The following is a 72,089-nucleotide window of genomic DNA, read 5'->3' on the forward strand; positions in this document are numbered from 1 at the left end:
TGCCCTGCCCTACTAGGTTGGGGAAGTTCTCCTGGATGATATCCTGAAGAGTGTTTTCCAACTTGGTTCAATTTTCCCCCTCACTTTCAGGCACCCCAATCAGACGTAGATTTGGTCTTATTACATAATCCCATACTTCTTGCAGGCTTTGTTCATTTATTTTTCTTCTTTTTTCTTTAGGTTTCTCTTCTCGCTTCATTTCATTCATTTGATCCTCAATCACTGATACTCTTTCTTTCAGTTGATCGAGTCAGTTGCTGAAGCTTGTGGATTTGTCACGTATTTCTCGTGTCATGGTTTTCATCTCTGTCATTTCATTTGTGACCTTCTCTGCATTAATTATTCTAGCTGTCAATTCTTACACTCTTTTTTCAAGATTTTTAGTTTCTTTGTGCTGGGTATGTAATTCCTCCTTTAGCTCTGAGAAGCTTGATGGACTGAAGCCTTCTTCTCTCATCTCGTCAAAGTCATTCTCTGACCAGCTTTGAACCGTTGCTGGCGATGAGCTGCACTCCTTTGCAGGGTTAGATGCACTCTTTTTTTTTGAATTTCCCTCTTTTCTACCCTGCTTTTTCCCCATCTTTGTGGTTTTATCTGCTCTGGTCTTTGATGATGGTGACGTACTGATGGAGTTTTGGTATAGGTGTTCTTTCTGTTTGATAGTTTTCCTTCTAATAGTCAGGACCCTCAGCTGTAGGTCTGTTGGAGATTGCTTGAGGTCCACTCCAGACCCTGTTTGCCTGGGTGTCAGCAGCAGAGTTTGCAGAAGATAGAATATTGCTGAACAGTGAGTGTACCTGTCTGATTCTTACTTTGGAAGCTTCCTCTCAGGGGTGTACTCCACCCTGTGAGGTGTGGGGTGTCAGACTGCCCCTAGTGGGGGATGTTTCCCAGTTAGGCTACTCAGGGGTCAGGGACCCACTTGAGCAGGCAGTCTGTCAGTTCTCAGATATCAACCTCCGTGTTGGGAGATCCACTGCTCACTTCGAAGCTGTCAGACAGAGTCATTTGCATCTGCACAGGCCTCTGCTGCTTCCCCTTTTGTTGTTTAGTTGTGCCCAGTCCCCAGAGGTGGAGTCTACAGAGACAGGCAGGTTTCCTTGAGCTGCTGTGAGCTCCACCCAATTCGAGCTTCCCAGCGTCTTTGTTTACCTACTTAAGCCTCAGCAATGGCGGGCACCCCTCCCCCAGCCTTGCTGCTGCCTTGTGGTTAGATTGCAGACTGCTGTGTTAGCAATGAGGGAGGCTCCGTGGCCATGGGACCCTCCCGGCCAGGTGTGGGTGTAATCTCCTGGTGTGCCCCTTTGCTTAAAGCGCAGTATTGAGGTGGGAATTACCCGATTTTCCAGGTGTTGTGTGTCTCAGTTCCCCTGGCTAGGAAAAGGGATTCCCTTCCCCCTTGCGCTTCCCAGGTGAGGCAATACCTCGCCCTGCTTCAGCTATCGCTGGTCGGGCTGCAGCAGCTGACCAGCACCGATTGTCCGGCACTCCCCAGTGAGATGACCCCAGTACCTCAGTTGAAAATGCAGAAATCACTGGTCTTCTGTGTCGCTCGCGCTGGGAGTTGGAGACTGGAGCTGTTCCTATTCGGCCATCTTGCTCCGCCCTCTGACGTCTACATTATTAATTACGGATTTTCTTTCTGTGTTGGCTAAGAATGTTTACTGGTCTCAATTTTATGTACCAAGTTTTCATGATAGAATTGGGCTTCCCTCTGTTGAGTCAAAGGAGGGAGATTAAAGATGACTTTTCATTACCTGACCCTTTCTTTCTTCAAGTGACTATCCCTTATCTGCCTAAGTATTACATTTCTTTAGCAGAGCTACTTTAGCCTTGATTTTAATGTGATTAAGTAAAGATTTGAAATCAGTCCAAACTGCAGATTTTTTCTGCACACAGATATTTTCAAAAGAAAAACACAACAGGATTCTGCACTATGAAATTTCTGCTTTTTCCCAAGTATTGGTTTTTTTTTCTTTCCTATTCACCTTTGTTGGTTTCTTTCCTTGTGTTCAAGTGTATACACTTGAGATCAGAAGTCAAACATTGTTGTTTAGTACATGAATCGATGGGTACTTCACTTGTTTTCCTAATGAGAATTCACTCAAGTCTAGTATAGAATTTTGAAAGCCACCTGCTGTTAAGATTATTTGCAAAAGTCTAAGTAGTTCCCTTACAGCAAAGTTTAACAGAACTCCTAAAAATGCTAGGAAATTTTTCATTAAGAGTTATGATGGGGAAAACTTGTAGCATTCCTAGTATATGCCTAATAAGGCCACCAGAAATGATGCAATGGCTTTTTCTTCTTATTGCTTGATGTTGGGCAAGAATGCCATGGGTCTCAATTTGATTGAGTCAAAGAGGTGAGGTACAGAAAAACCTCACTGATTGTATAGTTAACCTTGAACCAAGTAATTAACCTCAGATCAAGTTAGTGGAAAGATCATCTGATAGTCATAACCCCATTTATTCTACATTTGGAATACAGTAAAGTATGGCTCTTACAGTCAAATGTAGCTTGTGAATGAGAACAAATCATAGAAGACATAAATTCAGGACAGAGATCCAATTTCCTCCCCAGTATCTACTTCCATCTGCATCAACAGGGGAATAGTCAGATAAAACATGTAGATTAAAGTGCAAGTATTTTTTTGGAATATAAAAATCTATTTCTGAGAGTAGGATTGTTGCCAGATAATGCCCTGAAATATTTATTCTATGCACTTTTTTTTCCCACTACCCAGTCAGAGTCATACAGGGCCTCAAGGCAAAGTATAAATAAAAATAAATAATAAGCTAAATTTAAAATAAGACAATAAAAAAGCAAGAAATAGTCTGTCTTATTCCATTTTGTGTGGCTGTAATAGAATACCACAGACTGGGTAATTTATAAAGAGAAGCAGTTTGTTTGACTCATGGCGTAGAGCTTGGGAAGTCCAAGATCAAGGGCAAGCCTCTGGTGAGGGCCTTCTCACTGCATCATCCCATAGCACAAGGTGAGAAAGCAGGAGAAAGGGGACCAAACTTCGTCCTTTTATCAGGAACCCATTTCCACAATAACAACATTAATCATCATGAGGGCAAAGACCGCATGACACGATAACCTCTTATTAGGCCCACCTCCCAACACTGTTGCGTTGGGAATAAGTTTCGGATATGGTTTTGATATTTGTACTCTCCAAATGTCATGTTGAAATGTGATTCCCAATGTTGGAGGTGGGGCCTAGTGGGAGGTATTGGATCATGGGGATGCATTCCTCATGAATGGCTTAGCACCATCCCCGTGGTGACGAGTGAGTTCTTGTTCAGTTAGTTCATGTGGGATCTGGTTGTTTAGGAGTCTGGGACCTCTCTGTTCTCTCTCTCGTGCCCTCTCTCTTTTGCCGTGTGGCATGCTGGCTCCCCTTCACCTTGCACTATGACTGTAAACTTCCAGAGGTCCTCATCAGAACCAGATGCCAGCACCATGCTTCCTGTACAGCCTCCAGAACCATGAGCCAAAAAGGAACCTCTTTTTCTATGGATTACCCAGCTTTGGGTATTCCTTTATAGCAAGGCAAGAATAGACTAATCCAGAAAATTGATACTGAAGAGTGAGGCATTGCTACAAAGATTCCCAAAGATGTGGAAGTGGCTTTAAAACTGAGTAACGGGCAGAAGTTTGGAGGGCTCAGAAGAAGACAGGAAGTTCAGGGAAAGTCTAAAACTTCTTCGAGAGAGGTTAAATGGTTTGGGCTGAAGTGCTGATAGAAATATGGACATTATGTTTTCTCTTCACAAGATGGTGGATAGGAGGCAGTGCTAGAGTGCCTCTCCCACTTGGAAGGAAAGAAACGTGAAGAGATTCACACTGTGAACTTTTGTTCCAAGAACTACTGCAGGAATTTTCCAGGAAAACTGAAAGAATTCACATGTCCTTTAAGAGAATGCCATGGCAAACTGTGAGACAGGCAAAAAACTGTAAGTTCCCAGAGTGGAAGATGGGGAGAGCCTACCCTTGAACATACATCCCCACTGAGGAATCTGAAAATCCAGATCACAGGAGAAGGTTTCAACCTTACCTACAGCTGGAGTGAATTAGAAAGTGGCATGAAATATAAAAAAGTAGAAGCATCAGTGGGAATAGCCTTGTAGGTATTCCCAGTCTCCGGCTGGAGCCCAGGGAAGCTATCCCTGACTATATATCACAGGGGTCCTTGGGGAAGGCAGCCAGTGAACTTAGGGAGGGGTTGCAGGGTGAAAGAAGCTCCCAACTAAATTTTGTGATAATTTTGAGTGGGCATGAATTCCCTTAAACAGAACCCGGGGGAAAATGGAAACTGCTGCAGATACAAGTGCAGGAGCTGGCTGCTGCCATTATGGGCAGACAAAGGGGGCAGGGCCTGAAGGCCATGCTTGCTTTTTCATCAGGGAAGCTTATGGCCTGGGGCAGGTCTGGGTTCTGTGTGAAGGCTGCCTGGATCTAAACTCAGCACTGTTAGCAGGACACCGTTGGTGTGAGACCGCTTGGTAGCTGAGTGAGGCCTACAACTACCAGATATTCCCCACTCCCCATGTGGACTCTATCGCACAGTAGAGGCAGCCATACTCCCCTCTGTAAAATAACCTCATTGGCCTGAGAACCACATCCCCACATCCACAGTGGCTATGGTAAAAGCCCACCCAGGGAGAGTCTGAGCTCAGTCCTGCCTAAACCTACCCCGACCCAATGGTCTTTCTCTATCCACCCTGGTTGCTAAACACAAAAGACATAAACTCTTGTGAGCTTTATGGCCCTACCTGTCACCTGAGAAACTAGAAACTTACCCTGGCCAATTTAGGGCAAACTTAAATCCCACTGCTAATAACTCAGCTGGTGGTCTCTTGAAAGCACCACCTCCTGGCTGGAGGACAACCAACTCAGGCCATTACAGTAACTCTTGGCAGAATAATGCTTTATTTTTTCCTGCTCCCAGGAAAAAGAAAACAGCAGGTAAGACCGCTGCCTGCAACACCCTGGCTAATCAGAGGTTCTGAGTCTGTCCACATGACAATTTCACTGCTAGCATAACCATCATTTGGGAAAGCCAGCACACTAAACCTATCTACAACCGAGGAATCTCACAGAATCTGCATAATTCCCCTGCAGGTGCTGATATCCATGGCTAGGAAACCTAAAGACTAATCACATCATTGGACTCTTTGCAGACATTCCCCGCACCAGCCTGGAGCCTGGCAGCCCCACTGGGTGGTTAGGCCCAGAAAAGCAATAGCAATCACTTCATTCTAGCTCTCAGGAAGCCCCATCCCTAGTGGAAGGAGAAGAGTACCACATCAAGGGATCATCCCAATGGGACAAAAGAATTTGAACAGCAGGCCTTGTGTTCCAGATCCTTTCACTGGTGGGAAGTTTCTTATAGCAGAGGCACAACTGCAGTGTTGGGCACAGTAGGGAAAGTCTGCACCTACACCCCAACAGGCAGGCAGCCTCTGGGATCATGAAGGGGCTTGGCAAAGGAGTCCTTGTTCACCCCTGGCACTCCACTTCGGACACATTTGGGGCTTTCCTCACAGGAACACACGATGGAGGCACCTATAGGCAGCTTTCCCAGGAAAATCTAGGGTGAGCACAGCCCCACAAGAAGAGCACACCCCAGATTCAGGCCTGCATGGGAGGCACCATCACAATTCCTCCCTACTTGGAACATCAACATTCCTACAGATGAAAAGAGGTGCCAGTCTGACCTGAATAGCTGAAACACTGGGAGAATAGTAAGGCTGCTAAGTGAACAGTTTTCCTTCTTGCCTGTCTGGGAAGCTGAGGTATCTCCCACTCTTCACCCTATCAAACCTCAATACATCTAATTGAGAGCTCCCCCAGCCACCCTCATCAAGGCTGCAACCTCACTCCACCATTGGGTATTAAATCTATACACCTGCCTTAGCCACAACTAGTTCCTAGCCTGGGATACCTCCCTTATTTGCCTATAGCCCAAATCATCAACTCAAATAAAATACTGGGGGAAAAAAGACAAAGAAGGACATTATGTAATGATAAAAGGGTTAGTCCATCAGGAAGATATTACAATCCTAAATACATATGTACCTAACACTGAGCCTCACATTCATAAAACGATTACAACTAGACCTAAGAAATGAGATAGACAGCAACACAATAATAGCGGGGAACTTCAATACTTCACTAACAGCACTAGACAGGTCATCAAGACAAAGTCAACAAAGAAACAACAGATTTACACTACATCCTAGAACAAATGAACTTAGCAGATATTTGTAGATCATTCTACCCAACACCTGCAGAATATACATTCTATTCATCAGCACATAGAACATTCTCCAAGATAGATAATATGATAGGCCACAAAACAAGTCTCAATAAATTTTGGAAAATTGGAATCATATTAAGTATCTTTCCAGTTCACAGTGGAATGAAACTGGAAGCTGACTCCAAAAGGAACCCTCAAAGCCATACAAATACATGGAAATTAAATAATCTGCTCCTGAATGATCCTTGGGTCAACAATTAAATCAAAATCGAAGTTGAAAAATTCTTTAAACTGATTAATAGTGACACAATTTATCGAAACCTCTGGGATACAGTAGAAGTGGTGCTAAGAGGAAAGTTCATAGCATTAAATGCCTACAACCAAAAGTCTGAAAGAGCACAAATAGACAACCTGATGTCACACCTCAAGGAACTAGAAAAACAATAAACCTATACCCAGTAGAAGAAAAGAAATAACAAAAATAAGAGCAGGAGTAAATGAAATTGAAATAGCAAAATACAAAAGACAAATAAAACGAAAAGGCTATTCTTTGAAATGATAAAATTGATAGACCATTAGTGAGGTTAAACAAGAAAAGAAGAGAGACAATCCAAGTAATCTCAATTAGAAATGAAATGGGAGATATTACAATCGTATTATAGAAATACAAAAGATCATTCAAGGCCACTATGAACACCCTTATGCACACAAACTAGAAAATCCAGAGGAGACGGATAAATTCCTGGAAATGTACAACCTTCCTGGATTACATCAGGAAGAAATAGAAACTCTGAACAAATAACAAGCAGCAAGAATGAATTAGTAATTTAAAAACTGCCAACAAAAAAAGTTCAGGACCAGATGGATTCACAGCTGAATTCTATCAGAAATTCAAAAAAGAACTGATACTAATCCTGCTAAAATTATTCCAAAAGATAGAGAAAGAGGGAATCCTCCCTAAGTCATTCTATGAAGCCAGTAGTAGCCTAATACCAAAACCAGGAAAAGGCATAACATACAAAAAAAACCTACAGGCAAATATCCCTGATGAACATAGATGTAAAAATCCTCAACAAAATATTAGCTAGCTGAATCCAGCAGCATATCAAAAAGATCAAATGGGTTTCTGCCAGGGATACAGAGATGATTTAACATACACAAGTCAATAAATGTGATACATCATATAAACAAAATTGAAAACAAAAATCATATGATCATCTCAACAGATTCAGGAAAAACATTTGACAAAATACAACATCTGTTTTTGATAAAAACCCTCAATAAAATTGGCATAAAAAGGACATAACTCAAAGTAATAAAAGCCATCTGATAAGGTTTTGTTCTGTGTCCCCACCCAAATCTCATCTCTATTTGTAATCCCCACACGTCGAGGGAGGGATTTGTAATCCCCATGTCTTAAGGGAGGGAGGTGATTGGATCTGGGGGGCAGTTTCCTTCATTCTGTTCTCATGATAGTGAGTGAGTTCCCATGAGATTTGATGGTTTTATAAATGTTCCTCCTTCACTCTTTCTCACTTGCTGCCATATAAGAAGTTCCTGCTTCTCCTTCTGCCATGATTGTAACTTTCCTGAGGCCTCCTCAGCTATGCAAAACTGTGAGTCAGTTAAACCTCTTTCCTTTATAAGTTACTCTATGTAGTACTCTGTGTAGGGTAGTACTTTATAGCAGTGTAGAAATGGACTAATCCACTATCTGTTACAAACCCACAGCCAACATCCTACTGAATGGGGAAGCATTGAAAGCATTCCCCCTGAGAACTGGAATAAGACAAGGATATCCACTTTCCTCACTTCTATTCAACATAGTATTGAAGTCCCAGCCAGAAGAATAAGACAAGAGAAAAAAATAAAGGGCATCCAAATGGGAAAAGAGGAAATCAAACAGTTGCTGTTCACCAATGATATAATTGTATACCTAGAGAACCCTAAAGACTCATTCATAAAGCTCCTAAATCTGACAAGCAAATTCAGTAAAGTTTAAGGATACAAAATCAATGTATATAAATCAGCAGCACTGCTATACACCAACAGCGACCAAGCTGAGAATCAAATCAAGAACTGAATCCCTTTATAACAGCTGCAAAGAAATAAAACACTTAGAATTATAGTTACACAAGGAGGTAAAAGATCTTTACAAGGAAAACTACAAAACACTGCTGAAAGAAATCATCGATGACACAAACAGATGGAAATACATGCCATGCTCATGAATAGTTAGAATCAATATAGTGAAAATGACCATATTGGAAAAAGCAATCTATAGATTCAACACATTTAGAATCAAAATACCATCATCATTCTTCACAGAATTAGAAAAAATCCATCCTAATATTCATATGGAACCCAAAAAGAGCCTGCATAGCCAAAGAAATACTAAGCAAAAAGGATAAATCTGGAGGCATCACATTACCTGACCTCAAAGTATACTACAAGGCTATCGTTATCAAAATAGCATGGTACTGGTATAAAAATAAGCATGTAGACCAATGGAACAGAATAGGGAAGCCAGAAATAAAGCCAAATACTTACAGCCAACCGATATTCAACAAAGCATACAAAAACATAAACTGGAGAAAGGACACCAAATTCAGGCATGGTGTGGTGGCTCACACTTATAATCCCAGCACTTTGGCAGGTCAAGGTGGGTGGATCAGCCTCATTCAAGGCCAACCTGGCCAACATAGTGAAACTATGGTGAAACCCCGTCTCTACTAAAAATTCAAACATTCTCCAGGCATGGTGGTGGGTGCCTGTAATCCCAGATACTCAGGAGGCTGAGGCAGAAGAATCACTTGAACCCAGGAGCCACAGGTTACATTGAACCAAGATCATACCATTGCACTGCAGCCTGGGCAACAAGAGTGAGACTCTGTCTCAAAGAAACAAACGAACAAAAAAGGACACCCTATTCAATAAATGGTGCTGTAATAACTGGCAAGTCACATGTAGAAGAATGAAACTGGATCTTCATGTCTCACCATATACAAACATCAACTCAAGATGGTTAAAGACTTAAATCTAAGACCCAAAACCATAAAAATTCTAGAAGATAACAATAGTAAAACTCTTCTAGATACTGGTTTAGGCAATCAAATTATGACTAAGACCCTAAAAACAATTGCAATAAAAGCAAAAATAAATAAATGAGACCTAATGAAACTAAAAAGCTCCTGCACAGCAAAATAAATAATCATCAGGGTAAACAGACTACACACAGAGTGAGAGAAAATATTCACAAACTATGCATCCAACAAAAAATTAATATCCAGAATTTACAAGGAACTCAAACAAATCAGCAAGAAAAAGAACAAATAATCCCATCAAAAAGTGGGCAAAGGATATGAATAGATAATTCTCAAAAGAAGATATACACACAGCCAACAAATATATGAGAAAATGCTCAAAATCACTAGTTATCAGGGAAATGCAAATTAAAACCATAATAAGATACCACATTACCCCTGCAAAAATGGCCATAATTAAAAAATCAAAAATCAATAGATGTTGGTGTGGATGTGTTGAAAAGAGAACACTTTTGTACTGCTGGTGGGAAGGTAAACTGGTACAACCACTGTGAAAAACAGCATGGAGATTCCTTAAATAACTAAAAGTAGAACTACCATTTGATTCAGCAATCCTACTACTGTGTATCTACCCAGAGGAAAATGTTATTATATGAAAAAGACATGCACATGCATGTTTATACAGCACAATTCACAGTTGCAAAAATATGGAACTAACCTAAATGCCTATCAACCAACAAGTGGACAAAGAAAATATGGTATATATACACCATGAAATACTACTCAGCCATAAAATGGAATGAAATAATGGCCCTTATAGCAACTTAGACAGAGTAAGAGGCCATTATTCTAAATGAAGTAACTCAGGAATGTAAAACCAAATATCATATATTCTCATGTGTAACAGGGAGCTAAGCTGTGAGGATGCAAAAGCATAAAAATGATAGAATGGACTTTGGGGACTAGGTGTGGGGATGGGTAGGTGGGAGGGAGTGAGGGATGAAAGACTACATATTAGGTACAGTGTACACTGCTAGGGTGATGGGCATGCCATAATCTCAGAAATCATCACTAAAGAACTTATCCATGTAACCAAAAACCACTTGTTCCCCAAAACTATTGAAATAGAATAATAATAATAATAAAAAAGAAATATGGACAGTGAAGGTCAGGCTGACAAGGTCTCAGATGGAAATAAGGAAGTTATGGGAACTGGAATAAAAGTCACCCATGTTGCTCCCTAGTAAAGAGCTTGGCTTCATTGTGTCTGTGTTCTAGGGATCTGTGGAAGGTTGAACGTAAGAGTGATGACTTAGGGTATCTGGTAGGAGAAATTTCTAAGCAGCAAAGCATTCAAGATGTGGCTTGGCTGCTTCTAATAACCTATAGTCAGATACAAGAAGCAAAGAAATGACTTAAAATCTAAACTTAGATTTAAAAGGGAGTAAGAGTGTAAAAGTTTGGAAATTTGGCCGCCTGGCCCTGTGATACAGAAATAATCTAAACAGACTGGGAAGCAACTACTTGCTAGAAGGATTAGCATAGCTAAAAGGGAGCCAAGTGCTAATATCCAAGACAATGGGGAAAAGGCCTCAAAGGGATTTCAGAGATCTTTGAGGCAGCCCCTCCTATCACAGGCCAAGAGGCCAGGAGGTAAGAATGGTTCGAGGGTCCAGGGCCAGGGCCAGGGCTGTGCTGCCCTACTCATCCTCAGGACGCTGCTCTCAACCCGTGAGCTTCAGCAGCTCTAGCTTCAGCCTCAGCTTACAGGGCCCCAGATACACCTCAGATTGCCACTCTGGGGGTGGGGGAGTGCAAGCTGTAAGCCTTGGTGGCTTCTATGTGGTATTACTTCTGCAGGATCACCAATGCAATACTGAAGGAGGTATGGAAACTTCCACCCAGATTTCAGAGGATGTATGGGAAAGCCTGGGTGCCCAGGCAGAAGCCTGCCATAAGGCAGAACCCTCACAAAGAATCTCTACTAGGACACTACTAAGGGAAAATTTGGGGTTTTATCCCCCACAGAGAGTCCCCAGTCCCTACCAGGTCACTGCCTGACAGAACTGTGGGAAGGGGACCGTTGCTCTTAACACCTGAGAATGGTAGAGCCAGTGACAGCTGCAATCCTGAGCCTGGAAAAGCTGCAGACACTCAACCCTAATCCATCAAGGCAGCCCACAGGGGCTTCACCCTTCAAAGCCACAGGGATGGAGCTGCCAAGGCTTTGGCAGGGAACACACTAGTGTTCCCTGAACACAGGACATGGAGTCAAGGATTATTTAGGGGCTTTAAGATTTAATAACTACCCTGCTAGGTTTCAGACTTATGTAGGGCTTACTGGCCCTTTCTTTTGTTCAATTTCTCTCTCTTGGAATGAAAATATCTCCTCAATGCCTGTATCACCATTGTATGAAAATATCTCTTTTTGGAATGAAAATATCTCCTCATTGATGGGTGCTGACGAGTTGATGGGTGCAGCACACCAACATGGCATAAGTATACATATGTAACAAACCTGCACATTATGCACATGTACCCTAGAACTTAAAGTATAAAAAAAAAAAAAAAAAAAAGAAACAAAAAAAAAAAAAAAAAAAAAAAAAAAAAAGAAAATATCTCCTCAATGCCTGTATCACCATTGTGCCTTGGCAGTAAATAACTTGTCCTTGATTTCACAGGCTCATATGTGGAAGGAGTTAAGTCTCAGATGAGACTTAGGACTTTGGACTTGATGATGGAACAAGTTAATACCTTGTGGGGCTATTGGGAAAGGATGATTGTATTTTGCAATGTGAAAAGGACATATTTAGGGGGTTGGGTGGAATGATATGATTTGGGTGTTTTTCTCCTCCAAATCTCATGTTGAAATGTAATTCCCAACATAAGATTTGGAGTAGTGGTCCAGTATTGGATCGTGAGGACAAATCCTTCATGAATGGCTTAGTACCATCCCTGTGGTGATGAGTGAGCTCTTACTCAGTTCATGTGAGAACTGGTTGTTTAAAAGAGTCTGGAACCTCCCCCTTCTCTCTCTCTCTCTTGCCCCTGCTCTTGCTCTGTGACATGCCTGCTCCCCCTTTGCCTTCTGCTGTGGCTGGAAGTTTCCTGGGGCCCTCACCAGATACTGCCACCATGTTTCCTATACACCCTGCAGAACTGTGAGCCAAAATAAAAACCGTTTTCTTTATAAATTACTCATCCTCAGGTATTCCTTTATAGCAGTGAAAGAACAGACTAACATAGTTTCCAATACAGAAACTGTGAGGGACACATTCCAATTATAGCATAGTCTATGCTGAGATTTTTACTTTAAGAACAGGCTTTTTCCTTTCCATTTGAGCAAAGTCGCAGGTCATCTGGGAGAAGGAATCTCCTTACCTGCTCCATCACTGGGTTATGAACCTCCCAGCTACTGCCTATATGTTGTGTGGAGTGGCCTATCAGTTACTTGTTCCCCTAGGTATTGTCAAGCCAGGGTACTCTTAAGTCAATCTCAATGATAAGTGATGAGTATCCTTAATACCCAACAGGCTGATGATATCCTGCATCATGACTGCCAGAGAGAAATCAACTTCCTTCATGTCAATGATTAATATTTTATTTACCGTGTCATTATAGAAAAGCAAAACTAGTTACCTTAGATGACCCACCAATGCACACTTCAGAGAGAAATCCAAAATAACTAATTCAATAACAAGCTCCTAAATATTCAGGGCATCATTAATTTTTTGTCATTTCAGCATAACTAAGTGCTAATGGAAATATGACCATACAACCAATATCAAATAACCATGGAAGCCAATTGTTATTATTATTATCTGATATTATAGCAAGAGACTGTTTTGATTTTTGAAAGATCTAGATGATCTTATATTTAAACAGATACAAACAATACCTGTTTTATCCCTACTCTCCCTCAAAATAATGTAAGATGCTGATGTATTGCTATTGAATATGAAAATTGTACACTTATGAACAGATTTTGATTTTTGCAGGTCCATGGCACATTAGTTCAAAATAAAAATTTTCGTAGAGACAAATCTATTTAGCTCAGCTGGTGAGGGATACAATGATATCATGTGGAAATCCTATGACTCCAAGCTAGTATAGTTGGGGAAATATTTCACTCAGGAGCAGCTCAAGCATGTATGTGCTGGTGCAAATACACCTACAGCCTAGGTGTAGGGGAGCATACTTTTATGTTAGCAAAATGAAACCCATTCTCTGTGGACGATTCTTTACAAAAACAAAAGTGCAGTAGCACCAAATCAGCATGCTGGCCTCTCAGTGCAGGCTGGCTGGCAGCCATGTCCAGCCTGCTGAGAGAGAAGATTGAAAGAAGAAATAAAGCAACTGCACAAGATGAAGTCTGATGGTGGATGTGGAGACTCTTCTGGGAAAGCTGGGGAAAAGGTCAAGGTTTTGCTCGTGGGCACTTTTAGAGCTGGACCCACTGCTGGCAGTCCTAGTTTCATGAAATGTCAGGTCCTTTTTGTGGGGGAAATACACACACATACAAGCTAACTCAGTGTGAGCACTGAAGTGTGCTCTTAGGAGCAGGTATTCGCCAGCAGCCACTGTTTTGTTTTTAGTATGTGTCATTTGCAGTAGATCTGGATTTCAAAAACAATTCACTGACCACCACTGGGCCAGGATCAGTGACTCCCCAAAATTAATGCAGTCTGTAGATGTGCTTCATTCTGAGAAGGTACAGAAGAGAAGTGACATCATTGCAGAAAGATGTTCTGAATAAGAGTGTAAAAGGATATACTTTTCTGGCCACAGGCTTTGGTACCCAAGTCTTAGTCAAACATCTCTCACTGCATCATTGTTTGTCACAGGGCTCCTTGCTAAAGAACACAGAAGTCCATTTTCCTCTCAAGGCTCTCAACTGAGAAATTCATGATGACTTGTCTCTTTGACAATTGCTACAGTTCATTTAATGAATGATTACTGAGTTCTTAATGTGTGCTGCATAACTTGTTAGTATTTTTTTTTCTTAACATATGCTTTTATAGTTGTCATCTTCCTGATTATATCCCATCTAGGGCTATGAGGTGCATAGTTCTAGGTGACACCACTCATGTTGTATTCTATGTAAATGACCACCTTGGAGTTGTGTCATGCAGAGTCCTTGCTATTTTGACCAAGTGGACAAGTTTTTTGGGGGCAGAACAAATGTGTGTTGCTACTTGAATTTACTTCAAGGGTTAAAGAAAAGATGCTGCACATGGTAGTTGCTCAGTTATTGGAAGTAGATTATTATGACAATGATGAGTATTTTGAATTTGTTTCTGTCAATGAAAGAATCACTTCAAGTATGTGCAAAGGTTGTTAAGGTTGTTTGGTCCCTGAAAATTTATCAGTCAATGCCCTTTCATGACCATGTTATTTTTATTTCTCATCTTGATAATGTAAAGAGTTAATGTATTTGGGAAAGATTTCACTGTGATATCTGCTTTTATTAAGGAAAATAATTGCATTTAAATCAAACACAGTTTAAAAATGATGTAACTATAGATCACTAATGTTCACACTAGCCAGAAAGAAATATCTTTGCTTTTGCCCAACTATATATGCAATCTAAACTGTTTTTATACTAAATAAAATAGAAGTATTAACTTCTTTATTGCGGTGTACATGAATATAGCTCCTTATTTACGCTTCATTAATGTTAAGATTGATAAAACACACTCAAGGGCCTCTGAACAAAGCTGTGTCCAAATGTTACCTAGACCACTTGGAATGAGCTAGTCCTTGTCCTGGCTTCAAAACTGATTTTCTATTCCATGATGACATTTGCAGTTACCACATATATGTGAGACAATATCATACTTCATATTTGGAAACTATACAGTTTCACAAATTAAACTTTACAATTTATTTAATTTGCAGACATAGTCCTGAATTAACGTAATTAGAAATTACAACTATAAATAAATAAAAGGAAAATATCAAGCAAAGACCCAATTTACAAATACATATTGTTCGTCAAAGTGTTAGGTCTTAGACTGGAACATAGATGATTTAAAAACATGGTTCTTATGGTCAAAGAACACACAATTTGAAAATTAATGAAAACAATTACAACTGGTTGAAAACAATACATGGTAATATGTTGCTTCCCAGTGGGCATACAGTCTGAGAAACACATCCTTAGGCAATTTCACTGTGAAATGAACATCACAGAGTGTGCTTACACAAACTTAGATAGGGTAGCCTACTACACACCTAAGCTATATGGTATAGTCTATTGCTTCCAGGCTGCAAATCTGTATAGTATGTTACTATACTAAATACTGTAGGCAATTGTAGCAGAAAGGGAAGTATTTGCATATCTAAACATATCTAAATACAGAAAAGGTACAGTAAAAATACAGTGTATTAGATAAAAAATGGTACACCTGTATAGTAGAAGTACACCCTAAAACAATGATAAAAAGTATAGTACAAATGTAAACCGTAACACAGTTGTTTATTATCATTATTGAGTATTATGTATTATACATATTTGTATGTGCTATACTTTCATATGACTGTCAGTGCAGGTTTGTTCACATCAGCTGCACCACAAACACGTGAGTATTGTGTTGTCCTGTGACGTTACAACTGCTACAATATCACTAAAACATAGGATTTTTTCATCTCTAGTATAATCTTATGAGATCATGGTTATATAAACTGTCCATTGTTGGCCAAAATAATGTTATGTGGTGCTTGATTGTACTGATATTAAGGCTGTGTTTTACACTTAGGATTGTTGTAAGTAACCATCCCGCAAAAAAGTTTGACGATCAATGAAGAACGGGCTGAAGCTTGAACTGGGACTTTAAAAATAAATTGAAAGTGAACATACCTCTCACTCTCCATCATTACTGGAATAACTAAGTATTGAATAAGCAGCAGCATTTGTGCAACCTAGGGCATTCCCTTTACCTGAAATGTTTTCCTCCTATTCCTGCCCACTGTGTCTTACTATTCTTGATCATCATCCTTAAGGTCTCAGATTAGTTCCCCATTATACTTCTTCTTTTACTCTACATTCTCCCTTTGTTGCATTTATCAAGACTGTCATGAAATATTTACTTATGCAATTACATTTTAATGGTGCATTTTTGCTTAAAAAATGTATATTCCAAAGGGTGAGGATCAAATATATTTTGTTTACTACCTATCACAGTGCCTAACACATTAGGCATTCGATGCCTCATATGAATGAATGAACGAGCCAAGCATAGTGATATTGGGGAAGAAAGATGAATAAAGCCTTATATGACTCTTAGAAAACACATAATATAACAAAGAAGAGCAGGTACTCATAAAACAGCTAAGATTTTAGGGCCAGCTTTTCTAGAAAAGTTTTAAAATAAAGACTATTCACTTGGGAGAGGATTTGTGGCATTCCTGACTTGTGAAGATCACTTTGTCCCACAGCATATAATTCAAGCTACTTAATATAAGCCTGAATGGTTGCACTACAAGATCTACTTGCAGATTTTAAAGAATTATGAGATGAATGCCTTTGATAGAGTAAATGCATTTGAAGCACTGTACCCTTAAAATGAATTACAATCTGAGACGGTACTCTAGGGAGTATGGAGAGATTCAAAATGCTCTTTGTTCTTTAATGTTTTTTCTTTATCCATATGTAATAATTCTAGTCTTTCACCTTTAGGATTATTGTTTTATGCTTCACATTTCAGGTTGTTTATTATAATACAAAAGTTAATAACTGTCACACAAATTAACCAGCAGTTAAGTGCATTTACTATTTTATGAAGCCAAAGAGATGGCAATTAACAGGTTTAGAACACTGGTGATTTTATTTTTAGATGTATTTTCCTAATATTAATCACTATATGTAAATCATCACATTACTCAGTTGTAGTGGTTTTAATTGTGCTGCATGAAAGAAACAATGATAATTAAGAAATGCATATGGATATGTTAAAAAATATAAATAACAAATATAAAAATTGTCTTTAGTGAAGGCTTAAGAGGAATTTAACTCAAACAACACTAAGCATTTTAATACAAAGTGAATTGGAAAACTTGATGTCTTCTGTTTAAAACAAAAATAAGAACTTGAAAAAAATGTTATCCATGATTGTAATATGAAGTAAAGATTTGCTCAAGGGAGAAAATTATATTGGAGAATTTAAGTCCACAAAATACTTGACTGTTGCTACTTAACACAAGAAACTTGCTTGCCTATGGATGAGCATAACAGCATCAGAATTGCTGGTATAGGAAATGAAGCTTAGTCATCAAACATTCTGCATGTGAACCTTATGTATGGATTTTAGGGTGTCCCACAATAAAGAGATATTTAATTGAAGAATACTCTCTTCTTCCTTTTTTACCCCTTTTGGTTGAGGAACAAATAAATGTCCCTCTTCTTACTTTTAGTTCAAATGAATAAATATTACATAGGTAGGCATATGTAATGTAATATATGTCATGTACAATATCAGTGCATAGTTGAATATTCACCAAGGAATTATACAATATCTGGCTAACAATGGCTTCTAAAAAGTTAAATTCATTTTATTCTGTAACAATCATTTTGGAGAAGGTCAACATAGGGTGAGTGTAGCTGCTCAAGAAAGTCATGGGAGACCCAGATTGCTTCTTTCTTTATGCTCTGCCATGGTGTGGCATGTTCTAAAACCTGTTAATTACCATCTGTTTGGCTTCATAAAATAGTAAATGTGCATAACTGCTGGTTATTTTGTGACAGTTATTAATTTTTGTAATATAATAAGCAACTTGAAATGTGAAGCATTGAACAGTACTTCTCAAAAGACTAGAATAATTACTTATGAATAAAGAAAAAAATCAAACATGCTCCAACAGCATCTCAAGATGGTTGCATTTCCAAGTAAAACACCCACATTCCAGGTAGGAGGAAAGGGGGAGAGAAGAGATTTTTCCCCATTGAGCCTACATTAGGGAATGAAACCTCTGTCCAGGAATTGTTGTCTCCATCTTATTGACCAGAATCGTATCACAAAGCCACCTCCAACTGCAAGATAGGCTGGGAACTTGAGAATTGTATTTTTTAGCCTTATTGGAAAAGATGATATAAGTTGGATGGGGGTTGGAATGGGTGTTGATTGAGCCAATTTAACAGAATCTGCAATAATACTACTTAAGAAGTTGCACCTTCCCTTAGAGAGATCCTCATAACACAGATTCTGAGGAAAGGTAGAGAGGGGATAACCACTTGTTATTCTAGCTGTGTAACAAACCACCCCAAACTTGGTGGCAGAAACAGTAACTTTTCTTATGGTCCTGTATTCTGTTGTGCAGCAATTCAGAAGGGCACAGTGGGGACAGCTTGTCTCTCTGCTTCTCTGCTCCACAGTGTCTAAGGTCTCATTTGATACAATAGAGCACATGGTTGAGAGTGACTTTCATCACAGGGGGCACTGGAATTATCTGGAGGCTGCTTCACTCACATGTCAGGCTCCTGGGCTGGGATGACTTGAAGGCTGAGCTCCGCTGGAGCTATTGACCAGATACCCACACTTAGTTTTCTCAGGGGCTTGGGCTTCTATCAGGGACGGGTCTGGATTCTGAGAGAAGACACTGGAAGAACAAGTATGCCAACAGATCCAAGCAGAAGCTACATGGCTTTTATGACTAGACCCCGAAAGTCACATGGTGACTTGCAAAAATAGTTACCAGCCCACCCAGATTCAAGGGGAGGGAACAAAGACCACTTCCTTTCAATGGAGGATGCCCAAAGAATTTGCAGCCATTTTTAAAAACTGCCACAGTCACAGTGATGGCACTCAATTTTCAACATGATTTTCTTCTCTCTCCCTTCCCCTCCCCTCCCCTCCCCTCCCCTCCCCTCCCCTCCCCTCCCCTCCCCTCCCCTCCCCTCCTCCTCTCTTCTCTTCTCTTCTCTTCTCTTCTCTTCTCTTCTCTTCTCTTCTCTTCTCTTCTCTTCTCTTCTCTTCTCTTCTCTTCTCTTCTCTTCTCTTCTCTTCTTTTTCTCTTCTCTTCTCTTCTTTCTTTTTGAGTCAGGGTCTTGCTCTGTCACCCTGGCTGGAGTCTAATGGCCCAATCATGTCTCACTTTGAACCCTGATTGATCACGATCTCCTAAGAATGGTCTTATTCAACTTTCTTTCCATTATCCCCATTCCTCAAGCACACTAAGAAAAGACTATGTTACATGGACACATGGAGGGGAACAACACACACTGGGGGGAGGGGGAGGCAGAGCATCAGGAAGAATAGCTAATAGATGCTGGGCTTAATACCTAGGTGATGGGATGACCTGTGCAGCAAACCACCATGGCACACGTTTACCTATGTAACAAACCTGCACATCCTGCATATGTACCCCAAAACTTAAAAGTTGAAGAAAAATTAAAAATCCAGGTGAAATTTTCCAAAAACAACAACAACAGCAACAACAACAACAACAACAACAAAAGAATGCTTTTGGAATTCCTGGAGCAGGTGGCACAAATTCAGTCAACAGATATTCTCCAGCATGAAGTCTCACAGAGAAACAACAGTTCTCTACCTCAATGCAGAAAAAAAGAGTGAGGCCCTCCAGGGCTACTGGTTGCAATAATATTACATTCTTTTTTACTACCTTGTACCTGGTGCCAGGGCCATATCCCACAGATTCAAAATTCAGCTCTTGTAGTACAATCCATACGGATAATCATAATGGTTGCTGACCTATCTGATTCCAGGGGTGGGTCTAAATCTTGAGACCTATCTGATTCCAGGGGTGGGTCTAAAAACAAAATGCTAAGGTCCCCCAACCATCTGAATGGACTTCCTCCTCAGCCGAGGCACTCTTAAAATTTAACCTGAAAGACTGGAAGACTGGTTGAGGCCATGATGGGGTCGTGGGTGTCGGATATGCCTCACTATACCTCTCCAGCAATAGCATCAACACAGCCCTTAAGTCTGATAAGAAGCATTTGAAGCATTTACAATAGATTCTCTCTGAAGCCTGATGCTTGAAGGCTTCCTCTGCATGATAAGAACTGTGATCTTCACAATCCTTTAACCCAGACACTTCCTTTCAATTGATCCCAGGTATTCAGATAAACTCAAGCCAGAAATTATTTGTTTGTTTATTTATTATTTATTTTGAGATGGAGTGTCACTCTGTTGCCAGGCTGGAGTCCCGTGACGCGATCTCGGCTCACTGCAACCTCTGCCTCCCGGGTTCAAGAGATTCTCCTGCCTCAGCCTCCTGAGTAGCTGGGACTACAGACACGCCACCACACCCAGCTAATTTTTGTATTTTTAGTAGAAATGGGGTTTCACCATATTGGCCAGGCTGGTCTCCATCTCTTGACCTTGTGATCCACCCACCTCGGCCTCCCAAAGTGCTGGGATTACAGGCGTGAGCCACCGTGCCTGGCCCAGAAAAATTGTAAATTCACCTATAACTTGGAAGCCACCTCCCCCACCACCCATCTGCCTCCTGTCACCTGCCCCGCTTCAAGTTGTTCCATCTTTCTGAACAGAACCAACGTATTTCTTAAATGTATTTGATTGAAGTAGCATGCCTCCCTAAAATGTATTAAACCAAGCTGCACCCTGACCACCTTGGGCACATGTTCTCAGGACCTCCTAAGGGCTGTATCACAGGTCATGGTCACTCATATTTGGCTCAGAATAAATCTCTTCAAATATTAAAACAAAACAACAACAACAACAAAAAACCTTAAATCTCTTGACGAAAGCCTCTTTCCAGTGTTTCTGAAGGAGGAGTGAGCTGTTGATCCACTGGCTGGGAGAGACATTCAGAGATGAGGCTGCTCCACCAAGGCCAGCTTGGTGGTGTCTGCCTAGTGAGCATGACCAGGATAGGGCAAGAGTCACAGAATTAAGCAATCTCATCTTCACAAAAATGGCTGGGTTTTTCTATGTGCATATTCAAGTGTAGATAATCGCTTTTCTATTTTCCATGAAGTTTGGAACGTATGACCTGTGTTTGTACCAAGGAAGCTAGATATAAGGTTAGATCATGAAAAGACAGTGAAGTGGAATCCAAGAAGGTTCCTCATGATCTGCAGTGAAGAGTGACACGTTGTGATACTCTTCATAGCACAGGAAAAACATCACAGCAACATTTCTAAGTGTATGAGGTCTATGAAGAACAATTTCAAGCACTAGATATCATTTCTGGTTTTGAGCCCCGTATAGTCCTATTCTTTGCAGGTAAGTGCAGTGGAATGATTTAATCTTATCTCTGACATGTACTAACTCTGGGACTCTGAGCAAGTTCACATAGTTCACTCTCAGTTTCTTTTTCTCACCTCAGATAATGGGGATAAAAATGCCCATCTTAAACCGCCATTGTGAGGATTAAATGCATATTTTCCCTCCCTCTTGCTTCCCTGAACTCCTATCTTTCTACCCCTGCTCCTAATGATGAACAGTCTGCTGGTGCTGAAGGATGTCAGTTCCTCCTGGAAACCATATGACATGCCATCAAAGACTGGGTCAGCTATCTCTCCTATGTGCTTCCAAATAAAGCTCCGTGCTTACACTCATCATAACTCTTAACATCCAGCAATTCATTTCATTAATTCTAGCAAAAAAATGAGTATGTGCCAGGCACTCTCCTAGGGTCAGGAAACAAAGCCATGAATAAAATTGGAGAGGTCTCTGCCCTTGTGTTTTGAACTCTCTAGTAGGCAAAATAGACAATTAATAAGCAAGCAAATAAGATGAATAGTAATTCCACAGAGTGATAGGCCCATACGGAATTAAAGAACATGGTAGGAATGAGACTGACTCTTGAGGAGAGCCTGATTTTAAAAGGCCGATGAGTCTCAAAACAAATACATAGAAAAGACCGATGGGAAAATTCCAGTCAAGGACATAACATTTGAGCTGAAATCTGGATATTGAGAAGTAGCTAGGTATATAATGTAAATACCAGGCACCCTTATAAGCACTCCGAGTGTATTAATTCATTTTATCCTCACAACAACTTATTGAAGTAAATGCTCTTCTTATTCCTACTTTACAGATGAGATGACAAAGGTCCAAGGGTACTTAATAAGTATTTATCAAATGAATTCATGATTTCAATGAGCAAATGTATTTGACATGAAGGATCTCACTTAGTGCTTAGCATCAGATAAGTGATTAACATGTTAATTCTTCCTCCCTCCGTCCCTTCCTAACTCCCCAAGTTAGACTCATATATCCTGCTGCTGCACTAAAAGTACCTGGAAGATTTATAGAGGAAGGGTAGGGGGCTGCCTTCATAACATACCAAAGAAGAAATTAGAAGAAGTTTTTCAGTTTGTTAGCAAAAGATAGAAAAGTAACTTGAGTGAGCTCTGAAGAAAAACACATGCAAGCAAGGAGCTTGTAAAGTAATAAATTTCTCCACTCCAACACTAAAATGATGTTCTCTGTGCTTTAAGGAAAAACAATTTGGAAAATTTCCACACATACATGTTTTGGGGAAAATGTAGGGAGAAATATGAAGTTAGTTAAATGTCTTTCATAGGCACTTCAAAGCCATGAACCATTAAATCATTTCCACAGCTTTGTGACTGTTATCTCCCCTACCCCCAGAACAATGCCAAAACCACTCCTTTAAAGGTTACAATAAATTTGAAAGCCAAATCAGATTTGGAAATGTTGCACAAAAGAGAATTATATCTTGTACTTTAGATACATTTTTTTAAATGTCAGCACAGAGCTACATCCTGCCAAAGATGAACTTGGAAGCAGTGACCTTTGTGGATGACTTTTCTTTGTTAGATTTTTGCCCTACAGGATTTTAGAAGCCTGGTCACAAGAACATTTAAGGATACCAGGTGGTTTTGAAATGCATGGTTGAGCTGGATGACTTATCTGGGCCTGAATGTAAATTTGGGAAAGAATTCTGTCATGAAGAAAGTGAACATTTGTACAAGAAGAATCAGCCGCAGTGTTCTCAAAAGTAACTGTAACCTTCCCGCTGCTGCTGAGTTTGATGGAGAAAGATGGTGAGCTTAAGAAGAAAGCAAGAGATCATTCTCTGCGTTTTTTTACCCAGTGCTGTGTTGAATTTCTTTCTAGTTACAATTGTAAAGTGTCACAAACAAAAGTCATTTAGCTTATGCAACTTCTGCCATTAAGGCGTTGCCTCTAGAAAATGAACTAAAATGTTAGCAGATGCTCCAGCAATATTAGGGAGAGACCTCCCTGCTAAATGAATTACAGAGATGGGCACACTTATAAGAAAAAGGTAACATTTTGTGCACTTAATCACCTACCATTCACATAAAGGATTGAGGAACAACATACATTTAATCTGTATTGTGAACCCAGTTTATAACTCCAAAGTTAGAGAACTGAGCCTGCTCAGTAGTAAAGGAGAACAAAGGGAGTAAAGAAACAGGAAGCAGCATTTGCTGCAGCCCAACTCTCCTGACAGTGAGTGTGGCTGAAAGATGAGAGTGTGGTATACAAGCAACCAAGATAGCAAAGTGGAGGTTGGGCAGCTAGAAGCATGGAGTACAAATATATGCTATTAATTCGTTAGTGGACTGCAATTACACATGGTGGCTCCAGCTTACAATTCTGGCCTCAACAATTTAAAGACTGATTTCCTAAGTGACCAGCCTGCTGTTCTTGAAAGGAGAAAGAAATAGGGTTTCTTAGGTTATTATACTACTAATTTAAAAGACAGAGTGTGACAAAGGAAGTAAACTTCTACAAATATTAAATGCAGCTACTCGTTTGAAGGTCATGTTTAAGTGTGATCATGTGACAGGATCTGGCAATGCATCGGTTTTGTTATCTTTACCCACTTCTTACGTTAGAAAATACACCATAAACGATGGATAGCATTGACAGTTTTCATAAATGTAGGCTGAACAGCAGGTGGCAGCAAAAGATACTATAAGAAACACCTACAATAGAATATCTGAGAAAATTCTAGAAAACTTATTTTGGTGGGGTACAGGTAGAGAAGGCATTCAAAGATGACTGCTCTCTTACTTCTGACTAAAGCACATGATAGAAAAAGAAAGCTATTGGGAAGGTTGACCATGATAACTAAGTTTAAATGCTTTCCTGTCGTTTTAATCACCTTTCCACTAAATGAAAGGATTGAAAAAGCTTATCAAAAGTACAAGTATCCCACAGCAAAGCCCAACTAATCCTCTTACAAAATGGGCAAGTATCTGAAGAGAGACTTTTATAATAAGAAATGACATGCAATATTTATTATAAAATTATCATTCAGTCTAGTATGGAAATATGCCAGTTGGAGGTTATCTGTCTCTTGGCTCAGAAGAAATACTAATGGAAGAATATTAGCATCCTTCAAAGAAAGAAAGATATATGTAAATAAAACATTAAAGCCTCATTCAGCATGAATGGCTCTTTGAGAATGAGACAATAGCATGGGACAAATGAGACAGGACAGAGCGTCTGGATCTTTTGATAAAAAAACCCCAAAATAAAAAGGATGAAAATATAAGGAAAAGGATGAGCCTTAATTTGTTAGAAGGGTAGGTTTCTGGGAAAAGGGGAAATGTGCCTACCTGTGAGTAATTATAATCCAAGGGAATCTACCTATATGCAGATAACAGAGATAATTCAACATTAAGACCAGCCTCTAGGTTCCTGAGAAAACCAAAGCAATGATCTTAGTAAATCAGGTTTTGAAAAAGACTGCAACTTACTTCTGTACATCTTGGCTGTGATATTATCTGTTTTACTTGATGCCCAACTAGATCAGTGAGTAATTAGATGGAGTTGAATATTCCTCCAACATAGTCAAAATAAGTAACTGATAGAAAGAAACGCACATGGCAGAATAATTTTAGATTCTGGAATTATAACAACTGGCCTCCAAATGCCATCGTAAAGTAAAGTTCTATGTTTAGATGGAGACAAAATGCCTAGGAAGATTACCTCGGTACGACCAAGGACTGATGCTAAACAGTAGTACGTAGCAGATGATGTAAACATGGCGATGGGCACAGTTCTCCATTCTAACCACAAATAAAGTCTAACTTTATTTGAATTTCAATTTCATATTCCTTTTCTTTCTTTTCTTTTCTTTTTTCTTTTTTTTTTTTTTTTTTTTTTTTTTTTTTGAGATAGAGTTCAGCTCTTTCACCCAGGTTGGAGTGCAGTGGCAGGGATAGCGGCTCACTGCAACCTCTGCCTCCTAGGTTCAAGTGATTCTCCTGCCTCAGTCTCCTGAGTAGTTAGGATTACAGGCATGTGCCACCACGCCCAACTAATTTTTGTATTCTTAGTTTCACTACGTTTCACAGAGTTTCACTGTGTTGACCAGGCTGGACTCAAACTGCTGACCTCAGGTGATCCGCCTACCTCAGCCTCCCAAAGTGCTGGGAGAGAGACTTTGATTTCTCCGAATCCTTGTAAAAGAGATTCATCCCTTTCCAGTCAGCTGTGGGCAGGGAGAAGGTAGAGATAATGGTAGTTAGATTGGTTGCGCAGTAAAAATCTGGCTGCCCAGGTTCAGGTCTGTGGCAGGAGGCAGAGTTCTCATAGCAGTTGTCATGGTCAGTCACCCCAACATGTGTGTGCTACCGCCACTACTATTACTATACACACGCCTGTACTCGCTCCAGCACATTCTCTTCTTTATGTCACATTATCATGTAAACTACCATAAAATGAAAGCAAATTATTTATGAACTTTTTGTTTTGCTTAAACATCACAGATAAAATTTTTTAAGTAATCATAAAACATAACATTTTTGGAACCAAGTTGCCAAGAATACTGTGAAAATCTCAAATACCAGCAAGACTTCAAAGCAAGTCCCTTAATCAAACTAGTGCTTATTTACTAGGAAAAAATTCAAAAGGCTGGGACGCATAGCCCAGATAAGCCAGTTCTGAAGTTGCTGTCATAAATGAGGTATGGGGTGTAAACAGCGTCAGTGCTTGTGTCTTTGAAATGTTCAGTCTCTCTGTAACCTTAAAAATAATTACCTCTTATGATTAAAAACTGTATTTGTCATATGATTGATACTTTATTTTACTAAATGATATTAATATGAGTGTTGATGTAACCATGGAACGTTTAAGTGCTATATTGTGTTGTGATTCTTGATCAGAATTAACAAAGTGAAAACATCATGTTCTGTTGCTGTTTACAATTTTTTTCTGTTTCCTTTGAGATACTTTACCTTTAATTGGTCCCTTCCCAACACATTTTTCTGCTGATACCAATAATCACAGCCTCCTCTGCTAAAGTGTCTCGGTGATGCACATCTGTTTCTTCAGAACTAAAACCCAGAAAGGGTCTCAAATATTTCATGCTGAAGCCCCTCAAAGGGCAGTCAATCACAAGTATCTGCTCACTACTTAGCCAGAGTGGTAAAGCAGATGACGTAAAGATGGCGACGGGCATAGTTCTCCATTCTAACCACAAATAAGGTCTAACTTTATTATGAAGTCCCATTTCATATTCCTTTTCCTTCTTTTCATTCTTCCTTTTTTTTTTTTTCTCCCCAGAGTTCAGCTCTTTTGCCCAGGCTGGAGTGCAGTGGAAGAAAAATTTAGCCTTTTCTTATCTTTTAAATATCAATTCATTTGCAGAGACAGTAGCACAACTATCAAAAATATTATGCCTGGATGGCAGGACTGCTGGGGTGAATGGAGCAGTAATGATAGGTCGTTTAATTTTATTTTAGTGTAAGTTTGTGCTATATTTCCCTAATGTTTATATGATTTTTTTTTTTTTTTTTTTTTTTTTTTTTTTTTTTTTTTTTGGTACCAGAGAAAAGTTTCTGGATATGCTTTGACTATAGAAAAGGCCACATTTCAAAAATCTGGATTTATAATAATAATTCCTCTTTAAAAGGATGAGCATAACCTATAAAACATATATCTGCAACCTTTTTAGTAACGTGTTTTATCTAGTGTTTTAGGTTTATACATTCACTAAATCTAGAAAGTAAGTTAAAATTATCCAGTGGGACCACTTCATTTGTGGAAGAGGAAATTCAGGCACAGCTTGATTAAAATAATTGTTCAAAGTGAGTTAACAACTTACCGCAATAAGAATCTGGTGTCCACCTTAGAGTGGTGGACTGCTATTACTTGACCTCCTCACAATTATAATTTTATGTCAATTCTATTGTTATCACTATTGATAACACTACATATATTTTACCCCAAGGAAAGAAGGAAGGAAGCAAGAACCTAGTCTTAAAAATCTTAAATTATTTCAAGATACTGAAACTCAAATCACTTTTCCAATAACCTGAAAAAAATATCTTTCAAATAATATATCCCAAGTAGCCCAGGAAATAATGGTGAGCCTGTACAGGTTTTCTAGGTTAAATAAGTAAATATCAAATGATATATAAAAGTTAAATATCAAGCCAGTTAACTTTTTCGCTTGCACTCTAACCAGCAATTATTTTTTGAAAGGCCGGGAAATTCTCAAATATTGATTCTCTACTTTGATAACACATTATATTATCCGGGAAAAGAAAAAATTGCCTAAGACCAGTAATCAGAATATTAGAATCCCTGAAGGTGGTCGCGCGCGCCCGCGCGCGTGTGTGTGTTTACTATTTCGGTTAGACTACTAGTGTGAACCACGGTTGAGAACCACTTTTCCAGTCTCAGCCCTCAACCCTATTCCACTCTAGTCCGCTAAGGGACAGCATCAGACCGCTCAAACTCAGAGGGCACGCCGAGGACCGCGTCTCTTCCCCTTGAAGCCACGAGAGGGCGCTCCTGCACCGGGTTTCTTCATTGGCCGCCTCTTATCCCCCAAACTTAGAGACAACACCGCAGAAAAGGCTTTCATTTGGAAGCCGGCAGAAAGAGAAACGGCAGGGAATTGCCTTTATATATCCGAGGGCCGACGGATAATTTCTGTAAACAACAATACCCCCCAAGATGAGCTCTTCCGAGCTTCCTACCCAGTAGCAGCTCCACATTTTCTCCTTTGGACTTGGAAAAACTTCACTTCCCGAAAGGAGAAAGTCGGGGGGCCGGCGGCTGGATGGGATGGTTTATGGCTTTGGATCTTGAGCAGTTCACTGTTCAAATAAATCTTGGTGAGCCTTAGAGAACAATCTCCACATTAATCTTGTGTAATTAGCGTTATAACCCTCGGCAGCCTAAGAAGCAGGAAAGACAAAGCTTTATGTAAATGTGACTGCCCTGGCCTCGGCTCCTCCTCCGTCCGGGCCCCTTTCTCCCTGGGCCCCTCGGTCGCGCGCCGCAGACTGCGAGCCTCGTTTTAATGGCACTGTACCTTAAAATCAGTGATAAGGTTCTTGACTTTAAAAATAAAAGATGAAAAAGGAGAAGCAGCGGCAACAGAAGGAGGGGAGAGGCGTGCGCAAGCTGAGGCTATTAGAAGGATTTAGCCTCTGGGGAATTGGCACCTGCCTTTGGCCGCCAGCACAGTCCAGTTAAGAACGGAACCCAACACATGGGGAGACTTACGGACTGGGAGGTGGCGTTTTCTCCAACCAGCAGCTCTTGGGAGGGGGTTGGGTAGGGGGGCGCGGGGGCAAACCCGTGGCTGGGGCGCTTTTCTGGCAGAAAGGGGCAGCTCTCCGATTTCGCCCCAGGGACCTCACTCTGCCTTCCAGACCCGCACATTTCCTAGGCAGAAGTCTTGAACCGAGCCCTCAGATGACAGTCTCTGCTAAGCCGAGACAAGGCCCCACAGGAGGAGGAGGGTGTGAGGAACCCCAACAAGCAAGTCTTTACTTGCAAAGGTTGGGGAGGGGGCTGGGGGAGCGGTGCCCTCAGAGGCGGAGGTGCGCACACAGCAGCGCACACGCTCTGGCACCGACGCGAAGCCCAGAGGATGCAGATCCCCCGCCTGGCTCTGGATTATCTGCTCTGTGTTTACTGTTTCGGAGGGCTTTACGTGAAACGAATAAATTTTTACTTGCTCCCAGGGACCGGCTTGTTGTTTTATGGCATGTACTTATTTAAAAGCCTCTTTTTGTCTGTGTTGAAATGGTCCAAGCTCCCAAATCCTGTGTCGGGCTATGAGCGTGGAACCAGCCGAAATGCAAAGAGCATCATTGCAGCAGCAAAAGGCAGTGAAGAGAGGAACCGTATTCTTTCCAGTACACACACACAGGCGCACACACACGCACATGCACACACTCACGCCCTGAATGCTTGCTTTTCTTTTTCACAAACCAGAACCTAATTCGTTTTAATGTCTTACACAGGGGGCTAAGGGAATGTATTCTAGCGAATTGTACCTGAAATACTGCAGGCTTTAAAATTTTTCTACAGAAACTGTATTCTGATTAGAAACAAACCTCAATACAAATCTATTTATCCTCCTTCCGTCTGTATCCGCTTAAGGTTTATTCCTCCCTTTTCTGACTCCCCCACCCTCGAAAAGGTAAGCATAATGCCAGGCAAAAGCTAAGATTGGACTCTTTTAACCCGTAATCGCTGTCGTCTCTACACTTTGTTTATGAAACGGAGTAAGAATGGGAGGGAGACTTAATTTAACAGCACAACCGTACTGTATAAATACAATATTCATTTTTTAAAAGTGAAGTGGATTTGGTTTACTCTGAAGAACAGTAATTCAAACAGCACCTATCTGCTCCAGATAGAGTAGCTATGCACATCTATACGGGCAAGTTTGAAATTTAGAACAAGGCTTTGATTTATTCCCTTTCTATCAGTGATTAATGCCCCTTAATTAGCTAATCTCAAAGCCATTATTTACAACTAGGGCAGACAAAGGGAAAACTGATGATCCAACACTTATGTCAGTTTGAAATTTTGAAACAACAAAAAGTGCTTTATTCAGAGTGGAATTCTGAGTCTCTTACATGAATCTCAAAATAACAAAGAAACTCAAAGAAAAATTTTAAACAAAAATAAAACAAAATAAGTGGGAACAAATAAAACTCCATCCCCCAACAATCCCAACCGCCCCTCCTTTTTGGCAGAAATCGCTGCCTGGAGCAATTTGAAATGCGGCTATTTAAACGGAAAAGGAATATATCTTGTCTTCATTCCATCTAAAATATGTAAGTTTTCAATTTTAGTATAAGACGAGAAAGCGTTTATAGCTGAGTTTTTCCAAATTGTTTAAAAGGAAAGGGCTTTGGGATTTGAAAACTTAGTTTTCTCTTTGTACTTTTCCAAGGCGGGGGTTCGAAGCTGGGCACTAGATTTGCTTCTCAAGATCTGGTACCTTAAACGTTGGGGAAGGGGCTGCGGGGAAGTGTGGGGAGAGGAGGTTTGTAAGGCGCCCTTTAACGCGGACGTGGCCTAGGCTGCCGAGGAATTTCTCTTTGAACTCTGCTCCCTAAAGCACCGCCCTCGCAGCGGCTCAATTTCAAGAGACCCTTAAAACTCGTTTATAGACAGAACTGCAGGTCTTCAGGGTCTTTCTCGGTAGAAAACCATTCAGATCAGGTATCCTGGGGGCTGTCAGGGAGTTCTTGAAGGTTCCAGGGAGTCTCCTCAGGAACCACAGAGCGCAGGCCTCGGTTGCCTGATGTTGCAGAGGAGCCTAAGGAAGGGGCGGAGCAGGCCATGTCTGAGCCGGGGCCTGAGTCCTCCACTGTGGACGCGCTGCAGGTCGCCTCAGACCGCTTAGGTCATCTCGACGGTTTATCCAGCTCTCCCCCGCTTCAGAGCCCGGAGTGAGGAGAGCACCCCCACCCCCACCTTCGCCTCCATCATTTTTACGAGGAAAACCTGTTCATTCGCTGCATCTGGGGACCCTTATGTGCGTTTGCCTGTTCAGAAATAGAAAATGTGAAAGGAACAATACCGCGGGACACGTTGCCAAGTCGACATGGGCAGCTTAAGGTGTGCAAAAGTGGAACTCAGGAGGACCTGGAAAGTCCTTCGATCTGAACGGTTGGGAAAAAACTTTAGGTTTATTCCTGGGCTCCTGAATCCATGACCTGAACGGGAACAGAAAAAGCCCTCTGGAAATCGGAACATGCCTTCAGGCAGCAATAGAATGGGATTAGAAATCCCTCCTGGAAAGTATGAGGCGAAGGAGAGGGAAACTACAGGGGAATGGAAACTGGGGCAGGAGAGGCAGAGCTCAGGAGAGGGGTGTGTGTGTGTGCGTAGGAGATGGGGACTCCGGGCCAAGGAGGAAGGAAAGGAAGAGGGTAAAAATAAGCTAGAGGAGCGAAGAAGGAAAAACTAGAGGACCTCGTGTCTTTCGTGTGAAAGCACCCGCGTCCTAAATCGTAGGAACGAGGTCGTCATTAGCGCTGTGACCCGGAGGAAAGACACATTAGAGAAAGAAATGAACACAGAACATGCAACTCCCTGCCTGGTTCATTTCGCTTTCCTTGAAATCCCTGGGCCTCAAGGTTCCCATCGCTTAAGCTTTCCCCATCTCTCGCTCCCCCGCCCTTTCAACATAACAATGCACTGAGGCTGAGAGGGGAGGAACGGAGCGAGTCAGGGAGAGAAACCATGAAGCTTTTCAGGGTAAAATAACAAACCTGCGCATCCAGCTTGCCAACACGTTTTTAACATTTGCATCGACTTATTTGTAAACAGCCCTTGGGGTGATAATTTCGCCTGAGAGATTAACCATTCAAGTCTCAAAGTTCCCAAGGATTGTGAAATCCTGCTTGTATTGTAAAAAATACAGATTTTGAAGGGTTTCTTTTTTCTCCCTTTCCCAAATGAAACCCCGAGGATGCGCTTTGGACTTGGGGACTGAGGGCGTGGTGGGCAGACAGCTGTTGAATCCAAACAAAGACTATTCTGGATCTGACGCCGTTTTGGTTTCCATCTGGGAGTACTTTGCATTTCCTTCTTCCCATTCCAATGGAAAGAAATGGATTAGGAACGGGGCAATCAGAATTATGTGTTTATGGCGGACAGATGGAACAGGAGAGAATGAACCTTCAGAAACAAAAGGATCTTTGAGATTTGGTTCCTGGGTGTGCAAATTTGGAAACAAACAAAATAACCAAGGAAGCTATGCGGATACCAAGACTCTTGTGCTATCGACCATGTTGACTCATAGATGAATCATCTCTCCTTCTCTACTTTCCTCTCATCAATCAAGAATTGTGGTCCCGTCTCACAAACTGCCGCGGAAGCCAAAATTGCAGGACATTTTGAGAAACAAGTCTTGAAATCTGCCTGAAACTAACAAAAGCCACCCGCCAGTCAACCAGAGTCAGTCTCTCTCTCTCTCCCTTTCTTCCCTCCTCTCCCGCCTCTCTTCCTTCTCTCCCGCCCCCCACCCCCCACTCTCCCATCTTTCTCCAGTTAGCCTCGCCCCAATTAACACCCTACAGCAAGTCAGCCTTACACCTGCTGGAGAAATCTTGGTGGCAGTGGTGGGAGGTGGTGGTTTTGGTTTTTAGCAGAGCGCGGGAGCACCGTGTCACACCCGCCTGCGACCGCCCGAGGACCGTCCTCGGGAATATCTTGGAGCCAGGAGCCAGGGAGGCTCTCCTCAGCCCCAGTCGTTGCCTGTCGCCGCTTTCGGTTTCTCTTCCCTAACAGCACCCACCACCCCTTTTCTCTGAAATTCTCAAAGCAATTTCATCCTTTGCAGAGTTTGTAAAGCTCTCCTACTGACTTGGGGTGTGCGGCTTAAAAAGGGAAGAATGGAGTAGCTCGAAAGGGAAGGAAGGTCACATTAAAATTCTCCTTTTTAAAATTTTAATTTCATTGACACGTCTTGAAAGGTTTGTTTTGGTATAAGGCAACGTTGCCAATTCCAAATACAAACAGACAGACACACACTGTGTGTATCAGATGTTGGGAATAAAAACGGTTTATTGATTGAAATAATAGAGGCATTATTTTGATTTGTCTTGACATGGACGCTGATTTATAGAGCTCTTCCCCCAGTGATTTCTTCTTGTAGTCCAGACACATGGAAATGATAAAAATCTCACCAAAGCTCACCTTGGTGCTAATCAAGACTGCTCGATGCACGTTATAAATCTGATACAATATTTATTGCTTATCTGTATTCGAGGGGTTAGTCTCCATCCTAGGATTGTCCCCTTTGAAAAATTTTTTTTCGGATGCATCTGTTTTCACTTTGCACTTTCAACGGGCTGGAGCAGACAATAGTGTGAAAAACATCTGAATATACGAGGCGACAGAGCTGCATGTGTGTTTCATTTCTTCGGTGTTAGGGGAGAAAATAACAAAAGAAACACACACTGCAACACACACAAGCACACGCACACACACACATGCACGCACGCACACACACACCGGCCCAGGACCTCAGCACAAAGGGCGCGCTGACCCAGCGCTAACACACAAGACAAATTAAAGAAAGGGGGCAAATCGGAGCAGGGGCTAAGGCGAGGGTCCAGGCATTTCGGGAAAAGATCAAGGACAAGGACAGTTAAGAAACTGAACGTGGACCAGGGAAGACCGGAGAGAGAGAAAGTAAAGTGTCCAGGACTGGAACTCACGTCCCTGAGGCTGGAGACAGTAAGTTTGCTTGTAACACCGACAGTTTTCCTTGACTGCAGGAAACAACAAAAATAGTAATAAAACAAGCACAAATCCCCCAAACATCAAGGGGGTAAAAACCTCACTACTAGCCACCCCAAACCAAAACCAAAACCCTGTCTTTTCTGCTGCATTGCTGCAATATCACAAGAGACTAAGAGACCCGGAGTCAGACTGTGAGCTTGGGAAAGATAAGTTGCCCGGCGAGGTTGGAGGTAGACTGAGGAACGCCTTTTTTGGTGAAGGACACAAATATTTGCAGAGTTTAAAGCTGCAGGAATACAAAAGCAGAAGTGAGATTATCTGATTACAGATACAGGATGTTCGAGTTGTTGCCTCCCAAAAATGACTGCGTTAAAAAAAATAAATAAAAGGTCAGTTCGAAAAGGGAAATTTTAATATCAGTGAAAGCATCAGAGGGAATCGGATTGAACACTGCAGCTCCGGAACTGGACTACAGCTGCGTGGTGCAGCCAATCCCGGGGCCTGTGGGAGCGAGCTACAGATCTCAGGACCACGCGGGCGAGAGCAAGGAGCCTCCCGGCCACAGAGCCACGGGCGCTGCGGAACCCAGCCTGGACTCCCCCGGGCTGGAGTGTGCGAAGGGCTTCCGGCCCCGGGGCCCAGAGGGGTCTCAGTGAAAAAGGGATGGCGCTTCAGCACCGACCGCGTTGCCCTGGGTTCTCCATTTCTCCTTCCCGAGTCTCTCTGCCTCTGTTTCCCCGTGGCCCGGAGGACATGCTACGGAAGAGATGTCTGGTCGGGGGTTGGGGACGGGGGTAGTGGAAGAGGGAAGGGAAGGTCTCATCCCTGGGACGCTGACACCCCACTCCGCGCGGCACTCCAGCTCCGAAGAGCGAGCTTCGGTTCCGCCCACCCTCCAGCCATTTGCTTATTCTCGCTATTGTTTTAATTCATTGTGCAGCCTGTTGCGCCGCGGGGCCGGCTGAGCCATTTGGGGTCCTCCAGATGCCCTGCAGGGCGCCTGTCCCCGGACGACCACTCCGCAGGAGTAGCGGGGGCACGCGCGTTTTTTCTTGTGGATAACTGCCTCGGACTTGGAGGGGTCGGTCCCCACCTGAAGCTCACCTCAGGCAGTCGCTAGAAGTTCCAATCCAATCGTGAGCTTTCCTCTGGGAGGGACAGGACAGGATCCCCTTCAATTCCTGAGGCTGCTCCTCTGGGCGAATCCCACAATAATTGCTCATTTCTCTCCATTTAGTGCTTTGGAAATTTAGAAAGCGCGCTTTCATTTGTACATCGCCTGCCGACAGCCCCTTTGCTGGTTAGAGAATCCTTGTTCCCCCTCCCCACACGTACACACACTCATTTTTAGTTTTAATAAATGATTTAAAAATCAAAACAAACCTCTGAGTCAGTCCGCCCAATTTTATGCTCCATCTCCTCTGTGTATGTGTTAGATTCTCTCGCCAATCGATGGGAAAGAGCATTTGGGGCATTTGCAATGTCCTTTGTCACTTGCCACTCTGTGCGTATAGATTTTACGTATCATTTGTTTACCAAATCAGTTAGTATTTTCTTAGCCCAGAGTTCAGGATTTTATGTTTGTGAATTAATTGCCCAGTACCCAAAGGGCAGGACAGTCAGGGGAGCCACCTGATGCAAAAAGGGTCAGCTCACATTAGGGCAAAACAAGGAGGTTTTGTGAGTTCTTCTGCCGGCTCTGAATTAACACAAACAGCTCTCTTTGCCTTCCTAGGTCTGGTTAAAAAGACCGTACCTTGAAGGGATAGTGTGGTGCCTAATGTCTGCTAGCCTATAACTCGAGGCATTACAAGATCATTTTTGCCCAGCCAAAGAAACTGCGTAAATCCAACACCCTTGATTGAAGATAATACATAGTCACTTCAGTTCTGGCCATATGGTGCCTACCTGCATTCTAGTCTTGAACAGTCTCAGGTTCCTCACTGGGTCTCACTTATTGATTCCTTTACTAGATTACATCTTAAGTTAATATGGCTGAGTGATGTGGAGGTTGTGGATGATCCTTTTATTGCCCTGATTCAAATCCACACAGTAAGAAATTTTTTAAACGGAGGTTGATGGTGGAAGCTTCCTCAATAAGTATCCTTAAGTCAAGAAATGACTGAACTTTAAATTATAAGAATCTCAAAATTACTATGCAAGTGTTTGGCAACCAATTTCAGTTTTTCATGACAACAGGAGCCTAGGCCATAGGATGGCAAACTAAATTCAATGATCACTTGTCTGCTTCTGCAGATAATCTTAAAGGAAGCTTCATTAAAATTCACCCACCAAACAAATGGCATCTCAAAATGCGTAAAGAGCTTTGTCTATTTAAGCAGATAGTACATTCTATGGCATTTGAATTTTATAAAAATAACTAATTAAAAAATATATTTTGAGGTCAGACTTAATTTTTATTTGGACCAATTTGCCTTATCATTTATAAAGATATCCTTAGGTGTGTGTCGTTACATCAAGCTTTCAGCTGTCTCTAGGGACACATTAAGGTGAGGTGGTGATGCTAAGATTCTAAGGACAGCATTCATGGGTAAACAACAGAAAAGCCCTGTGCCCATAACCTTACTTCAGAGAACAGCAGTTCCACTAGATTCAAGGTGGCTTCTTCCTACTCTTGTGTTCATAATTGAACATAATTTGATCTTATTTAAGATTATAATATGTTCCCTGACAGTCAGAGCAATGCTGGCCCAGGATATAGTCTCTTTCTTGTGAATGAAAGGACATTTAATAGAAAACCTTGTTGGTCTTCTATATTGTCTTTGTTATGATGTGGGCAGAGTGAGTCAATAAATAGAATTTGAAATAAGCAACATGTGTTTGCCCTCCAAATCTTAAGCTACAATTCAATATCTAATGGATTTGAGGAAAGAAAAAAGAGGCACCTGGTCTTCTGAGCTGATAGAGGGTTAGATTATAACCTGATTGAAGGATTGGCAGGAAAAGTAATAGACACAATTGATGGCTTATTTTCATTCAACCACCAGCTAAGCAGAAGAGATTTGGAACAAGGAAATTCCACTTCAATTTTCTTTATTCTGATTCCATGTTCACTAACAAACTTTCTGATTATAATTGAAATTGCTGTTTATATCTGCTAAGTAATGGGAATGTATTTAGGTCTCTGAGATTTTTTTGGTATATATACACACACACATATATACATATACATATAGTATACATATGTATGTATACTATAAACACACAAAACATTTTAATCAATGGATTCTAGTCTTAATCACTGTGGTTAAAGTGATTTTGCTCTGAGAGACAGTTTGCTAAGAAGTCAGGTTTCTCGCTAGTTGTGGTGGCTCACACCTGTAATCCCAGCACTTTGGGAGGCTGAGGCTGGTGGATCACCTGAGGTCAGGGGTTCAAGACCAGCCTGCCCAACATGGTGAAACACCGTCTCTACTAAAAGTACAAAAAATTAGCTGGGCTTTGTGGCAGGTGCCTGTAGTCCCAGCTACTTGGGAGGCTGAGGCAGGAGAATCCCTTGAACCCGGGAGGCAAAGGTTGCAGCGAGTCGAGATCCCACCATTGCACTCCAGCCTGGGTGACAAGAGGGAAACTCTGTTTCTAAATAAATAAATAAAATAAAAGTCAGGTTTCCAAGCCTGTGAGATCTAGAATTAGGCATGGCAGACTATAAGAAGCTTTCCCAGAAAAATACCCAACCAATGTTTCAGGAATGGCCAGTTACATCTTCCTAGAAGCAATACTATCTTATTGGCCATTTGCCCATACTTCAACAGACAGCAATTTTGCCACTGTATTTTCAGTCCTTAAACTTAGAAGTGTTTGAGAATTATTATTATTATTATTATTATTATTATTATTATTTAGACAGAGTTCAGCCCTTCTGCCCAGGCTGGAGCGCAGTGATGGGATCTCAGCTCACTGCAAACTTTCAAGCAATTCTCCTGCCTCAACCTCCTCAGTAGCTGGGATTATAGGCACCCACCACCATGCCCAGCTAATTTTTGTATTTTTAGTTTAGTTTAGTTTGATTTAGAGACGGAGTTTCACCTTGTTGGCCAGGCTTTTCTTGAACTTCTGAGCTCAGGTAATCCGCCCACCTCGGCCTCCCAAAGTGCTGGGATTACAGGAGTCAGCTATCATGCCCTGCTATTTTCTAAATCAACAAATCAAAATCTCCCAGACGTCCCCAGCTTTTATCAAAAATTAACTTATCTAAGCTATTGTTGAAATTAATTATAGCTTTGGTCTCCACCAAATCTTGGGTTTATTGTTTGATACCTATCACTGTAAAATATCAGGTTCTTTAACATTTAATGTAATTTAATTGGGTGTACTCTAGGTGCTGAATTCTGCCTTTTGGTGAGTACAGATATTTTATTATTTTATTATCTTTGTAATTCTGTTAACCCTTTTCTTTCCTCAAAACAAAGTACTACCAAATTTATTTATCTGCTGTCCCCACAGAAAACCCTTCATCTCCCGATTATAAAAGTTGCTTAACACTTTCATGTTAGTTTTTTTTTCTTGTGTGGCAGACAACATTACATCCCCTACTTTAAAGACGAATGTACCTGAATTTTGTAAAAATTTTACCTTTAGGACTGTTGCAGGATTAAACTAGATAACCCGTGTAAAGGATTTAGCACAATGACTGGCACTTACTAGGTAAAAATGTATTAATTGGTGCAAGTTTTAGCATAGATGTCCCCTGGCTGAAAGTTTTAAGGGATGGACAACATTGGCCTCTGTTTCCTTTGCCTGTGGCTAATTACTTGGAATTCTTCCCTCTTAATCACATATTTAGAATTATTTTTCCCTAAAAACATTTCATTAAAGTTGTTTATGTTCAGGGATTTAACATAAATGTAGAGATTGTTGCTTTTGCTGTGTAATTCTTTTACAGATTATTTTAAACAAAGTTAAAATAAGGTATAATTCATCATTGATCTTTTGACGACCTCATTTTTTTGCATGTCTCTGCTCATAGATATTTTTACTCATCCCTTCCATTTCTTTGAATCCTGGAGTTAGAAAACAGCCCTGAAGATCAAAGAATTGTAGAATCATTAAATTTTCAACTATAAATGAATTTAGATATAGCTGGTTTCTAGAACCAAAGCCAATTCTTTATTCATCCATGGTAACTAAGCTATTTTTCTCTTTAAATGCTCTTACAAAAGTCCTTTTAAAAGTATACCTGAATTGTATCTCCTAATTTCCTCTACTTCACAGGGTTTTTCAGTCCTCTTAAAAATGCTTTTGTGTTAGCAAGTAATAATTTCTTCTTATATAGTGCGTACTGGCTCTTCTCTATTACCTGATGCTTCCTTTAAAAAAACAGATCCTTTGCATTTAAATACATTTCCTCCAATTGCTAAGAATTGAAGTGAAACATCCTAGTTATCTCTAGGTAAATGTTTATAGATAGAATTGTTTTTGCAACCCATCAGAACTACAGTCCAGTGAGGATTTGTATAAGAAATTATAAATCATCATTTAAAATATCTCAATTTCACATTTAAGTGTAATGAACAATATTTGAATGACTATTATTTGGGAAAATTATATCTGGACAAATTATCCAGATGATTTGTTTATGACGTACTTGTTAAATAAGTCTTGAATACCCTGAACTGCTATAATGGTGATAACTTTAACCCCTTCCCATGTCTTCAAAGAATTTCAGAGCAGGGGGGCGGAGCAAGATGGCCGAATAGGAACAGCTCCAGTCTCCAACTCCAGCACGAGTGACACAGAAGACCGGTGATTTCTGCATTTTCAACTGAGGTACTGGGGTCATCTCACTAGGGAGTGCCAGACAATCGGTGCTGGTCAGCTGCTGCAGCCCGACCAGCGAGAGCTGAAACAGGGCGAGGCATCACCTCACCTGGGAAGCCCAAGGGGGAAGGGAATCCCTTTTCCTAGCCAGGGGAACTGAGACACACAACACCTGGAAAATTGGGTAACTCCCACCCCAGTACTGCGCTTTAAGCAAATGGGCACACCAGGATATTATACCCACACCTGGCTGGGAGGGTCCCTTGCCCACGGAGCCTCCCTCATTGCTAGCACAGCAGTCTGTGATCTAACTGCAAGGCAGCAGCGACCCTGGGGGAGGGGCACCCGCCATTGCTGAGGCTTAAGTAGGTAAACAAAGCCGCTGGGAAGCTCCAATTGGGTGGAGCTCACAGCAGCTCAAGGAAACCTGCCTGTCTCTGTAGACTCCACCTCTGGGGACAGGGCACAGCTAAACAACAACAACAAAAAAAGCAGCAGAAACCTGTGCAGACGCAAACAACTCTGTCTGACAGCTTTGAAGAGAGCAGTGGATCTCCCAACATGGAGGTTGAGATCTGAGAACGGACAGACTGCCTGCTCAAGTGGGTCCCTGACCCCTGAGTAGCCTAACTGGGAAACATCCCCCACTAGGGGTAGTCTGACACCCCACACCTCACAGGGTGGAGTACACCCCTGAGAGGAAGCTTCCAAAGTAAGAATCAGACAGGTACACTTGCTGTTCAGCAATATTCTATCTTCTGCAACCTCTGCTGCTGATACCCAGGCAAACAGGGTCTGGAGTGGACCTCAAGCAATCTCCAACAGACCTACAGCTGAGGGTCCTGACTATTAGAAGGAAAACTATCAAACAGAAAGAATGCCTATACCAAAACTCCATCAGTACGTCACCATCATCAAAGACCAGAGGCAGATAAAACCACAAAGATGGGGAAAAAGCAGGGCAGAAAAGCGGGAAATTCAAAAAAATAAGAGTGCATCTAACCCTGCAAAGGAGCGCAGCTCATCGCCAGCAAGGGTTCAAAGCTGGTCAGAGAATGACTTTGATGAGATGAGAGAAGAAGGCTTCAGTCCATCAAGCTTCTCAGAGCTAAAGGACGAATTACGTACCCAGCACAAAGAAACTAAAAATCTTGAAAAAAGAGTGGAAGAATTGACAGCTGGAATAATTAATGCAGAGAAGGTCATAAACAAAATGACAGAGATGAAAACCATGACACGAGAAATACGTGACAAATGCACAAGCTTCAGCAACTGACTCGATCAACTGGAAGAAAGAGTATCAGTGATTGAGGATCAAATGAATGAAACGAAGAGAGAAGAGAAACCTAAAGAAAAAGAAGAAAAAGAATGAACAAAGCCTGCAAGAAGTATGGGATTATGTAAAAAGACCAAATCTACGTCTGATTGGGGTGCCTGAAAGTGAGGGGGAAAATGGAACCAAGTTGGAAAACACTCTTCAGGATATCATCCAGGAGAACTTCCCCAACCTAGTAGGGCAGGCCAACATTCAAATTCAGGAAATACACAGAACACCACAAAGATACTCCTCGAGAAGAGCAACTCCAAGACACATAATTGCCAGATTCACCAAAGTGGAAATGAAGGAAAAAATCTTAAGGGCAGCCAGAGAGAAAGGTTGGGTTACCCACAAAGGGAAGCCCATCAGACTAACAGCAGACCTCTCGGCAGAAACTCTACAAGCCAGAAGAGAGTGGGGGCCAATATTCAACATTCTTAAAGAAAAGAATTTTCAACCCAGAATTTCATATCCAGCCAAACTAAGTTTCATCAGTGACGGAGAAATAAAATCCTTTACAGAGAAGCAAATGCTTAGAGATTTTGTCACCACCAGGCCTGCCTTACAAGAGACCCTGAAGGAAGCCCTAAACATGGAAAGGAACAACCGGTACCAGCCATTGCAAAAACATGCCAAAATGTAAAGACCATCGAGGCTAGGAAGAAACTGCATCAACTAACGAGCAAAATAATCGGTTAATATCATAATGGCAGGATCAAGTTCACACATAACAATATTAACCTTAAATGTAAATGGACTAAATGCTCCAATGAAAAGACACAGACTGGCAAACTGGATAAAGAGTCAAGACCCATCAGTCTGCTGTATTCAGGAGACCCATCTCACATGCAGAGACATACATAGGCTCAAAATAAAGGGATGGAGGAAGATCTACCAAGCACATGGAGAACAAAAAAAAAGCAGGGGTTGCAATCCTAGTCTCTGATAAAATAGACTTTAAACCATCAAAGATCAAAAGAGACAAAGAAGGCCATTACATAATGGTAAAGGGATCAATTCAACAGGAAGAGCTAACTATCCTAAATATATATGCACCCAATACAGGAGCACCCAGATTCATCAAGCAAGTCCTTAGAGACTTACAAAGAGACTTAGACTCCTATACAATAATAATGGGAGACTTCAACACTCCACTTTCATCATTAGACAGATCAACGAGATAGAAAGTTAACAAGTATATCCAGGAATTGAACTCATCTCTGCACCAAGCTGACCTAATAGACATCTAGAGAGCTCTCCACCCCAAATCCACAGAATATACATTCTTCTCAGCACCACATCACACTTATTCCAAAATTGACCACATAATCGGAAGTAAAGCACTCTTTAGCAAATGTAAAAGAACAGAAATGATAACAAACTGTCTCTCAGACCACAGTGCAATCAAACTCGAACTGAGCACTAAGAAACTCAATCAAAACCTCTCAACTACATGGAAACTGAACAACCTGCTCCTGAATGACTACTGGGTACATAACGAAATGAAGGCAGAAATAAAGATGTTCTTTGAAACCAGTGAGAACAAAGATACAACATACCAGAATCTCTGGGACACATTTGAAGCAGTGTGTAGAGGGAAATTTATAGCACTAAATGCCCACAAGAGAAAGCTGGAAAGATCTAAAATTGACACTCTAACATCACAATTAAAAGAACTAGAGAAGCAAGAGCAAACACATTCAAAAGCTAGCAGAAGGCAAGAAATAAGTAAGATCAGAGCAGAACTGAAGGAGACAGAGACACAAAAAACCCTCCAAAAAATCAATGAATCCAGGAGTTGGTTTTTTGAAAAAATCAACAAAATTGATGGAACGCTAGCAAGACTAATAAAGAAGAAAAGAGAGAAGAATCAAATAGATGCAATAAAAAATGATAAAGGGGATATTACCACCGACCCCACAGAAATACAAACTACCATCAGAGAATACTATAAACACCTCTATGCAAATCAACTAGAAAATCTAGAAGAAATGGATAATTTCCTGGACACTTACACTCTCCCAAGACTAAACCAGGAAGAAGTTGAATCCCTGAATAGACCAATAGCAGGCTCTGAAATTGAGGCAACAATTAATAGCCTACCCACCAAAAAAAGTCCAGGACCAGATGGATTCACAGCTGAATTCTACCAGAGGTACAAGGAGGAGCTGGTACCATTCCTTCTGAAACTATTCCAATCAATAGAAAAAGAGGGAATCCTCCCTAACTCATTTTATGAGGCCAACATCATCCTGATACCAAAGCCTGGCAGAGACACAACAAAAAAAGAGAATTTTAGACCAATATCCCTGATGAACATCGATGCAAAAATTCTCAATAAAATACTGGCAAACCGGATTCAGCAGCACATCAAAAAGCTTATCCACCTTGATCAAGTGGGCTTCATCTCTGGGATGCAAGGCTGGTTCAACATTCGCAAATCAATAAACATAATCCAGCATATAAACAGAACCCAAGACAAGAACCACATGATTATCTCAATAGATGCAGAAAAGGCTTTTGACAAAATTCAACAGCCCTTCATGCTAAAAACGCTCAATAAATTCGGTATTGATGGAACGTACCTCAAAATAATAAGAGCTATTTATGACAAACCCACAGCTAATATCATACTGAATGGGCAAAAACTGGAAAAATTCCCTTTGAAAACTGGCACAAGACAGGGATGCCCTCTCTCACCACTCCTGTTCAACATAGTATTCGAAGTTCTGGCTAGAGCAATCAAGCAAGAGAAAGAAATAAAGGGTATTCAGTTAGGAAAAGAAGAAGTCAAACTGTCCCTGTTTGCAGATGACATGATTGTATATTTAGAAAACCCCATTGTCTCAGCCCAAAGTCTCCTTAAACTGATAAGCAACTTCAGCAAAGAAAAAAACAAACAGCCCCATCAAAAAGTGGGCGAAGGATATGAACAGACATTTCTCAAAAGAAGACATTCATACAGCCAGCAGACACATGAAAAAATGCTCATCATCACTCTCCATCAGAGAAATGCAAATCAAAACACAGTGAGATACCATCTCACACCAGTTAGAATGGCAATCATTAAAAACTCAGGAAACAACAGGTGTTGGAGAGGATGTGGAGAAATAAGAACACTTTTACACTATTGGTGGGATTTTAAACTAGTTCAACCATTATGGAAAACAGTATGGCAATTCCTCAAGGATCTAGAACTAGATGTACCATATGACCCAGCCATCCCACTACTGGGTATATACCCAAAGGATTATAAATCATGCTACTATAAATACACATGCACACGTATGTTTATTGTGGCGCTATTCACAATGGCAAAGACTTGGAATCAACCCAAATGTCCATCTGTGACAGACTGGATTAAGAAAATGTGGCACATATACACCATGGAATATTATGCAGCCATAAAAAACGATGAGTTTGCATCCTTTGTGGGGACATGGATGCAGCTGGAAACCATCATTCTTAGCAAACTATCACAAGAACAGAAAACCAAACACCGCATGTTCTCACTCATAGGTGGGAACTGAACAATGAGATCACTTGGACTCGGGAAGGGGAACATCACACATCGGGGCCTAACATGGGAAGGGAGGAGGGGGGAGGGATTGCATTGGGAGTTATACCTGATATAAATGACGAATTGATGGGTGCTGACGAGTTGATGGGTGCAGCACACCAACATGGCACAAGTATACATAAGTAACAAACCTGCACGTTATGCACATGTACCCTAGAACTTAAAGTATAATAAAAAAAAGAAAAAAAAAGTATAATAAAAAAAAAAGAATTTCAGAGCAATGGAGTTCTTAGTTTTATCATTATTGCTTTTACCACCTTGAATATAATGTTTACAGATTAATGAATGTAAGTAAAATGATTTTAAAAGAGCCATAAACCAAAAATCTGAGTATTTGGGCTAGGCTCTATCATCACAATTTACTGTGTGACTATAATAAAACCCCCTAAGCTGTTTCTCTTTATTATTTATTCATTTGTTATATGAGGATAATACTTCATTTTACTATAAAGGTTTTGTGATATGTGTGTGTGTGTGTGTGTGTGTGTGTGTGTGTGTGTGTGTGTGTGTTAGCCAGTTCAGGCTGCTATAACAAAAATATGATAGACCGGGAGGCTTAAACATAGAAATTTATTTCTCACAATGCTGAGTGCTGGCAACTCCAAGAAAAAGTTGTGGGCAGACCTGGTTCCTGGTGAGGCCCACTTTCTGATTTGCGGAAGGTCATCTTTTCCTTGTATCCTTACAGGATGAAAAACAGCAAGAGAAAGCAAGCTTTCTTGTGGGCTTTTATAAAGGCAGTAATCTCATTTAGAGGGATCCATTCTCATGACCTAATTATCTCCCAAAGGCCCTGCCTCCTAATACCATCACGTGAGAGGTTAGAATTTTTAACATAAGAATTTTGAGGGGACACACATATGGCTCTGTGTGTGTGTGTTTGTGTGTGTGTGCACGTGCATGTGAGAGGCTGAAGTTAGACCCTGTAATTTATACATCCAAGGGAAAAGAAGAAAACTGTTTAAACCGCCTTCCCTGGGCATGCCTTGTTTGGGGCATGCTATATCTATTATTCCATTTTATAGTATCATCACTCATGTTCATGAAGAATATTATTAGAAAAATTATCCAGTTTGAATTTCTAGTTCTCTACTTTTTTCTGTATCTGATTCTATGTTTGCCAATCAGGTTTTACCAATCAAATTCCAATATCTTGATTCTATTCTTTTTCATAATATCCTGTTCTTGGTTTAGGGATGTGATAGCCTCTCTGATCTCTTGTAGGATGTCAATTACATATAGATTTTGAAGTCTCCATCTGCTCTAGAGATTTTGTTTCTACAGATGGTGATATTCCTGACTTTAGTATTGAGAACCTTGCTTTTAAGGTTTTGGCTTTGCTAAAATGTTTGTTATTTTTTGGCTATGTTCTTGCCTTTGTTCTTGAGTGTTTCTGTTTGTGTATGGACATATCTTGTCTTTACTGGCTGTAAAGAATGTTAAGGATATAGTGTGTAAGTAGCTCATTTTCTGAGCTCAAAATATTCTTGTTTTGTCTGAGTATCATCTGTCAATAGGATGCAACATTGTGTTTCCAACCCAAGCATCAACAGGCACTGGTGACAAATATTTCTGCCGTCCTCTCTTGTCACAAAGAAAATAGGAAGACTCCTTTCCCCCAATCATTTGCCTGAGTCTTGCTTCTCTTGTTTCTGAAACTGGAGCAGACCTGAAACTGCTTTCAATATTTGCAACAGTTTTAAGCTGTGCTGCTCTGGACTGCTTACCCACCTGGTTCTCAAATGTCCCAGGTGCCACAGCAAATTCACATGGTACCATGGGCTATTTAAGCAATACAAGAGAAACACAGTGATATTTGCCATCTGTCAGACACTGCAGAAACTACCAGTGAAACTATCAACTCACAATTTCAACATTAGATCATGCTACATTCCTTTGGATGATAATATATTTTTGTGAAGCTGATATTTTGGAGGTTTCTGTGATTAAAAAAAGTATCATGTGAAAGTCAGTTTGAAACAAGAAATAAGGATGACAATGTCAACTTCCAAGATTCGAAAAGATGTGTACACATCCTACTAGTAAATATTTGTGGTTATTTAAGAATGAATATTTTTCTTTCAATCATATGTATTACCTTTTTAGTGGCTATGAAGCTTTTAAGACACAAATACTTATTAAGTTGTTTGTACCTAATTACTTAATAAATGGAACTGTTAGGTATTTCTTTTAGCACCAGGGCATGATTTAAAAAATTACAAAGACGCTAAAGGTGGCATAAACAAAGAGGGTTTGGGAACCTCTGGCTTTAACATTTTTCATTGTGGTTTCCCCACCAACTGCTCTGGTATATGCTCAATAGATATTTGTATTCATAAATGCTGAAACATGATTCATGATCTGATTTAAAAATTTGAACTTTTATGAAATCATCTCTCTTTTTCTGCACTGAGCTTTTTAATAAAATAGTTTTCCCCTTTAGACTTGGGGCAACACTGAAGATTTCTTTTGGGCAATAAATGGGAGAAAAAAATAACCTCTCCATCTCTTTTCTTTCTGGATTCCCTCAATTTGGCTAGCACTATGCCTAAAAGAAGCACAGAAATTTTTCAACCATATATTTCCGCTTCTGCAGACTAGACAGTTGTGGGAAGGTCAAATGAAATTATATTTACACAACATAAAACAATTGATTTAAAATTCTAAATCAAACTGGCTATTGGTCAACATACCCACACACGGGCATGTACACACACACACACACACACACACACACACACACACAGCACTGTCAGGCATGTCTGCACACATAAACACAACCTGACCCACCCACAGGTACAAGAAGACACAAGCGCCATGGGGCAGAGTTGCCATCACCTCTACCATTTGGAAGTTTTCTGGTTTCATGTCAATGGATGAGATAAAACCTGGGACATATCTCGCTCCCTGCCCTTGTCTATAGCCCCATTTCTCTTAAGGCTGCTGCAATGCTTAAAGTCAGCTCCACTTTTTCTCAGTGAATTGTCCAGTGGTACTAATGATGCATTGTTTTATAGGAACCTATTAGTTTAGTTTACCAGATGAACTTTAACAGAGAGAACACTGAGCACAGAGACAATGCATAGGTAAATTTTAAGGGGTGAGCAGGATGACAGAAAAGTTTTGTGATTATTTTCATGTCAGGTGATTAATGAAGGAGCCATGATCTGTGAAGCCTGTACCTCCCAAGCATAAGAGTAGCACCCAGGCATCCTAAAAGTAGATTTATGAAAAATAGAAGTGATGTATAAACCTTAACTACATCAAGAGTTGGCCTGGTGTCAACTCCGTGTCTCTTTGGGTTTATCCTTCAACTCCTACATTTCTAACCATCCAACTGACTAGGCAGGTGGAATCTGATCCTTCATAAGATCCCTACACCCCAAAGGGCCATGAGGGGAAAGCCCTCTTTGGTACCTTCAGAACTTTCAGCAGAATTACTCCAAACTTTTTATATTGACAATCCAAATCAAGTTCCAGAAATTTTGCAAAGAAGAGAATAGTAAAACTCCATTACAGAAATTGGGATCACTGAGTTGGAATTTGCATTAATTCAAATGGGAGCCTCTCTGAGTTGACCCGTTATTAGCAAACAATACGAGTTAGAGTAATAGTCTACATCAAGTTTCAGTGAGAAGAAATGTGGAAAACTTAAAAAACAAAATGCTTGAAAATATCCTAGAGTTCTTCAGTTTGCATTTTGTTGAGCTAATCAAAGTTTGTATGGTAATTCAAACAATAATTTAAAAAATATGTATAATGTGATTACAACTTCCACTATTTCCACTCTTTCTTGGAAGGCAGATTGTTGCTGTATTGCTCTGAAACTAGTGGGGGATCTTGACTGATAAGAAAAATTCTCAATTTATTAGCAGAGTTTGGTCCACAAGTACTTTAGAGATGGAAAACTTGAATATATTTACTTAAGGTACACTTATACGTAAGTTTCCTAGTTTGGCTTATAAGGTTGGTCATGCACTTTCAAACTAAAAATATAAATCAGCAAATAAGTTCAAAATTTTCCAGGTCATGCTAGCTGAAGTGTTCCCAAACTGAGATAGTAATCTTGATGATAAGCCCAGCTTGGCAGGCTCAGTTCCATATGTTCCATTTCTTGTTTAAATATTTGATTTCTTAGAACTTGGGGATGAGAAATCTCTCACTTAAAATGTAGTTATTAGACAAATGACAGCCTACTTTGTAAAGAAATCCCATTGTTGCTATGCTTCATAGCTGTCAGCAGGTTGAAGTATGTTGGGGTGAGGTCCTTGCTGTGTTTGAGCTTGTGATTCACTATTTAGCAAACAGAATCATGTCCCTATCATTGCAGCTTTCCAGAAAAATAACAGCTGAGAACAGGGGAGAAAAGTCCTGGTTTTCTTATTCTGAGATAATTTTCTTTTCTAGAAATATGGATCTGAATAAGAAAAGTAAGTGAGTCAGTTGCAAATCAAAGATGATTGAAGTACTGCTCTCATTTTACAAAACAGACACATTTTGGTTCATCTTTCTCTTCATTCTTTTGCACATCTGTTTTCTTTGTCCCAGGCATACTTTCTTAGTCTCCCCAAGTGGCAATTCTTTCTCACTACCAGTGATATTCTTATTTGACCAATGCACAACAGCATGTTCCATTGGCAAACGTTATTTTGGAGATGAGGAAACTGAGACCAAAGTAGGAAAGTTTATTATTCATGGTCACACCTAGTTGGTTGGAAACACAGGAGGAACGAGAACCCACTTCTGGCTCGTAATCAAGCTCTCTCTACTGACTTCAAAGCTGAGTTCCTCCTGTTGTGATTTCAAAATACCTAACTATTGCTTAAGTTTCACTTTCAGATTTTGATATAATTTGACCCTTAAAAGGCAAGTTAGATTGGGTTGATTCATGAACAAACAGCATAAAGAAAGTGATAAATATATTTCAGAGAGAAATATGTTTGATAAGAAAACAAGTATGAGTCCCTCTGATAGGAACTTCACTACTTCCAAAGGAAGGTAAAGCATAAGTGTAATTTCTTATGCTCTATTGTTTGGGAAATGAATTATGTATAAATTGTTCCTAAAATAGCATGACAATTTATTAACATACTTTCAATGACTTCCAGGAAAGTTTTTGAAGATAATCATAGAATTTACCATTTTAATGTAGATTTTTTGGAAGGACATCCTATCAGGCCAGTTTGGAATGACAGTGGTATAATAAAGTATTTTTTTTTTTAATCTGCTGTTTTGTTCTATAGAAACAAACGAAAGTGAAAGGAAAAAACACCACTTAATTGACTCAGTACAAATGTGCTTTAAATAGTCTCTCCAGAACTGGTTTACCTTTTTTGTTGTTGTTTTGTTTTGTTTTTCAAATCCTTTCCCTCTCTGTCTCTTTTCTTTTCAATAAATGTAAAACATGATGTAAAATGTACAATTTTTATGAGGTTCCCATTTATGTAACTCATTCCTACCCATTCATTATTTATTTGGCAATTAAGGGAATCTCTACTGCTATTCAGTTTATTTTGTCAACAAGCATTTGTTACAAAGCTACTAATTTTCCTGGGTTCAAAAGAAGTGGAAATCCTGGCATAGTCCCAGGAGACATAACATTTAAGAACTCAAAATGCTTAGTAAATAATATTCTAAGTTATTTAGATTGTTCTGTGTGTCTGTAGGAGGGTATGGTTTATTTTAGAAATGCAATCTCACGGTGGGAGAAGCATAGGAGATGCATATAATATACCGTCAGTATAGGACACATTTAACATTGACATCTTGATGCAACATCATTTTATTTGAATATCAGTGACTAGTTCTACTAAGTCAAGTTCCAGTCTTCATTTAGGTATTAGAGTAAAGAATAAGCTTTTTCACTCCGCTCTTCATAAAAGACTTTTTCAGTTATGAGTGCATCTCTAAAAGCCTAAAATATAAGATTTGACTCATTTTCAAAACTGTAAAACTTTTTTCATACAGATTAATTTCATGCATATTATCTATATGTCTTCTAATATCTCTAAAGTTTTAATAATCTAAGCTTTGTATCTTTTATTCCTCTAAAATAATTCAATGTATTATATTCTGAATGACACAACCAAAGAACATTTGATAAAACAAGTTTTATGTGTTATTTATGAAGAAGACACTTAAGGATTTAAATAAGCCTTTAAAATATTTACATTTTTACTTCTGACTTTTTGTTTCACACTTTTAAAAAAATGGACTTTTCTCTTATATTTGATGTAGGTTTCAAACTTTAGATTTATATTTCAACACCTCACAACAAATTTTGTAAATATTCGGTGGGGGCTTGGCCTGAAATGTAAACACTTCTTGCTATTGAAGCACTGAAGAAAAGCAGAACCCCTCATTTATTATGAGACATCCAGAAGACTAAAGAGATTTTGAACTTTTTTTTCTTTTTTTTGGAACATCTTCTTCAACAAGAAAAATGAAATGTCATCATGCTAAGGTGAATCATAATAAATGTTATGTCTTGTCTGACACTGAAAATAAATCCAAGCAAGTTTGGAGAAATATTGGTGGCTTTTTCCCCCATAGAGGTTTAGATCAGCTTTATAAATTAAACAGTATGCGTTGACAGCTCAGGGCAGTAAGTAAACTATTCAGAAGATAATCTCCATAGAAACAAAAAAAGTTTAAGCATCTCAATCTAAAATAGCACTTCTGGAATCAGCAGTTGAATATTACAGGAGCAAATCCTTCCTTTCTTCAAATTAGCAACAAAATTACCTTTTATTTAGAAAAGTATGATATAAAATAACTTAGAAGTATCACATAGATATTAACGGTTGTGGTGGTAATCTCAATATAATTTATCCTCTGAAACTGTCTGATAATCTTTGCTGACTTTCAGAGAGTACTGTTTGTTTACCAGACATTTTTCTAAGCACTTTATGTATATCAGCTCAGTCAGTCCTATACCAATGAAAGGAGATTTTTTCTATTATGCCCATTTGACATACGAGGAAACTGAAGCACAGAGAGTCAATGACCCTACATAATTGGTGAAGCCTGGGCTCTGTGGTCTGCCATATTCACCATATAAACCACGGGGCTTCCCCACAGCACAAACCTGCATGAACATTTGGGTAGGTATGTTGTGGACAAGGAGACAATATTATTTTGAATGACAAAACCTTAACTCAGTGTTAATCCTCCATCAATCTCTGGTGGCGCAACTTGACAGATTTTAAAAGGTATATTCTCCAACATTTACTTGCATTTGAGCAGGGGTTCCCAATCCCTGGCTATGGCCTATTAGGAACTGGGCTGCACAGCAGGAGGTGAGCAGCAGGTGAGCGAGCATTACCGCCTGAGCTCCGCCTCCTGTTAGATCAGTGGAAACATTAGATTCTCACAGAAGCACAAATCCTATTGTGAACTGCTCATGTGAGGGATCTAGGTTGCAAGCTTCCTATGAGAATCTAATGCCTGATGATCTGTCACTGTCTCCCATCACCCCCATCTGGGACAACATAGTTGCAGGAAAACAAGCTCAGAGCTCCCACTGATTCTACATTATGGTGAGTTGTATAATTATTTCATTACATATTACAATGCAATGATAAAAGAAATAAACTGTGCAATAAATGTAATGCATCTGAGTAATCCCCAAACCATGCCCTCTCCCTGGTCTGTAGAAAAATAGTCTTCCATGAAACTAGTCCCTGGTGCCGAAAAGTTTGGGGATCGCTGATCTAAAGTTGGCAACTACCTGAATTGCACATTATCTCCCGCTCCTTCGGTGATAAAGGACTGTAGAATATAGCAGGAAATCTTGTAAATTGCAAAGGGCAATAAGCATAGATTAGTTTTTATGTTTGTTTAGCTAGTGTGGAGTACTTGGTTTCCCTCCCAAAATTCATGCCCAACTGGAACCTGTGAATGTAAACTTATTTGGAAATAGAGTTTTTGCAGATATACTTTAAGATGAGGTCATGCTGGAGTATGGTGGGTCTTAAATCCAGTGTGACTGGTTTCTTTATAAGAGGAAAATTTAGACACAAAGATGCTGGAACACAGAGGAGAAGGCCATGTGAAGAGAGGGAAGAGATTGGAGTGAGGCAACTATAAGTCAAGAAATACCAAGACTGCCAGCAACTATTGGAAGCCAGAAGAGGTGAGGAAGATTTCCTCACTAGAGCCTTTAGAGGGAACATAGCCCTGCTGACATCTTGATTTTAGACTTCTAGCCTCTGGAAATGTGAGAGAACACATTAATATTGCTTAAGCCGTCCAATCTGCTACACTTCATTATGGCAGCCCTGGAAACTAAGACAACTAGTAATTAGCATCCATTGCCACCAGAAGAGTACAAAAACCTAAGCAACAAGTACAGTAGGCAGATTTGAGTGGTACTGCCTGGGGTTGCTAAACTGTTTCAAATTGAACTATGAGTTGGAAGAGCACTGGCACTTAGAAGAATCCAAATTAAAAATGTAGGAAAGGTTTTAGAAGAGTAAATCCTCAAGGGAGAACTAAAGAGGCACTAGTTAAAAGCATTTTCAGCCTCATAATCCTAACCAGGGCTTGTCTAACCAAAAAGCAGAAGTTTGCAGAGAATTAGTGAGCTTCACTTTGCCCCTCCACTCCCCTTGTCTAGAAGCATTCTTCAAAGGTACACTATTATGCTGACATAGTTTACTAAATTAATCAGACACAGTGACAGTGTCTTTTTCATCTCTATACCCATACTACAAAGTGCATACTATCAGACTAGGGCTGGGCCCAAATCTACAGACGAAAATCACTTCCTCTCTGTTTCTGTTGCCTGTGACATTTGTTTCTCATTGGATAAAGCTTAATCTGCATTTGGATAGAGGCTCATTCAGATGTTTCTCTCAAAATCAGCCTAAGAACTATCCAAGGTTTGACCATCAGATACTATGCTACTGAATTCTAGGAGCTCTCACTACAGTTTCACCTTTTCTAGGTGGGCCAATATGTTGCTGTAAATTTTGTAATATTTTCTCTCTTTTTCTTTCCTTCTCCCTTCACTTGCCACGGGTATCACTTTTTGTCCAGAATAGAGCCCTTGGTATTCAATAGTTATTTATTAAATAGTTAATTATCATAAAAAAATGCCAGGCATAAGTCTTAATCTTAGCAATACCGCAATGAACAAGATGGCCTCTGCTGTCAAGGCACTACTGCCTGGTGAGGCAGACTGACACATAAAAAGGCAATTATAAATCAGTGGAATAGTGTTTGAATGGAATAGAACTGTGGTAGGAGAAACTTTCCTCTTGGAGGAGCTGGCTTTTAAATAGAAGTGAGCCCTTTTTGTCAGGTTCTCTCTCGAATGGAGATAGAAAAGCATATGAAAGACAACTCATAAGGAAATACAAATGGTTTTTAAGCACATTGTCTTATTTCTTCCAAATATACTATAATTTCTATAACTATGAGCTCATAATGATAAAATTTTAGTCCTTAGAGCTGATCATAGAAGATGAAGTTTTTAAAGAAATGGATCTTTTTTTAGTTTTCTTAAATCACTTGAAGTCAGTAACCACTGACTTTGCTTTTTGTGTAGCCAATCTTTTGTCCATATCTTAGTCTGAAACTCATTATTTCCTTCCTTGAATTTGGTGAGAAGTTATTTTGGTGAAACCTTAGCAAACGCTTACAAAGTATCACTCTGTGCTGAATTTAGTCTTTGGAAAGACACCAGTCAACAAGACAGACAAGCTCCCTGCCCTCCCTGAAGCTTGCTGTCCTAGGAAAAGAAAGAATTGTCTTTCTCAGAGAATTACTTGCATCCTCATTTGAATTGTGCCCAAGATTTGCTAGAGGAGATATAACCACAGCCGTGAGATGGTTTAAGGCTATTCCACCACAAAGGCAACAATGGGTGGAAATAGAAGCGTTCTGGTTGTTTTTGTTTACTTGAAGTCAGCAAGCTCTTGGCCTGATATAACCCCTACCTTGATAACCAATAGAATTTAAACCAAGTGGTGAACTTAGCCCAGTCTCTAAGTATTTCAATCTTTTGATCTTTTGTGGCTATACCAAAAGCAAAGTCAGTGGTTACTGACTTCAAGTGATTTAAGAAAACTGAAAAAAGATCCGTTTCTTTAAAAACTTCATTTTCTATGATCAGATATAAGGACTAAAATTTTATCATTATGAGCTCACAGTTATAGAAATTACAGTATATTTGGAAGAAATAAGATAATGTGCTTAAAAACCGTTTGTATTTCCTTATGAGTTATCTTTCATATGCTTTTCTATCTCCATTCGAGAGAGAACCTGACAAAAAGGACTCACTTCTATTTAAAAGCCAGCTCCTCCAAGAAGAAAGTTTCTCCTACCACAATTCTATTCCATTCAAACACTATTCCACTGATTTATAATTGCCTTTTTATGTGTCAGTCTGCCTTACCATGCAGTAGTGCCTTGACAGCAGAGGCCATCTTGTTCATTGCAGTGTTGCTAAGATTTGCATCTTTGTAGATGCAAAAAAAAGAAGAAAGAAAAAAAAAGAAAAAAAAATCCCAATTAAAAGCTCAAAAGTATTTAGTTGCTTTCTTTTGAGACTTTAACTGTTTATTACTCTTCAACTACTCCAGAGCACAGTATTTTTTATTGGTGACAGACTGTCCAAACCATTGCCAGTGACCTAATCTCCCTCAGCAAACATGACTGCAAACTGTGGAAAGGTGTTCTCTTGAATGAGAAAAAGGTGTGTGTCTCTCTTATGGCAAGTGTACCACTCTTTGTTGCCCCAAATATGTATTATGGGTTCATGCAGAACTATTATGTGGTTCATCATTTTTCACTTAAAATCTTGGCATTGGATGTGGCTTGATACGCATTTATATGGCTTAGTTCTTTGAATCAGTTCCTCCTTATGTTTTGTTGGTGGAAATTTGGTATTTGGTGTCCGAAGTTATTTACGACATGTGATTTGTGGTTCTAAGAAGAAGCCTAAGTCTAGATCCCTAGCTTCAAAAGCAAGTGTCAGAAAAAAAAAAAAAAAAAAAAAAAAAAAAAGCCCTATTTTTAACTTCCCTAATCACCTTTAGGCAACTCACTGGCCTTTGTACCTCAGTTTTCATGTGTATTAAACAGTACTATTCATAGCTTTGCTTATGTATGGAGTTCAGATGAGAGCCCGCTCATATAAGATAAGGGTTAATTATTGCTGTCAAAGATAGTGGCAGGATCCACTGGCTTAATAATCACATTTTATTATCTCTTTCTTTCTCAGCACTTCATGAGGTAGTGTTCATTGATTTAAATTACTTGAGTCAGAATAAAATTAGTTTAATGTGTCGCATCAGTAAAGAAGCAGGTAATGACAGATTTGAATGAAAAATAATATTAAAGAGTCTATGGGATCTTTCCTGCCTTATCTCCTTGTATATAATACATGTAATCATGTATATGTGTATAAATATATAATCTCTTAATTATTAACATTTCAAAAGATTATTTGGCACTTGCTATCAATGAGTCCTTGCAGGAACCTGGCACAATAATGTATAGAGAGATAACAGGTGATCTGACAAAGAATTTTTGAGGAAAAAAATATGTTCACTTCATGCATATAAATCTCAATCATGTGTCCTCTTACTCCTTTACTAGCTATAGATTATAAGACGAAGAAAAGTGAGGAAAAAAAGAAACAGAAATCTTCTATATCCACCATTCTAATTTTCAATCCCAAAGACTAAAATGTTTCAATGTTATGATTGGTAGGGATGTAACTGACTTTAAATTATGTATACATAAGTAACATCATAGGGGCTAGAGAGCTTTTATAGGCAGGCATGGTCTACAATACTATGAAACTGAAGTGGCAATGCTTACTGACTGAAGAGTATATGAAGGTGAATTCATTCCTTTATAAGCAAAAGGCTAATAAGTTATGATTCTTATACAACCTTGATCAGACTCAATAATATGTTTGTAAAAGGTTACATTTTGCATGTATGAAATAATTGCACGGACACTAAGAATTTTACTTCCATTTGTGTATGCTTTGCTGATATATGAGCTTTGGTAGAAGTTCAACTACAAGAGGCTGATGGGGTTAAATAAATTTCAGGTAACATCCAAAGCATGGTTAGTTAGAACTGCCCCCCTAACAACCTCTTTCCACATACACACTTACTCTCTTCTCTCTTATACAAACATTATATGTTTGATATTGTCACAATCATAGGTTAAGAAAAAATCATTGTTAACTTTTAGGAAAAATTAAAAACATTTGAACACATATATACAAATAACAATTCGTCTATTTTCGGGCCTATGTATTTAAGGTTCTACTAATATTATTGACTGTTTTATATTTTTAAGATATGTATCGTAATCTACTCAAAGTTTATGTTTAATTTTTCAATAACAAAAGATAACGAATATACTTTCCAAAATTGAAATATTCATACAGTATAAAAGAAAATATAATCAAACCTGGGCTTTCACACTAATTATCTAAATTGAGAATTTGTTTACTTTACTTTGAGAACAGATGTGATCCATCACAGTAGTCCATAAATATGGTGTCAGAATGTTTGGCTGATCAATGAATATGAATTATTAAGAAATAGTGTAACTCTAAGGTCACCAAAGAATTGAGTTTAGTGTTATTTAAAAGGAAGAATTTCCTTTCTTACAAATATATGTGCAGACTTAAGAATGAGTGGTTCTATTCTAAATGGAATTTCTAGCCTTCAAAGGGAGATTTGTGTTTGCTCATAAGAATAAATGATAATTCTCAGAGTCTCTTTCAGCAACTTCATTAGGGACAATTCTTTTAGAATTCTTACATAATTTTCTGTGGTAATTAAAATATGTCCACATCTGCAAATCCTTTGTTGCTCTTCCCTTTAAAGGTATAGACTAATTTCTCTCTCCTTGAATGTGGGCTATTTATTATATTCAGTAATTCAACTTTTAATTAATCGAATATGGGGGACATAATTGTGTGTGACTTCCAGGGCTAGTCCTGAAAGACATTGTCACTTCTGCCTTGCTCTCTCTTGGACTATCTGATCTGGGGGAAGCCCAGTTGCCATGTTGTGAGGACACTCAAGCATTCTGTGAAGATGTCAACACTGAGGGAAACTAAGGTCCCCTTGACAAATAGCACAACTCACCAAACATGTAGGTCAGTGTGTCCTTTAGCCCCAGTCAACCTTCGGATGAGACTTTAGCTTTGGGAGATGTGTTAATTGTAATGTCATGAAAGAGCTGGTTAAGTTGCTCCTGAATTCCTGACCCACAGAAACTGGATAAGAAGTGTTTACTATGGTTTGAAATCTCCAACTTTTGGAGGAATTTGTGAATGCAGCAATAGATAACTAAAAAATAAAAATTTATTTATTTATTTATTTGTGACCCTGCAAGGCTGGTGAAGTGGAGAACATTTTTCACCTTTACCAATAGTAGCCTGTGGGCATTAACTGTACAGAATAACTCTATTGGTGGCAGGCCAGCAGAAAACATACTTTAGGAAAAGAAGGGTCTTTAAATTGTAATAGGCAGGCCGGGCATGATGTCTCACACCTGTAACGTCAGCACTTCGGGAGGCTGAGGCGGGTGGATCAGCTGAGGTCAGGAGTTTGAGACCAGCCTGGCCAACATGGTAAAATCCTGTCTCTAGTAAGAACACAAAAATTAGCCAGATGTGGTTGTGCATGCCTGTCGACCAAGCTACTTGGGAGGCCGAGGCAGGAGAATCCCTTGTACCTGGGAGGAAGAGGTTGCAGTGAGTTGAGATCCTCCACTGCACTCCAGCCTGGGTGACAGATCCAGACTCTGTCTCAAAAAACAAAAACACAAACAAGCAAACAAAAATTATAATAAGTAAACTGCTGCCAAATTCGTAGTGTATAACTTGGTTTTTCTGCTTTGTGCATTGCTGTCATGCTTCTAGTAATGAGATTGCTATCAGTCAGGGCCTATATACTTTTCAAAAGCCTACCAAAAAAAAAAAAAATTAAAACAAACAAAGATTCCAAAAATTATGAACAAATGAAAAGCAGTTAGAAAATAAAAATTTTACATCATGCTGAACTTGAAAAAATAAAAAGAAATTACAAAACAGACATTAGTAGTTAATGTAATGTTTACAGAATATCACTAATCAACTACATCTTAAGTAAGCTCTTCTGATTATATAAAAATTATACTTAATGTAGGATGTGTCTGCAAAGTGAGAGTTTCTTGGGGCCTGCAAAGGTCCTGAGTGCCTCTGAATTTATTGGGTCTGTATAGAATAAATTCTGTATTTATCAATATTTCTATTTGTGGATGCCCCTGGAACAGAAAAGGAATTACATATTCTTCATACAAATTGAGACTATTTACTCTTTTCTCTTGGTAGCTTTTGACAGACATACCCTTTCAGGAAGTGAGACTTGGAATTTTATAAATGGCAATTATTTAAATGGTGTATCTAAATAAGTATAAGAGAAGTGTTGAAGGGAAAAATGGAATCCTAATAAGGCTTAATAGTCCTTTCTTCTTTCTTTACCTCTCCCTCTTTCCTTTTCTTCCTCACTCCCTTCCTTCCTTTTGTCGTTTTTTCTTTTGGGTCATTAGAGCAAGCATTTTTTGAAGGATTTTGGATGACACATTGCAAGATAAAGTAAAAAAAGCTTGGTAGAAAAGTTTAAGTATGGGCAGAAAGTTGGAAGTCTGAACAGTCATATTTTAATGTTTTATTCATTTCATGGCCTGAGGTGAATTTCTTACTTTTGATAATTTTTCTCATCTACATAGTGAAATAATAATAGCTCAGATTTTTATAGAGTGTTGCGAATACATTTTTGTAAGTCCCTTTGAAAATAAAAGTGTCACATAAATGCAAAGTATCTTGATAAGAATACCATTGAAGGAAATAATATCTCTGAGCCACACCACAGGGCCTCCCACAAAGGAACTGGATGCCATCTAAGTTTCAGCTTGGACAATAGAGTCCTGTGGTGCTTAGTTTTCTTTATATTCTGATCATAGAAATGTGTCCAATTTTACACACTTTCTTCTTTCTGCTCTTCCACTGCTGAAATGGAAATTCGATGAAAGATTTGATAAGTGGAAGAACAACACTGGCCGCATTTGGCTTTGGGAGAATGTAAAAATAAAAAAAAATAAACCTTATTCATCCAAGTAGATTTTGGGGATGCCAAAAATATTTGTGTGCCTACTTGAGCAGAAATTATATTGCTGTTCAAAGAGAAGGGTGTGCTCCCAAGACTCTCTGTGAGGAATTTGCTGGTGGTTGTTTTCTGAGGAGAAGTGACAGTTTCACTTTAGGCTGTTCATTAAATTCCAGTCTTCTTAAGAGATGTGCAAGTTCATGATATAGTCTTTGGTTTATAAAAATTTTCAGATTAATGGGAAGCTCTAAGGCCATCAATAAGGCCAATAATTATAAGATTGTCTGTTAGAATTAGACTTCTCAGGTACATTTTCTGTTCCAAATTTTTTCTTTCCTAGCGATCCATGTATTTAAGAGTATAATCTGATACTATGTTCATTTGAAGAAATCTGAATCATTGATATTTCTTTCAATTCTAGGACAAGACGAATGTGGAAAAGATATTTTGAGGCAAATAACACCAGTATTCTATTCTCATTAGATAAATAGATGTGATTTATATTATATAAATATAATTCAATAAGTAAATGAGTGAGCTACAGGAAAAATTAGTTTTGGTCTACTTTTAGTTTTCAAAACCACTTTTCTGTCCTAGCTATGAGTTAGTTATGAACTTGATTATATGGGAGTTATGGTAAAAGAGTTGTATTTTAGGAAATGAGGTGAAATGAGGTGAAAGGGTAATCAATATGCCATAGGCAGAATGCTACTACAGTCCCCAAGATTCCTGGCCCCTGGTGCATACACATGCACACACATCTTTTCTCAGTTATTCCAACACCAATCTATGTAGTACTATGAGGGGATTTGCAGATATAATCTAGGTCCCAAATAAGTTTACCTTAAGATAAGAGGATTACCCAGGTGGGCATGACCTAATCACATGATCTCTTTAAATCTGGATTTAGAGTTCAAAGACTAGAGACGTCAGAGATTTGAAGCATGAAACCAAAGCATTTCTGGCTTGACGATGGGGGTGGCCACATAGCAAGGACTGCATCTAGGTGCCCAGGACAGCCACTGGTTGGCAGCCATCAAAGAAACAGGGATCTCAGTCCTACAATTGCAAGGAACTTAATTCTCTCAACCACAAAAATGAGTATGGAAGTGTATGTTTTGCTGAAGCCATCAGATGAGAACAGCCTGGCTGACCGAGGCCTTATCTTCAGCCCTGCAGTACTCTGAGCAGAGAACTCAGTCACTCTGTCCTACAAAACTATGAGCTAATAAATGTATGTTGCTATAAGCTGCTAAGTTTGTGGGATCTTCTTACACAGAAATAGAAAACTAATACATGATAAAATTAGTACCGTATTTGTATTTAATTTTAGCTCACGGCCACAGCAAGAAAGAACAATTAACTGATTCTTGAGATGGGTTGTTTGATACACTAGCATGCAATCGTTTTTATCTAGATACATATTGGTCATCCTTCAAACTTCAGGAACCAACAGGAACATTGTATATGGCATTTTCAGTAATACACTGATTGCTCTGCTCAGAAACGCTATCTAATCAGTGGAAGAAAATCCAACATCTTCTAGGCGTTTCTCTCTCCAAATGTTTCTGAGATGCCCTCAGTTGTGAAGGTTGTGTATGTGTAACCCTGTGGTTGGGTGATTAGCATGGTGGCTTTCCCTCTCAGAGTGTCAGGGCACCTTTCTGAAATGCCACATTCCTTCATTCCATGCCCACCTTTGTGTTGCTGATCTTGGACCATGTGCACCGATTGTTAATTTTTTTCAGGCACCTGCCTTTTCCACTGCCTGTGGGCCCCTGTGCAGTCAGTTGCTTGTTCGGAATCATGCGCAGACCAGGCAGGGTGTTATCTCAGCACGTGGCCTCTGTACTTTCTCTCCCTTCCTACGGCTCTCACAATGTGCCGCTGGGTCTCTGTAGCTTGTCCTTCTGTTTCTGGCCACTAGGAAACTGTCTACCCCTTCATGCACAAATCTTTTGCTGTTTTGGATGTGAGAGGCAGAAGAAAGGGGGTGATGAAGGCTAGCACGTCACTGATCTCTAGGGATGAATTCTGGCTCTTTTTGGCATAGCCATTGACTTCCTCAGAGTGACAGGCTCTCCAAACAGGTGGAGTCCGGAGTGGTCAGGGACTGCCTGAAAGCCTTTCTACAAGCAACCGGGCCCAGCTGCTGAGTGTAGCTCCCATCTGCCCCTACTCATAGGGGTTCCCCCTCAGAGGCTTAGTTTTCCTCTCTGAAACACATTCAGTCATATTTGTGTGCGTCTAGATTTCAATGATAGACACACCTTAGTCCTTTCCCATGAGCTCCTGGCTTCAGTCAAAGCAAGGAGGTGATTGGACATTTATTCGAGTCCCAAATACTTGATGATAGGAATCTTTTCACTAAAAACATAAAAAAGGGAGATGGGGGAGCAGTGTGATGGCTGGAGTTGCCCAACTCTACCTACAGACAGTCTGGTTGGATCTGAGGGGCAGTCAAGCTAGAACACCCATAACTCCTATTTAAATAGCATTTCCGAACTATATCTATAGACAAGCAGCTAAAAACATAGCCTACACCTGGTTCCCCAGTGCAATGTGAAAGACTTCAGAAACTAAAAAATATTTATGAATTGCAAATACACATGCGATTACTAATGATTTCCACCAGATTGCAGTTCTTAGCTTCTAAATTTAGACTTCTAAATAATCAATCATGGACAGACCATCACTTTGTTAAATTTCTGTCATGACGATTAACCAGAAATGAACCATTGTTTTGTTTTGCTTTCTGAGAAAAGGGCATTTAGGAATAAAGTTTACATTGAGTGGATATAGTTGCCTTTGTTGTGCACCTGTTGTGTCTCTAAATGCAAGTAACTTCCATGGATTTAAACCTCAGGGTAAACTTTTACTACAGATGAATTATCTGTTGAATTAGGAAGAAAAGAGATTAAACAATAAAAGAACCCATTTTACCATTGTGCACTTCCTGCATGCTTTTGTGGGAGAAATAAATATCATAGGATAAAGATACAGAAATGGATATGGTAGAAAATAAATACAAAAAAAATGCAAGTGACTCTTCAACTCAAAATGTCTCTGGTTTGAAAGGCACAGAGTCCGTTTAAAGTGTTCATTGTCTTGAAAGCGTTTTAATTTTTTTTTAATTTTTTTATTTTTGTGAGTACATGGTAGGTGTGTACATTTATAGATTCCATGAGATATTTTGATGCAGGCATGCAATGATAATAATCATATCAGTATAAATGGTGTATCATCATGTCAATTATTCATCCTTTGTGTTGAAAGCTTTTTTAAAAAACATACATTTTATTGAGATACACTTTATATTAAATACATTATTTTAGCCAATTGAACTTAAAATAGTACATGGAACCCTTAAAGGCAACCAACGGAGTTAGACATAGCACTCTATTTAATTGTTTGACCCTTTCCCTGGAAGATAGTTTTATGAAAGGATTAGATTTGGCACCTTAAAACTACATTAGTCTCTGAAAAATACAGAAAACATTGGTACAAGTACTTATTCTTTAGCACAGCTAAAGTAGAGTAATCACCTCTATTTTTGTTCATTAGATTACAAGTTTAAAAACTGTATTAAATACCTAGTGACATTGTTATTTTCCTAAAACTGTTATTCTTGGAAACAATCATGTGAAGAATTTTTCTTGGCTCCTTTTGAGTTTTTCTTTTTCCTGCAAAATGTATGAGATAATTCATGTACATGCATTCATATGTATATGTTGTCAGTTTGAATTGATTACATATTTTACAACGAACTGGATTATGTTGGTCTCATCATCTCACACATACTACCTCACCTCACTTATTGCTCAATATCCTGGCCCAAAAAGCTGGACTATCACACACAAATGGACATGCACACACACACACACACATGCAAATAGAATCACACAAAAAATAGAAGCCAAGAGAAATGGTAATGAAGTTTAGAGATGTCATTGTCCCAGACATTCCTAATACTTTATACAAACAAAAGGAGTATGTCTAATTTCTGCTTTAGAGTTGTTAAGTGAAATAAAAATAAATCACCTAATCTTGCAGTTTTACTGAAAGTATAAGACAAAAAAAAATGAGCGTTTTTCTTTTCACTCATGAGTGCAAGAATATTGGTGTGTGTAGTTCTGAGAAAACCCTTTTGTGTCATAAGTTTCAGAGTCTGGTCAACGTAAAAAATAATCCTATAAGCCCTGTATCTACTGTCTGAAGCAACTACCACTTCTACACGTTTGAAAAACCACTTATATCTGAGTTTTGAATCACTGAGACATGAAGTAGAATTTATTTTGTGTGGCTTTGTGGTGCCAGCAACTCTATTCTTACTCTACACAGCGTTAGTATTGTATTACCGAATTAGAATGAAAATGCAAGATATGTTGCTGTAATAAGTGTCTTGCCATTAATCACTTCCTTTGTCGCTTTGCCTCACCATCACTCCTTTGTGGCAATACCTTAGGGGCTATTTCAATTGTCCACCTCCACTGGTGGATCTCACGACCAAAGGGCTTGGTGCTGTGTAAGTCAGGGTCCAGATAGAAAGTAGAAACCAATATCTCTATTTAAAACAAGGGAATTTCATGTGAGAATTGGTTAGTTAGAACTGAAAACCCATCTGAAATTGCAAATACACTCATAGATGAGCAAGAACAGGAAATCACATTGCACTAGGCTACAGGGACAAAGGTAGGAGGGCTATTATTGGAACAAGGGAATGTCTAGGATAGATATGACATTAAATAAAGTTTGGCTAGGCACAAAAAACATTAAAGTATTAATTAATGGCAATTGGAACTTTGAGAACCCTTCTGTCCTTCTGTAGTCTGTTGATATAGATTGGATGTGTGTTCCCTCCAGATCTCATGTTGAAATGTGATCCCCAATGTTGGAGCTGGGGTCTAATGGGAAGTATTGGATCATGGGAGCACATCCCACATAAATGGCTTAGTAACATCCTTTTGGTGATAAGTGAGTTCCTTCTCTGAGTTCATGCGAGGTCTGGTTGTCTAAAAGAGTATGGCACCTCTCCCCAGTTCTCTCTTGTTCCTTCTCACCATATACCATGGTAGCTCCCCATTTGACTTTCACCATGATTGTAAGTTTCCTAAGGCCTCACCAGGAACAGATGCCAGCACCATGCTTCCTGCATAGCTGTTCACTCTTATTCTTCAGAATGGCTACTGCAAACATTCTCCAGATGTCAAAGCTCCCTACTCCACTCTGTGCACCTCCCGCACTCAACTTGTTAACACTCTTCACTCCCGATGCAAACCCACTTGTCCTTTCTGTCCTCATGGATGTCTCTCTCCTCCCAGTACAGTTACCTTCTTGCGCTTTGGTTTCCATTTCCTTTCCTTTCATTAGGAACTTTAGATCATTCATTTTAAACTCTCCTCTGTGTCCTTAAGTCTTTCCACTTGTCGTTGGCATCCACATTTTAACATGCTCAAGTCTCCTCTATTTCTCTCTCCCTCCAAAAAATAAATAGATAAATAAATAAATAAATAAATAAAAACAAGAAAGAAAGAAAAATAAGAAGAAAAGGCCCACTCCTCCATCCTCCCAGTCACAGTCAAGATTTTGCAAACATTGTTTATCCTCACTTCGCATTCACTTGTCAGCTCACTGGAGTCAGCTCACTGCACTGGATTCTGAATCCTCAGCATCCATTTACATATACATGCAAATCTCTGATTTTTAGTTATCCTTTAGCTTTCAAATCAAGAAGCAGAATTGAAGGACTCAGAAAAATACTGTAGTGAATAATATGTTACTGTTTAGAGAGAACCTTCCAAATTTTAGACAGATGCCTTGAGGCTTAATTCAACCCCTTCTTCTGCCTTCACCACCAATAGGCTATAAAACAGTAATTCACTGAGTGAGGCTTTGGGACCAGCAACATCACCACCTAGAAGCTTATTAGAAATGCAGAGACTCAGAATGTACCCTAGTCTAGCAATCTGGGTTTTAATAATTTATTCAGGTTATCCAATGTATGCTAAATTTGATAACTACTGAGGAAGGGAACACTCTTTTCCAGAAGGAAAAGAAAATAGAAAATACCAAAGACAAGAGATGGAGGTAGAATAAGGTTGTTAGATTCCAGAATGTTTGTTCCATTCCCTCTGGCATGGCAGGAATGGGGAACATCTGGGGCTGAAGGGTGGGGACAAGGGGCATCAAGGGCTGAGGGGTATAGCAGAAACCACCAAGGAGTAATGAAAGATTCTTAGAACATTACAAGGAAGGGAAATAGATAAGTTGAGTGCTTCTCCAGGCAAAACCCTTGGAGGAGATTCATGCCATCATGACAAATGTGGCTCTGCAGAGGCTGTGGCCACAAATGCATTGCAGCCAATGCCTAAATTTCAAACCCACCTTGGTGAGCTGCAGGTACAGCTGGAATGCTAGACAATGTGATCACTAAGGTCAAGAACAGGCAACCGAGGGCACATTCCTTGGTGACTAGAATCAGTTTTCATGGCTGGTTCTGAGCTGTGGTGAATGTTTATATTTGGCCAAAGGTCCATATGCAAGCAGACATAGCTTGGCAGTGAACAGTGCTAGTGCAGAATAAAGTAAGTCCCCGCTGCAGAGACAAGAGTATATGAGTAAAGGTCTAAGTCATTTCTTCCCCTCCACTAAGAGGACTCAGTAAGTTTGTGTGCACTCCCACATCCTAGGAAATGATAAAGTTGGGGAGGAAATTAATTTGGAAGACTGAAGAATTTATCTGAAAGGGACTTTTGTCAAATGTATTAAGAAACTTTAAACTAGAAGAGCTTGTGTCGTCATTAATTGGAGAACCTAAGTTTCTCCATTTCTCAGTAGGGTGAGAACTTGTGGAGAAGTTTGGATAACTGATGAGAAAATAAGCCACTTTTTCTTTGTATCCTAAGGATGCCTGAACATCACCTTTCTTGGTGTCTGCTGCTTTGCACACAGTTTGCCACCCCTCCCTTGAATGCTTTCTCCCCTTGGCCTCAGTATCACCAGATGTTCACTGCCTTCTCCTTCCTCTAGGATAACTCCTTCTCCATTTGCATAACAGATTGGTCTTCCTCCGTTAATTCCTAAAATATTGATATCATACAAAATGTTATGTCCCCACCTTTTCTCTTTATTCCTCGCAATCTTTGTGTTTTTATTCTTATAAACACAAAATGACTCTGGTGTCCTCAGAATCCAGTCTTCAGTTCAGGAGAAGGGAAGAAAAGAGGAAAGAAGAAAGAGGAAAGGCAAAAGAACTCTACTTGTGAAGCCTTGCCTTTTCATTTAGAAAGGTAAGCACTTTCCAAGGAATTCCTGTCTATATCTGAACAGTTAAAATTGTGTCACATGGCCATTTCTAGCTGCAAGAGTTTTGGAAGGTAAGTATTATAGCTTGGTTTATTTACGTTAACAGAAAAAAGTGGAGCAGAGGGAGAAAAGATTTTAGGTAGTAAACTGTTAATGTCTGTCTCAATCCCTATAATCAGTTCTTCATTAAGAAACCATAGTGATTTGACTTAAAATGAGAATTTTAATTCTCTCTAAAAAAAATCTTTCATTAGCTTTAACAACATAACCCAGGATAAAAATTCAAGTTTCTTGGCATAACATATGAATCCCTTTATGATCTGGCCTCTTCTTTCTTGTTTCTTTTTAAATTTCATGTATTTTACTTCATTTTTTAGAAACAGGATCTTACTCTGTCACCCAGGCTGGAGTGCAGCAGCATAATCATAGCTGACTTTAGCCTCTAACTCATGGGCTTAAGCAATACTCCTGCCTCAGCCTCCCAATTAGCTAGGACTATAAGTGTGTGTCACCATGCCCAGCTAAACTTTCTTGTCTCTTAATACTCTCCTTCCATCATTTGCTGCTTTAATCCATTTGAAGTGCTCAAAGTGCTATTTGTATCTTTGCCTATATTGTTTTAGCTGTCTAGAACAATTTTTTTCTGCATTTTCATCTGGGGAACTCATATTTATTCATAGGGATTCCAATGAAGTGGTCAGAAACCTCCTGTGTCATCTGAGGCTGGGTCAGGAGTCCTCCTATATTCTCTCTTACTCATACCAAGCACAGTTACACTCTATTGTAATCTTCTGTTTACTTGTCTGTCTTCTTTCATATGACTTGATAGAAGGTATTATATCTCATTTATTATTATACATGCATCCTGTAACATAGTACATACACAATACATATTTGTTGTTTGAACAAATAAAGTAGAATCAAAGTTCAACTTTGAGTTAGTCTACTATGAACAATCAATTCAAATATATAATGAAGTTTATTTGCACTTTAACTAGAATTTGCATTTGACCTTTGTGTTACTGCTGGAGAAGACCAGGGATAACTATCTGGAAACTGTCTAGAGAAAGAGGACCACCAGTAAGTAATTTTGGTTCTGGTTTGAAGTGTTGCCAGGTTTAATCATCTTTTAACTTTCATTCTTGTTTAGTAGGGCTTTTACAATTCTGATATCTTTCTGTGCAAAATCATTCAACCAATTCTCATGACTATATTTTGGAGATACTTTAGTTTAGATTGTCAAAAAATGATCCTTTTCAATGCAGTTAAATGGTTTCAACTGTTAATAGTGGCAAAATATGAATCAAACACAGAGCTTTGGTTCACTGTATAAAGACTATGATACTGAACGTCCCGATAGTTTTTATATTATATATAAACTCATGCATGACACTCATAAGTTCATGAACATGTGTTCACATATAAATAAAGATACTAATGTGCTAAAGTCCAAAACCCACACAAGTTCAGCCATTCACCCAAGCAGCTGTAGAAGTCTTATCAAAGACATTGTCCAGTATATCAGTCAATACTGCATTTATAAACTTTCATGTTAATTTTTTTTTAACATTTAGTGCCAGGACATATTCTGTTTTTCTAACAAATTGGTAATGTTTCCACCCTCCCCTCCCCTTCCTCTTCACTTGATCTTAGCCAAAAGACTGAGAAGCAACGCCCTTCCTCTTTTTAACAAACAATGTGTATTACATACTTGACCTCTCTTTAGTAGCTACAATGAACAGGTCCAAACTAGCAATTTTATTATTGTGTTTACATTAGTTCGTATACTCTAATTTCTCGCCTTCTGATTTTGCATGGATGATCTTTGAATTTTTGCCTAAGCTTACATAAGCTTTAATACTTCTTTGATATTTCCACTTTTATCATAATTTTATTATAGATGGTTTTGTTGTAATTTTCCTTAAATTCTCTGTGGAATGAGTGGTGATACAAACAAGTAACAAACTTCTATGTGTATATTCATACTTGCATAAGATTGAAAATGCATAAAGGAGACACTTGTTTATGCTTGTGCTGAGAACGCTTCATAGAATAATTCTAAATGCAACACTGAGTCTAATCAGTCTGTCTTTATATTTCCTTGCTTGGGTGTTTTCTTAGTTAACATGCTTTTGCTTCCCCTGATTATATCACCATGTTGACTAATCTGACTAGAATTCATACTTGCAGAAGTTCCTGAAATTTTCCTGCCAGCTTAAGCATCAACAAAACAAGGGAGAATGGGGAGATTTTGTGAAAAACAATGACATAATAAACATTCTGATCTATGATAATTGATTTCAGATGTATTGTAGCAAGAGAATGGAAATTGATTTATTCAGAATGTTTAAATAACTATAATAAAGCTTACATATTGCTATCTCTCATGTTATATGTTAGGAAACTGAGGTTCAGAGAGATTAAAGAACTTGCTTACTGCCACAGAGGCAGTAAGAGATATCCTCCAAAAATGTGATGAGATAAAAAAATCATGCTTCACCATTCCTCTGGAGGCGAGAGGAATGTGCTTTGATCCCAGACACATCTGTGAATCCTGCCACCTAATCCAGCTGTGTGAACCTGGGCAATTATGTAATTCTTTGTGCCAGAACTTCATTATCTGAATTGGATGACATTTTATGAAGTTGTTTTCAGCAGTAAATGAGACAAATATAGAGATTTGACAGCACAGAGTCTGGCACATAGGTGGTGTTTAATAAATGTTAACTCTTGTAAGTGAACAGGAAGATGAAATATTTTCTTTCTATATAAAACAGTGAACTACATATCCTTAAAATATATTTCCATAGAATATATATATGTATACATATATACACAGTCATATGCCTTAGTTAGTAGGTCATTTTAAGCATAAGCTACTTCATTTTCCCCCTCAGTGAAATGAGTGTACTCTTAATTTTAATGTCCTAAAACACCTAGTGTGATGCATGTGATCTCCCATCTTGGCCTCCCAAAGTGCTCACATATATTTATCTAATTTAATATATAACAATATAATATTATAATAATTCAAGATGGAATGATACAGATCTGTGAATAGCAAGATCAAAACTGATGGGGCTTAAATTAGTTAGGTGGGGCATGTATAAGTGTGTGTATGGAGGTCTGTGGAAGGCAGTGGTGGGAGATAAGAAATAAGAAGATTTGGACATCTCTCCAGATGGAATGATTCTGAAGAATTTTGGACAGGAATCAGAACCAAGAAATTTCTCTTATCTGATGTTAAAGAGACTTTCTAATTAAATCAAGTTTGATCTCCAAGTGGCTAGGACTTCAGGATGAGTTTCAGCTTGATGGAAGTTTATTTTTTCATGCCATTTAAAAACAAAGTTCAAATTTTACATCTTTTAAATTTTATGTGAAAGGGTTGGAAAGTCAAAGTGCATGACTGGGAATGAGAGGATGGATGGGATTTCTAGATTATAGGAGAACAGCTTTCAATTTACAGTAGGTATAAGATTTGAAATGTCACTACTGGAGTAAGATTTTTGACAATAAAGGTGTCTGTGTCTATGTTTAGTTCTGTAAAGTTGTTTGTTTCTAAGAGGAAACTTTACAATCCTGTATGGCTATTTTGGCTCAATTGTTTATATACTTCTACCAATTCGCCTAATTTGTTTAAAACTTGGAATATAGGATACCAGAACATGCCAGAGATTGATCCTCTCATCATGAAAGAGCATCTTTAAACTTCTCTTTAAAAACGTTATTCCTGACCCCCATAATACTCCAGTTAGTACGATACATACAAAAACATAGATAGGACAAGTCTGGTGATCTACTTATTTGTTAATAGGAACCTGGAGCAGGAGAGAAAATACTATACAAACACGCCTGGTTTCAGGCTCATGTGAGTGGGAAAGAAGTAAGTAAACCATGGCTGTTCTATCAAATATCTCCAAGGACAATAGGAATGGGTCTATTATATTTCGCATTTCCCGTTTTCCTGGCTATTGTCCCATTTTCTTAGCAGAGATAAATGGATTTGCTCAAAGAACCCTGACTGACTACATGGGTGGCCCATTTAATTGGTAAAAAGAGTCCCAGTCATGAAAATATTCAGTTGGTAAATTACACACACGTACATATACACATACAGACACATCACTTTTATTTGATCTGGCCTAGTATAAATATTGTGTATGCCCTTGGTATCCCTTCTATGGGTTGCAAATGTAGCTATCATTTGTATACACATTCATTAATTTTCTTATTCTATGTATAGTAATACTGCTGTTTCTGACTCCGAACAAATAGCACAACACATTTAAATGAGAATCTTTGCAAGCTCAGAAGTACAAAAATAGCAATGATACATCACACTTTTAAAGAGCATTTCATTAATAGATGGATCAGAACATACTTTTGGTTGTACTTCATTTAATTGTTATGTGTTTAAAATGAGACATATATCTAATATTCTTTTCAAGCTTTCATATGCCTCAAATTTATTATGTCAGTTGTTAGTGGCAATGACATCACAAGATGAATTCGAAGCAATGATTGCTTTAACATTTAAAAAGCTTAGAGTGTGCCGATTATTCAGGCTGCTAAGTGAAAGTACAAATGTCAGTTTAGCTATCTATAATCTCATACTGTTTAAAGGTTCATGAATTACACATGCAGTGGATAGAAATGGAGGAACTGAATTTGACTAAAAGACCTTTTTCACAAAAAAATTTGCTGAAACGATTTCTTCTAATGTATTTTAGTGATTAATCAATTTGATTTAAAATGTTAGAATTATTTAAGGTCTGGACTTTGAATTTACTGTGAACTCAAAGCATGTTTATATTTATTGCATCAACTAAGTAAACAGCATATGCTTAATGCTTTTAAAATGTTCTCCAGTAAAATTTAGGTCAGTACTTACTTGTTAGCTATCAGCCCTGGAGATACATTGACATATTTGATTAACAGTGTGCTTTTCCCACACTGCTTTGTGAAATTTCTGCAATTTTATGTCACTGACAAAAATTCAGTATCAGCTGCTATCATACACTTAAAGATGTTTTACTTGCATTAATTTTTCATATTTTTCAATATTTGTACTTAAAAATTATGTTTATCTTATTTGAAGAATAAACAATTCTAACATGTAGATATTTTTTCGAGCATAAAAATAGAGATACTCAAGATGCATTGATTTCCTACTAACACAGAGTGTTGATAGACCTGGTTTCAAATATAGTGACGACTAATAATTATTGAA

The sequence above is a fragment of the Rhinopithecus roxellana genome, chromosome 3 (genome assembly GCF_007565055.1).
Source record: "Rhinopithecus roxellana isolate Shanxi Qingling chromosome 3, ASM756505v1, whole genome shotgun sequence".
NCBI lineage: Eukaryota > Metazoa > Chordata > Mammalia > Primates > Cercopithecidae > Rhinopithecus > Rhinopithecus roxellana.